This window comes from Silene latifolia, chromosome 1 (genome assembly GCF_048544455.1).
Source record: "Silene latifolia isolate original U9 population chromosome 1, ASM4854445v1, whole genome shotgun sequence".
Lineage (NCBI taxonomy): Eukaryota > Viridiplantae > Streptophyta > Magnoliopsida > Caryophyllales > Caryophyllaceae > Silene > Silene latifolia.
Window position 1 is genome coordinate 141706927 of NC_133526.1, and position 72089 is coordinate 141779015.

Sequence of the window (72089 nt, forward strand, 5' to 3'; positions counted from 1 at the left end):
TTCAGATGAGCCTAAGTTCGAGGATATCCCTGTGGTTAGGGAGTTTCCCGATGTCTTTCCTGAGGATCTGCCTGGTATTCCTCCTGAGCGAGATGTAGAGTTCTCGATTGAGTTGCTGCCTGGAACTGGTCCCATTTCGAAAGCTCCTTATCGTATGGCACCAGCTGAGTTACAAGAACTCAAGAAGCAACTTGAGGAGATGATCGATAAGGGTTTTATCCGACCGAGTGCTTCGCCGTGGGGTGCTCCTGTTTTGTTCGTCAAGAAGAAGGATGGTAGTATGCGGTTGTGCATCGACTATCGTGAGTTGAACAAGGTTACTATCAAGAATAAGTATCCTTTGCCGAGAATCGAGGATTTGTTTGATCAGCTCCATGGTGCAAGTGTGTTCTCGAAAATCCATCTGAGATCAGGTTACCATCAGATTCCAGTTAGGAATGAGGATATTCCTAAGACTGCGTTTCGTTCAAGGTATGGCCATTATGAGTTCGTGGTAATGCCGTTTGGGTTGACGAATGCACCTGTCGTTTTCATGGATTAGATAAACCGCACTTTCAGCGAGTATTTGGATAAGTGTGCCGTGGTGTTCATAGACGACATAATGATTTACTCGAGAGACGAGGCTGAACACGAGAGTCACCTTCGTGTTATCTTGGAGACTCTGCGTAAGCAGAAGTGGTATGCTAAGTTCTCGAAGTGCGAGTTTTGGTTAAAGGAAGTTACCTTCTTGGGTCATGTGATATCTGGCGATGGAGTTATGGTTGATCCGTCAAAGATTCGAGCTGTGGTTGAGTAGAAAAGTCCAAAGAATGTGAACGAGGTTCGGAGTTTCCTTGGACTAGCTGGGTATTATCGTCGGTTTGTACATGATTTCTCTAAGATCGCAAGACCGATAACTCAGTTAATGAAGAAGGAATCCAAGTTCATTTGGAGTGAAGCTTGTGAAGCTGCTTTCCAGGAGTTGAAGAAAAGGTTGACTACCGCTCCTGTGTTGACTCTACCAGAAGAGGGTGTTGAGTTCGATGTTTTCTGCGATGCGTCAAAGTTTGGGTTAGGTTGTGTCTTGATGCAGAAGGGTAAAGTTGTGGCTTATGCTTCCCGACAGTTGAAAGTTCACGAGATGAACTACCCGACTCACGACCTTGAGTTAGCAGCAGTGGTGTTTGCACTTAAGCTGTGGCGACACTACTTGTATGGAGTCTCTTGCAACTTTTATACGGATCATAAGAGCCTGAAGTATATCTTCACTCATAGAGACCTTAACATGAGGTAGAGACGTTGGTTGGAGCTGCTTAACGACTACAAGATTGAGCTGCAGTATCATGAGGGTAAGGCAAACGTGGTTGCCGATGCTTTGAGTCGCAAGGTGTGCCATGGTATGAGATCTGTGTGGGTGTTACCTGATGACTTAAGTCGAGAGTTCCAGAAGATGAGCCTTGAGGTAGTTCTTCCGGGTACTTTAGATTTGAGTGCGATGGTTGCTGAAACCGAGATCCTTCATGAGATCCGAGTTAAGTAAAGAGAGGATGAATACTTAGAAGGAGTTCGAGTCACTATAAGCGAAGGGCGCGCCAAAGACTTTGATGTTGGACCTAATGATGGTCTACGATTCCATGGTCGTTGGTGTGTGCCTAGCTGTGAGGTCTTAAGATGTAAGATTCTCAAAGAGGCTCATAGTACTCCCTATTCGTTTCATCCTGGTGGTGATAAGATGTATAAGGATCTGAAGCTAAAGTTTTGGTGGCCGGGTATGAAGAAAGAGATCGCCGAGTTTGTGAGTCGTTGCTTGGTTTGTCAGAAGGTTAAGTTCGAACATCAGAGACCTGGTGATCTACTGCAACCTTTGGAGATTCCCACATGGAAATGGGATTCGATTTCGATGGACTTCGTCATGGGTTTGCCGAGGTCGTCGAGAGGAATGAATGCGATTTGGGTCGTGGTTGATCGTTTGACTAAGGTCGCGCATTTCATTCCAATGAAAGAGACTTGGAGTCTCGAGGAACTAGCGAATGCTTATCAGTGTGAGATCATTCGTCTTCATGGGGTTCCTAAGGATATCATCTCCGACCGTGATCCGAGGTTTTGTTCTCAGTTTTAGAAGAAGCTTCACTTGGCTTTGGGTAGTGAGCTTAAGATGAGTACGGCTTTTCATGCTGCAACTGATGGTCAGACTGAGCGTACGATTCAGACGCTCGAGGATATGTTGCGAGCTTGTGCTTTGGAGTTCCAAGTTAGTTGGGAGAAGAGTCTACCGCTTGTGGAGTTCTCCTACAATAACAGTTACAAAGCTAGTATTCAGATGGCTCCGTTTGAGGCACTTTATGGAAGAAAGTGTCGTAGTCCTTTGTGTTGGGACGATTCTTGTAACAATACGGATCTTCTTTGGAGCCTACTCGACCGAGTAGAGCCTACTCGGCCGAGTAGTGCTCTTAGTGCGTGTTATTTCGGTTCTGCCGAGGAATACTCGGCCGAGTATAGAGAATACTCGACCGAGTATTAGACACTCGGCCGAGTGTTGTTTGCACTCGACCGAGTGTCCGGTTTGGCGAAGTTATATTTCGACGGTTTGATTAAGGAATGATTAGGGTATTTTATAATTCCGCGTCGCTTTCTAATATCACTTTTCACAAATTAACATTGCTACGTACCCTAATCCTACCCAAATCATTCCCTAATCATCCCTTTGAGCATTTCGTAGCATCCTTGTGTCGATAATTTGCGGTGATTCTTGCGTAAAGGTTCTTGTTGCACTGTTGGTAAGTACATCTTTGTAATTATTGCATCGTTTCGGGTTGCTATACATTTATATGGAAGGGGATGTTGGGAATCGTTCAAAGTGTAATTGTGTTGTATGATCTTTGTATAGGAGAAGACTTCGTAGAGGAGCCTTTTTTATTGTCCGTGTTGCTTACTGCTGTGATTGCTAAGGTAGGGTTTCCCTACTCAGTTGCTGTGCTTTACATGACATATCATTGTATTTATCGTTGTCTATTGATCATCGTAATATGGAGATTGTTGTGACAGTGTTGGTGTGAGGGGATTGAGATGACAGTAATGTCATGTGATTGTGATTGTGGTGGAGTCACTTGCGGGAGTGGCTTCACACCCTAGTTCGCCCTCCGTGGAACCCGCCACGGGAGGGGATGTGCACATTAAGGGACAGGGATTATTGTCGCTCGTTGAGGAGCTGGACTAGGTGGGATCGGCTGCGGTCACCCACTGGCGGCGAGGATTACCTGTTGCGATGGGTAATCTGGCAGGGCTACACACTTTAGTGTGTAGTCGGATACTATGTGAGACAGGGTGATTGGGAGTTGATGATGATCTGACGAGTATTGCTTTTGTTTGTCTTGTTTGTTGCATAATACTGACCCCGTTGTTGTTTATGGAATCTGCGGTGATCCATTCGGGGATGGTGAGCAGGCTTGACAGGTTTTGCTAGTGAGAGCTTGGGGATTGTCTTGGGAGAATTGCCACCACGAGTCATAGCATCACTGTCTGAGTCTTAGCGAGTTTTCTTTTATTAGTAAGACTTTGAAGTTGTATTTCTTTAGACAGTATTTGGTTTTGGATATTGTAAACTTTGCATTTTACATTACTTTAATAAATGTGCTCAGTTCAGACGCTTTTGATATGTACTAACCTCGGGCAACCGAGATGGTAACAGTCTTTCATACTTGGGTGGTCCTGGTAAGGTACCTTGGTATGAGGGGGTGTTACAATTCTAGTGAGGCTGTCGTTCTTGGCCCAGAGTTGGTTCAAGAATCGATTGAGCAAGTGAGGTTGATCCGCGAGAAGCTTAAGGCAGCCCAGGATCGACAGAAGACGTATGCAGACTTGCGGCGTAGGCCGATTGAGTTTGAGGTTGGCGATAAGGGTTTTCTTAAGGTTTCGCCGATGAAAGGTGTTAAGAGTTTTGGGCTTAAGGAAAAGCTTAGTCCTAAGTACATTGGACCGTATGAGGTGCTCGAGAGAGTTGGCGAGGGAGCCTATAGGTTGGCTTTACCTCCGAATCTGTCAAAGGTTCAGGATGTGTTACATGTATCGCAGTTGCGTCGCTATCGCAGTGATCCTTCTCATGTTCTTCAGGCTGATGTTATCGAGGTTGAGCCTAACCTGACTTATGAGGAACGACCTGTTCGTATTTTAGAACGTCAGGAGAAGAGGTTAAGGAATAAGGTTGTACCTTTGGTTCGGGTTCTGTGGAGAAGTCAAAAGTTTGAGCAAGAGACTTGGGAAACCGAAGCGTCTATGCGAGAGAAGCATCCACATCGTTTCGAGTGAGATAGTTCTCTTATCAAGTTTCGAGGACGAAACTTCTTTTTAGGGGGTTGGATTGTAACACCCCTAATTTCCATAAAATAATTCTTTAATTTTATTTTCCCATTTTTCATATTTTAATTTTCGGGAAAATATCCGTCTCTTGTCTTTTTAGCCCGTTGGGTTCGAAAAACGATGAAGACCCGCTTCCTCCTTGGGTCTCACGTGTTTTTGGTGTAGATGGGTGAGTTTTGGACCTAAACCTAGAATAAACCCATGAGCTTCTCTATATATATAAGGGGAAACCAAACCCTTGCTCTTCTTTTCTCATATTTCTCTAAACCCTAAACCTAATTTCTCTCCTCCTCCTTCCTCCCTTGTGCCGCACGCCCTACCTCTCTCTTAGGGTTTTCGTGTGCCTCCTTCCTCCTCCCTTCGTCATCTTTCGTGCTTAGGTCGATCCTCCTTCTTGAATTTATCTATCTTCTTCGTAAGTTTTATGTTTTCACATAGTTTTATAGTTTTTATAATTTTTATATATATAGTTAGTATATTTATTAGTTTCGTTATCTTTGGCACGTGGATGATTTCAATAAAGGCGTGGAAGTTGCACCTGGAGAAGACGTTTATATCGTTGAAGACGATCTCTAGGGTTTAATTTGCTTAATAAGGTAACTAGGTGTTTTCTTTTAATTGTGTTTATGCCAATTGATGTAATTAATATGATTTAATGAATGTTTTGCATGATTAGTACATGTTTGATTGTTTATTATCATGATTAAATATGTTTCACATGTTCGTATATGTTTTTATGTAATAATTATATGTCGTATGTTGTTTATGTGTTTATTATGGGTGTCATGAGCGTAATTAGGGTTTCCGAATCAAACCTTAGTGGCGGCATGATAGGCGGCCAAGAGTTCTCTCCAGAGTTATAGCTAAAGCTAGTGTAACATTGATGATGATTCAAGTGTTATAGCTGAAGTTAGTACAACTTTGGGTAGTTACTCTAGTTATGGCTGAGGCAACTATAACATTGAAGTACGAGATAAGGTTATAGCTGGAACTAACATACCCTGAGATTATGGCTCAAGGTTATGGTTGGAACTAGTATAACTTTGAGTTTCGTGTCAAGGTTATAGTTGAGGTAAGTATAACTTCAAGTTATATATGTTGAAGTTATAGTCGAGGTTACTATAACCTTGCATCCAGAGTTTATGTTATGGTTAGGGTTACTATAACATTGCATGGTTAATGTTAGAGTTATAGCTGAAGTTACTATAACATTAATTGTTAATACTTGTTCACATGTTGTGTTATGTTAAGTTATTAAATGACATTGTGTTTACATATGTATTTGGTTACTCTTGTTCATATGATAAGTAGGATGGTCAGTTATATTATCCTATGAGTTGAGTCATGATGTTGTTCACGCATGTTAGTACAGTCGGTTATACTGTGCATCGGTTTGTTTGCTAGTCTGAATAGATGATGGTAGTATGAGTTATATACTATCGGAATGAACTAACGTTACCCGTTGATGCGGGATTTGTTTGGTCTATGTTCGGGGGGGGGGGGGGGTAGCAGAAGCAGTGGTTATACGCGTTGTTCCCCGAGTGTCGTTCGGTTTACCGAGATTCTGGCCAGGTCTTAGACATATAGGCAGTGGTTATACGCTATACATAGTACCGTAGAGGCAGTGGTTATACGCTCCACACCGATGGAGGCAGTGGTTATACGCTCCGTCAGCTAGAGGCAGTGGTTATACGCTCTGGCAAGTTAGAGGCAGTGGTTATACGCTCTAACGGGCGTTCGCTCTATTCGCTATGCTTGATTGCTAGCTTTGTGCCTTCTGTTGCTGTGGATTGTGTGTCACCATGTTTGCTATTCTTCAATGCTAGCTTTGTGCCTTAGGTTGTGTGGGTCGTTTGTCACTACTAGTCTTGTAAGTGTTCATGGTCTAGTGGTTGCATATGTTCTAGGTTTGCATGATTGCATTCGTTTAAGATCGATAAGTCATGGTAAGCTTTGTTGGGTCTTTCATGAGTATAGATGATCTCGCATGTTTACTTGTTTTACATTTCATTTGTTAATTATTGTTGATTATATTCAATTGTTGTAAACATGACTGGGAGAGCATCTAGTTACTCCCGACTGAATTGTCGACCCCCTTCTCAGGTTGTTCAGGTTGAACGCTTGTTGCTGTTTCGGATGATATCTTGCTGGGAAGTTCTGTGCGGCGAGATGAATAATAAATTAGGACTTTGCTTTATGTTTTAAGAACCTTGAATAATGTATTACTTTGTTTTGGATTTTAGTAGCGAACCAGATTGGTCAGGTGTTTCCGCCACCTTGACCCTTTTGTCAGTATCGTACTCTGATATTTACTTTATAATATGTTTTTCCTTTGTTTTATAATCCGGGTTGTTACAAGTTTCGTCCTCGAAACTTTAATTTCAAAGATAAGATCAAAAGAAGGTAAGAATTACAAGTGATCATCAACAAAAGTCATCTCGGAATCCTAACCGCTGCGCACTCTGATCCATATCCAAACTCATCCCTAAAAGATCATTAAGCCAATATCTAATCCTCATATTCCAAACATTCCTCTACTATCATTAACATCATTCAAAACATATATGACCTCTTAAAATTGTGAACTCCTTACTATTACTCCAATCCACCTAACCTTTAACAAATACTTCAATTCTAGTTTACCATTCATCACAAAATCTGTCATTAACCAAAACCCAATCATATAATCTCTAAACAAAGAACATCTTTAGAATGAGAAAACTTTTTCACTCACGAGTGCCATTAGAATCACTCCTACTCTAATATCCTCAAAGCGTGTAGTGCTTACTACCAATCACAACTCTTAAGCTCAAAAGACTTTAATAAACCTCGACGATTCTCCATATATATCTAGTATCAAAAGTCATCAATCTCAAACCTCATGTCCTGACTAAACCGTCAAAATCCTATCCAACCTCAATCTCATGGCAACATCATCAGTCACACTCGCAAAAACCCAATCATTCCCTTTGAACACTTATGACTACGACTTTCCTAAGCACCCAAGGAACCACATACCTTTAGTTAACCAAAAACCTTTTGTACCACAACACACTTGTCATCGACAACGCAATTCCATCAAAGCATAATAATATCACCATATAAATCTTAACACATGTGCTCATATAACAACAACGCTTATAACCTCAATTTCTAATCACAGTATATTATCCATGAATATCATCTCAACATCACAATTCCAGCATAAGACTATAGGAATCTATGTCCGTCAATTAATCACTCATACTCTTAAATGAAACATCTTTAACCTCATATAGAACAAACAACCATCTATATATCCTCAATGTAAAAACATCCTCAAACTTTCAGAGCTCCATATAAAACCTTTAATACTCCTTGTCAGAAACTCTATACGTTGTCCCACTTCATATTCACATACAAATATGTCATTTTGTTATCAACCTCAAATAACCAAACATCAAACTCAAGGTTTCTAACATCGCTCACAAAAGGATCCAAGTTTCCACTACGAGATGATCACAAGTAGCTCTAAACAGATTTCAAACATTTTCAAGTTACCATGAAAGAATAAATAACTTGCAAACCAGAACAAAATATTTTCGTGCAATACCACAAAGCAAAAGAACACATAGCTTTAGGATGTATAAGCTCAGAGAGAAATCAATGTGAAAAGGGTAATTTCAAAAATTCAAAGAAGAAGGAACTAGAGTCGAAATAAAGAACAAGTAGTGAGCAACGATAGATGAAACAGACAGAGGACCAAGATAAGAAACCTTTGGTCTGAAAACTCAAATAGAAGAGGTATGGTTAACACGTGCAAGGATGACAAGAATAGACAATTCAAAAACAGTTCTATTTACCTGAAGACGGCACCTTGAGATAAAGTAAATAAAGCAGATAACCAGGGTCTTACAAATATCGTACAGTCATCACTCAAGGTAACAACGTCTCGGAACATCCTTTCATCATATCTCTATAAACCTCAGAACCAACAAATATCTATATAACTGTCCCTTTACAATCACTATATTCCTCAAATATTAACTTTCAACATCATAAACTCTCACGACCATCAACTCTCAAATCCATCCACTCTCAAGAACTTCATCTAATCACACTTTAAGAATCAATCCAAAGCAATATCTAAACCCTCAAAAGATGAATATCACAATACATTTTTATCATCGTCAACGTGGTCATTCACTAAGTCAATGCCAGAACACCTTAACATTAACATCTCACAAGTCCATAAATTACTATTTGTCTCTCTCAAACAACCCTTTAAAAGATACGATCAGTAAACAAATCCTCAATCGATAAATCATAAAATATTTCATGACTCTCTAATTGCCAATAACGATTCTTACTCCTCAAATATGATATTCCATTTATAGACGAGCATAGTCTCCAAAATTCCCAACATGCTCAATCTAAACTCCATGATAACATTCAATTCATTTCCATGATTCTACTCTTGATCCATAAATAACTCACATAACCTTTCCTTTAACACAAAACGAAAATCCAACAATTCTAACCATTAATTAAGATCATAAGCCACAATATTCCCAAATATTACCACAAGATAAATCCACCTTTCATGTCTCTCACTTCTAGTGAAACTGTCAAACCCCCAATCATACATCTTATGCCAAATATCACCACCCTTTATCATCAAAAGGATTTCCTCAAATATATAAAAGACCTTAACAACCACTTATCCCAAGTGAGACTTTATCTTAACAACCACTATTCCCAAAGTAAACTTCATCTCAACAACCTCTAATCCCAAAATAAACTTCCTCGTCACCAAACTCATAATAATAAACGCTCTTTTATTTCATACTTGAATATCCCAACCTGCCAATCAATCCTAGCTTGAAGTCTCAAGAAACCACAAGAAGATCAACCTCGAAATCACCTCAAACAAGGACAACACCACCAAATAATCCAAAAGGATGAAGGTGCGATAAGAGTAAAGCTCGGGTTATCAAGGATTAAAAGTTTTGACCAACATAAAACCAAAATGTACGACACGTACATGCAAAGGACATTTTCAAAATTGACCGTCTTTAAAATCAACAAATCATGCTCGAAAAAGTCATACATGAACAACACACTTTATACAATTAATGAAGAAACAAAACGTGAAGTCATAAACAACACAATATATAAACTATACATTTAATATAATTAATAACGATAAACATCAAGACATTAACAAACAAATATATAAACAAAACATACAAGACAATTAATAACGATGTGAAACATTAAGGCATAAACAAAGAAGTCCTTAATTGTTTCTACCCCATTTACTCTCACTCATTTACTAAGTCAATTTAATTTTAGTCATTAACTACGCGAGAGTTGGGAGCGTGTTCGCTCTGATACCAACTGTAAAAACCCGGATTATAAAACAAAGGAAAAACTTATATAAAGTAAATATCAGAGTACGATACTGATAAAAGGGACCTGACCAATCCGGTTCACTACTAAACCACAAGAACAAGGATGTCTTCTAACACATCAAACACACCTTCAAGAACTTATGCATCAATCCTCAAAGGGTCTTCAAGTGTTGCACCTTCATCAAGCATGCAACCAATTGGTGTTTCTACAAGAAGAATGGGAAAGAAGGCTGTTATCAATACTGTTGCTGAAAGCTTGCGCACCGCTCTAAAAGGCCTCGTAAGTACTCAATTGCATCCATTGCTGCTACTGCAACTGCTATAATCAACAAGACTTCATCTCCACAAAATGAGAGCAAGAAGTTCAAAGCTAGTGGTGATTCATCCCCTCGCAAGGTGAAGAAAGCAATGCCAAAGAAGGAGGAAGCTTCAACCCCTATTTTTGAATCAGTCATGGTTGTTGGTGGCACTAGCCTCGAAGAACAAATGGAGAATGTGAACAAGCTCCTTGAGAAGATGATGCAAGAAAATGAAGAGAAGAATAGGAGGATTGAAGAACTTCAAAGGAAAATGGAAGAGCTTCGTAACAAGGGCAATTCAAGCCATCATGACACTGAAGAAGAGGAGAAGGAAGAAGAAGATGACAGGATGGTGAGAAGCCCCCGAAAAATTATCTTAGTGCCTACACGGAAAAGAAACTGCAAGACTTGATAGCCAACACGATCAAGAGCCAGTTAGGTGAAGGTTCCTCTAGCAGTCTTCGATACATGAAGCCCTACACAAAGAGGATGGATGTCTTACGCGTGCCTGCCAGATATCAACCCCCCAAGTTCCAACAGTTCGATGGAAAGGGCACCCCCAAACAACACATTGCTCACTTTGTGGAGACATGCAATAACGCCGGGACAGATGGGGACTTGTTAGTGAAGCAGTTTATTCGTTCCCTCAAAGGCATAGCTTTCAATTGGTATACAGATTTAGGTTCTGAGTCGATCAACAGCTGGGACCAAATGGAGAACGAGTTCATGAATAGATTCTATAGTACAAGGCGTATAGTGAGCATGAGTGAACTAATGAAAACAACTCAATGAGAAGATGAAGCTGTTATGGAATACATCAACCGTTGGTGCGCGCTAAGTCTGGAATGCAAGGATCATTTAAGCGAAACTTCAGCAGTTGAAATGTGCATCAATGGAATGAAGTGGGACCTCCTATACATCTTGAATGGGAACAAGCCTAAAAGCTTTCAAGAGTTGGCAACTCGTGCTCAAGATATAGAGATAACAATCAATGCTCGAAAGAAGACAAACTCATCTTCCTCTAAGCCCGCTGGTGAGAAGAAAGAGTTCAATAAAACCGACAAGGGTTCTAAGGGCTCGTCCAAGGAAGCTATGACAGTTACCACCAGTGACGCGCCTATCAAAATCTTTGCGAAGCCTAAGTATGACAAAAAGACTGAAGCATACAACAAAGATTTTAAGCGAGATAAACCAACGCTAAAGGACTTGCAGAATAAGAAGTATCCATTCCCTGACTCGGATCTTTCAGGCATGCTCGATGATTTGTTAGACAAGAAAGTCATTCAATTGCTAGAATCAAAGCGCTTAGATCAAGCAAATAGGACGACCGATCCTAATTACTGTCGTTATCATCGTTTAGTTAGTCATCCCCTTGAGAAGTGCATAACCCTCAAAGAAAATATTATGCAATTAGTAAAAGATGGGAAACTCATCTTGGATATTGATAACACAGTGACAACAAATCACACCAGCATGATGATTGAAGGACTTGAAGGGCCAGCCATGGAAGTTTCGAATGTGATGGTCCCTCCTAAACAAGAAGAAATATATGTGCTTCAATTTGGAAGTCTTGAACCTATAGCTTTTCGAGTGCAAAGGTCGATATCACCGCCACAAAAGACAACTGAAAGTGCGACTGCAACCATGGAGTCCATTATTGATGATGATGAAGAAGGTTGGACATTGGTGACACGAAAGAGGCCAAGGAAGCAAGTAAAGCCACAAAATCAACAACCAGTGCCACGGAGGAGAAAACAAACTAAGAGGGGGGGGGGGGTTCACATCGTTCTAACGGTAAAAAGAAATCGAAGAAGGTGATCAAATCACATGTCCTTTCAATTGATTTGCTAGAAAAACAACTTCTAACTCCTGTCATTCTAGAAGAGTTTTTCCCTAAAGGTTATCTCAACGAAGTTACTGTCAATGTTGTCACAGTGACTGATGAAAATGAAGGAGATAAACAAAAAATGGTGCTTCAGACCCCGCGTCGTTCAAACACTCAAGTCAATCCAAAGACACCAAAGTGTTAGCCGTTCTTGATGCTCTTCCGAAGCGTATGGGATGGAAGAAACTTTTTCACCTTCCTGAGGAGATGCGTCAACAAGTTGTCCAGGAATTATAAAATTAAAAAAAAAAACCCTAATGATAGGCGATTTTGAGGCGATTTTGAAGACGACTTGCAGCCAAAATTAGGGCTTGATTTCTCTTCAATATGGCTCGAAATTCTGCAAAGAAATCAAGCAACAAGAAATCTACGAAGGTTAAACGTGTTAATTCAAATAAACCAAAGAGTAGTGGCCGTATTGAGAGAAGGAAACAGGGACCATCGGAGGTGGATGTGATACTTACAAAACCTATGGATGATGTTAATGGCGTCCCTGGACTGTCCTTTGATGATGAAGAGACACCCTCTGAGAATACTCAGTGGGTTACACAAAGAGGTAAGAAACCTGGTTCAAAACTGCAAACTGATAACCAGCCTGAAACAGAGGTTCCCTCTGTTTTGGAGCAACCAACAGAAGTGACGGCACAGATCCTTCAGTTTTCCAAAGAAGATGTGCAGGAGGAAGTAGAATATTGGAATCAAGCAGTGATATGCTTTGTGTTAGGAGCCAATCCTCCATGGGAGGTGTTGGAAGGTTTTATTCACCGAATTTGGAATAAGTATGGCATTGATAAAATTTCATTTTTACCAAATGGTATATTCCTTGTTCGGTTTAAGGAAATGAAGAATAAGGATGCAGTATTGCAAGCTGGATACCATATAATTGACGATAAACCACTAGTGGTCAAGCCATGGCAAAGTGATGTTGATCTTTTAAAAGAAGAGGTTAAGGTGGTACCAGCATGGATGAGATTGTATGGGTTACCATTGAAGTTTTGGGGTAAATGTTTGCCTAAGATAGCTGGTCTAGTGGGCCCTTTTTGTCAAGACTGATCAAGCCACAGAGGAGAAAACTAGATTGGGGTATGCTAGAGTCATGATTGAATTGAATGTAGGGCATAAATTTCCAACTAGTGTGCAATTTAAGGATAAACATGGCACTTTATTGAAAATCAAGGTGGAGTATGAGTGGAAACCGAGTATTTGTTTGAAATGTAAAGGCATGGGGCATGAAACTACTGAGTGTAGGAGATCTCAAAATAAACAACAGCCAAAACCAAAAGGTACAATGGTTTGGAGATAGGTCCCTAAGGTCAATACTGTTTTATCAGTCAAGGAATATCCAGAGCTCCCAGGTACAACTCCATCTAAGCCTCATAATGAGGAGAATGAGGACAGTGAATTGGAAGACATAATTTATCTGGATGCTATTGAGAAAGAACAGAATCAGGTGACACAAACTGGTGACCCTCCACATATACCTGATTCTCATGAATAGTATTGGATTTTGGAATGTGAGAGGACTTAATAGTGTAAATAAACAGAAGTTAGTTAGATGTTTTATGAATAATCATTCAGTAGGCCTGTTTGGCTTACTTGAGACTAAAATAAATGGAAATAATGTGAGTAATATTTCCCTCAATATGTTTGATGGTTGGTGTGTTACTACCAATTGTCATACACATAAGGGAGGTAGGGTGTGGTTACTCTGGAAACCTCATCTGTTTGATGTTTGGGTGCTGCATTATGATCCTCAATTCATTCATGCTAAAGTTCAAATCAAAGCTACTGCGAAATGTTTCTTCTTAACTATGGTATATGCTTTTAATGAAGGAACTGACAGAATTGGGTTATGGAACTGGTTGAATAGCTATGCTGTTGGATGCACTGAACCTTGGACTATTGTAGGAGATTTTAACACAGTGATGAATCCTGATGAACGGTTAGGTGGTCAGACTAAGCCTAAAGACATGGAAGCTTTTGTGGATTGTATGAATAGCTGTGATATGGTTGATATCCAGGCTACTGGGGCCTTCTTCACTTGGACGAACAAACAGGATGATACACATAGGAAGTATAGTAGGTTAGATCGTTTCCTTATTAATTCACACTGGACTACTATGTTTCCTGAAATGGTAGGGCATTTTCATCTTGAAGGAGTTTTAGATCACACCCCCTGTGCTGTTTATAATAAGAAGTTAATTGTCAAGAAAAATAGGAGCTTCAAATATTTTTCTATGTGGAGTGGGGCTGCAGAATTTTTGCCTAAAGTTCAGGAGGTTTGGGACAGAAATATACTAGGCACCAAGATGTTCTGTATTGTGAAAAAGCTTAAGGAGTTGAAAGCTGTCCTCAAAGATTTGAACAAAACCTGTTATGCTGATATTGAAGTCCAAACTGCAGAGGCTGAGAAAGATCTTAATGCTATTCAGTTGCAGTTGAGTGAGGCTCCTACTAGCTCTGATCTGGTTAACCAAACTTAGGAGGCTTCTTAAAGATAGAGACAGTTTCCTTCAGCAGAAAGCCAAGGCTCAATGGCTAGAGGAGGGGACACAAATTCAGCTTATTTCCATGGTATTATCAGGAAAAAATGCATGAGGAACACTGTCATCCAAATTGAAGATCAGCATGGAAATGTTTGTTCTGATAGTAGTAGCATTCAGAATGCCTTCTTGGAGTACTATCAAGGTTTACTTGGAAGTCAAAAATCCACTGAGAGTGTGAGGGATGCTGTCTTGGCCTATGGTAATGTATGTACTGATGATCATATTGAGATATTGAACAAGCCAGTGACTTATGAGGAGGTAAAACAGGTGGTATTCTCTATTCCCATTGACAAAGCCCCAGGACCTGATGGGTATTCAAGTTGTTTTTTTCGAGATGCTTGGGGTGTGATTGGTCAGGATGTCTTTGAGGCAGTAAAGGACTTCTTTATAACTGGGCAATTACTTAACCAGATAAATGCAACCAATGTTAGCCTGATTCCCAAATGTGAGAGACCAACTTCTGTAAAGTAATTTAGGCCCATTGCCTGCTGCAATATGATATACAAGATCATTTCTAAACTCCTTTGCAACAGATTAGCTCTAGTATTACCAGATATTATTCATGAATGTCAGGGAGCTTTTGTTCAAGGAAGGTCCATTATTGAAAATGTCCTGATTTGTCAAGATATTGTGCATCAGTATTCCAAGAAGAATGTGTCACCTAGATGCCTATTCAAAATTGACTTGCAAAAAGCATATGATACAGTTGAATGGGAATTTGTGGAGCAAATGTTGACTGGTCTGAAGTTCCCAAGACATTTTATTAATCTGATTATGGCCTGCCTTCAATCCACTTCTTTTACTTTGGTCTTGAATGGGAATAATTTTGGATATTTCAGAGGTATGAGAGGACTACGTCAAGGAGATCCTGTGTCTCCTCTCATTTTTACGATCTGTATGGAATACTTGACAAGACTCATTAAGTTTGCTACAGCAAGATGGCCATTTCATTATCATCCTCTATGTAAGGGACTCAAGCTCACTCATCTTATGTTTGCGGATGATTTGTTGATGTTTTGTAAAGGGGATGCTCCTTCTATTCTCCTACTTTTGAGAGCATTCACCTCCTTCTCTAAAGCCTCAGGTTTAAGCATGAATAACAGTAAGTCAGAAATCTTCTTTAATGGGATGCAGGAAGACTTACAGCATGACATTCTTGCTGTGTCTGGTTTCCAGGAAGGCAAAATGCCTTTCAAATACCTAGGAGTACCCATACAGCCAGGAAAGATGAACAAAAGGGACTGTAATAGCCTGATAGAAAAAATGGTGGCCAAAATTCGTAGTCTTGGTGCAAAGAAGTTATCATATGCAGGAAGAGTTGTTCTAATAAATTCAGTGCTCAACACTCTTTACAATTACTGGGCAGCCATGTTCATTATTCCAAAGAGTATTATTAAGAGGGTAGAAGCTATCTGCAGGAATTTTCTATGGAGTAGCTCATCTGATTACCACAGGGTTCCACTGGTAGGATGGGATAGAGTTACCTTGCCAAAGGATGAAGGAGGTTTAGGTATTAAAAAAGCAGATATGTGGAATACTGCCTCAGTGGGAAAGTTGGTGAATTGGCTATATACCAAACCTAACAGGCTTTGGATAAAATGGGTTGCAAATGTGTATTTAAAGGGAAGAGAATGGCATGAGTATATCCCTGGTAACGATTCACCCTGGACCTGGAAGAGCATTTGTAAGGTTAAGGAAAGGATTAAGAGTGGTTTTAATGATAATTTTTGGGCTTCTTCTCCCAAAGGATACTCTATTCGAAGTGGATATGAATGGTTGATGGGTCAGCACCCCAAAACTGCCTGGTCTAATCTTGTGTGGAATAATTGGAACATACCTAAACACTCTTTTGTTGCTTGGATGATTATGCAAGATGGACTAAACATTAGAACCAAGCTCTATGCTATTAGTTTATGCCCTGATGATGCCTGCATTTTATGTGGGGATCAGCCTGAGACAATTGCCCACCACTTTTCAGAATGCAAGTTCACCTGTAAGGTTAAGGAGAGTATTGAAGAATGGACTGGTAAGCCACTGCCTGATCTTACTGCTTTACTATCTGCAAACAGGAACAGATTGCAATGGAAGGCTTCTGCGTGTGTTCAAACTGCTTTATGGTATATTATCTGGTTTCAGAGAAACAATGCGAGACATCAGCTGTGTGTTCAGAGACCTGACATTATAGCACAACAACTGAAACAGCTAATTCAGAGGAGAATTCGTAGCAAAATGTGTAAACTAGATAGCAATGGTGCCAATGATTGGCAGGCAAGCATAGGATTTATGTGTTAGATTGCCTTTGGGGGGATTCGAACCATAGTCCTTGTAATTATGATTGTCTTTTTTTGATATATTAAATATACTCACATTTCACCTAAAAAAAAAACAAGTTGTCCAGGCTCTTCAAAATCCAGAGTTATATGAGGAAAAGGTAAAAGACGCAGGGGAGCCTGCAGAGCGAGAAAATAAATGTGTATCTTGTAACACCGCCTTATCATTCTCTGATGAAGATTTGTTGCTTGGATCAAAGCTCCACAATAGGCCTTTGTATGTATCAGGCTATATAAGAGGCAAGAGAGTGAACCGTATCATAATCGATGGAGGGTCTGGTGTAAATCTCATACCGAAGGCAATCATGATTGAGTTGGGCATGACAATGGATGAATTATCCAGTAGTCGAACAATAATTCATGGCTTCAACCTGAATGGCGAGCGTGCTATTGGCATAATTCGTGTGAACCTTAGCATGGAAGATTTATCTTCTGACACCTTATTTCATGTTATTGATGCAAAGACCTCATTCAAGTTATTGTTAGGTCGGCCTTGGAAGCATGAGAATGGGGTGGTTGCTTCAACTCTACATCAATGTCTAAAATATTATCATGGAGGTGAAAGAAAAATCAATGGTGATGTCAAGCCTTTTGCTAAGGTCGATTCATTTTTCGCGGATGCAAAGTTCTTTGAGGAAAATGGCACTTCAAGTGAATTCTTTCCATCCACTATTTCATCAACTGGGAAGAGAGGCAAAGAAAAAGAAGTTGCGAACTCTCCAAATACTTCTAGTAATGATGCTAAAATGGAAGTGGGTCAAAGTAGCCAATCGAAGAGCAACGAAAAACTCAGACATGGTGAAGAAGCTAAGGAAGAAGATCCATAAAAAAAAATGTAACTCCGGTGCTTCGGTACATTCCAAAGTCACGACGCAAGGAGGGTGAAAGTCCTTTTGCAGAATATAATAGCTCAAGGACAATGACCAAAGAGAAAGCTAAGTCCAACAATGTAGTCAAGCAAGAGTGGATGGTGAAGCTTCTCACCCCTCTACCTAGCACGGTTGAAAAACAAGTTGTGAGATACGCTCCTACTGGGTTCGTTCCATCATCAAGCAAATCGTCCCAGGGTCAAGAAAAGGGTGTGTTCAACTCCAATGCATATAAGTTGTTGGCTAAAGTTGGATATGACTTTGAAAATCCCACTCCATTGGGCAAAATTATCAATGTTGAGCCTTATGGCTTGAACGAAACTCAAAAGAAATTTTTTAAGAATGAGGGGAGCTTTAGTGCTTCCAAGGTTGGTCTAGGCTATGAATCTCGTTCACCTATAAGGATTGGTGCTCAACGAAAAGTAGATGCATTATCCTCTCAGTGCATCACACCTAAAGAAATGGTAGAAGATAAACGTACAAATTACACGACATCGCCAACACTCTCTGTCTTTGATCGGATTCGACCACCTGCAATAGGAGTGCCTCCTTCTGTGTTCGATCGATTGGGGGGCATAGTTCATCACAACAAGAAATCCCTTTAAAGAATAGTTTTTATATCTTCAAGAGATTGGGTGTTCAAGATAATGCCACTTGTGCTTGCCAGTCAAGTGCCTCATCATATTTGAAGAAGAAAGGATCAGTGCTTAAACGTCTGGGAGCTCCATCTCGTTCGGTGTTCGATCGCTTAAAAGACCCCAAAGGTATTAAAGATCGTAAGCAATCGCATAAAGCCTCAACAAGTCAAAGCAAAGAAGAGGTAAAAGTTAGTGATGATCTCAGAAGTGTTGTTCCTTCCAGAATGAAGCGCATAGAAGTAGTGGACATAGTTCAAAAGCAACCCCTTAAGGTAAAAAGGTATGTGGTGGTCCTTACTAATTAGAAGAAGTCATCAACTTTCCAAGCAAAGTGGAAGTTGCGACTTGGTGAAGCTTCGACATCATCAAGAGTGAGTAACAAAGAAGAATTGGAGGATGAAGTAATGTCAACTTATCCCATCACCATAGAGGAAGTCCTTGACACTAACGAAGAAGTTGAGGCTGATGAAGCTCCAGCATTGCTAGAGGATGGGGGCAATCAATTGTCGATGACCTAAAGGAACTAAATTTAGGGACTTCAGAGGACCCTCGGCCAATATATATTAGTGCTCTTCTTACAGAGAAGGAGGAGGATGAATACCTCAAGCATTTAACCGAGTACAAAGATGTTTTTGCTTGGAGTTACAAGGAAATGCCAAGATTAAGTCCTAAAGTTGCAATGCATCGTTTGGCAGTTAAGAAAGGTATAAGTCCTAAGAAGCAGCCTCAATGACGTTTCAGGTCAGAATTGATTCCTGGGATTGAGAAAGAAGTCAACAAACTTATTAAAGCTTGTTTCATTCGAGAGGTAACATACCCAACATGGATTGCAAACATCGTGCCAGTGAGAAAGAAAAATGGCCATTTACGCGTGTGTGTGGATTTTCGGGATCTCAATGATGCTTGCCCAAAAGACGATTTTCCTTTGCCAGTCATAGAGCTCATGATTGATGCAACGACCGGACATGAAGCTCTTTTCTTCATGATTGCACGGTAGGATATAATCAAATTCTTATGGCACCTGGGGATCAAGAGGCTACTGCGTTTCGTACTCCGAAGGGGGCCTTTTGCTACAAAGTTATGCCATTTGGTCTCAAGAATGCAGGAGCAACATACCAACGTGCTATACAAAGGATATTTGATGAAATGTTACACAAAACAATTGAGTGATATGTTGATGATGTTGTGGTTAAGTCTAAGAAAAGAGGAGACCATATCAACGACCTTCGTACCGTCTTTGAAAGACTGCGAAAATGTCAACTCAAGATGAATCCGCTCAAATGTGCCTTTGGAGTTACTTTGGGGAAATTCTTAGGATTCGTTGTACGACACAGAGGAATTAAAGTTGATCAATCAAAGATCAAGGTCATTCAAGAAATGCCAGAGCCTAAAAATTTGAAGGAGCTTCGTGGTCTACAAGGTCGCTTAGCTTACATTCGCAGGTTCATCTCTAACCTCGCGGGACGTTGTCAGCCATTCAGTCATCTTATGAAGAAGGATGCTATATTCTAATGGGATGACAAATGTCATAATGCCTTTGAAAGTATCAAAAAGTACTTGTCATCTGCACCCGTGTTGGGGCACCTGTTCCAGGAAAGCCTCTTATCCTCTACATCGCCGCACAAGAACGTTCACTGGGGGCATTATGTGCTCAAGAGAATGAAGATAAGAAGGAGAGGGCTCTCTATTACCTAAGTCGAACTTTGGTGGGAGCTGAACTGAATTACTCTCCAATCGAGAAAATATGTTTGGCTTTGGTCTTTGCAATTCAAAAACTAAGGCACTACATGCAGGAACATACTGTCCATGTAATTTCAAAGGATGATCCTATCAAGTATATACTCTCAAGTCCAGTCTTGTCCGGTCGTCTAGCAAAGTGGGCAGTTCTACTCAAACAGTATGACTTGGTCCATGTGCCTCAAAAGGCAATCAAAGGGCAAGCTTTAGCTGACTTCCTTGCTGATCACCCAGTCCCCACAAAATGGGAACTTCAGGATAATCTTTCAGGTGAAGAGATATTCTATGTCGATGTACTTTCGCCATGGCAAATGTATTTTGATGGTGCAGCAAGACGTGATGGAGCCAGAGCTGGTGTTGTATTCTTGTCTCCCGAAGGTCATGTGTTGCCTTACTCCTTTGTGCTCACTGAACTGTGCTCAAATAATGTGGCCGAGTATCAAGCTTTAATCTTAGGCCTTCAGATGGCGATTGAAATAGGGGTCAAGGATTTAGACATCTATGGAGATTCCTTGTTGGTGGTGAACCAAGTCCTTGATGAATTCGAAGTGAAAAAAGATGATCTCATTCCCTACCATCAATATGCAATCCAGTTACTTAACAAGTTGGATTGTGTTACATATTGGACATGTGCCAAGGAGGGCCAATAAGTTGGCTGACGCGCTTGCTAATCTTGCAGCCACTTTGGCACTGGGGGTAGAGAAAGTCACGACAATTCTAGTTTGCAACCGTTGAGTAGTACCGCCGCTAGAAGGAGGAGAAATTGCAGAGTCATCTAACATGATTAGTGTCTACCAAGTCGATAATGATGATTGGCGACAACCTATCATCGACTTCTTGGAACATCAAAAACTTCCTGATGACCCTAGACATAAAGTAGAGATTCGTCGTCGTGCTCCAGGTTCATATATTATAAGGGAACACTTTACAGACGATCGTTCCTCGGGCGATGGCTAAGATGTTTTTGTGAAACTGAAGCCTCTAAGGCCATGTACGAAGCTTACTCAGGTGTTTGTAGCGCTCATCAATCCGGTCCAAAGCTTCATGATCGTGTGAAAAGAATGGGGTACTATTGGCCAACCATGGTGCAAGATTGCATGGACTTTGCGAAGAAGTGTGATGCTTGTCAGTTCAATGCAAATTTCATACATCAACCTCCAGAACCCTTGCATCCTACCATTTCGTCTTGGCCCTTTGAAATGTGGGGACTAGATGTTGTAGGACCCATCACTCCAAAAGCATCAAATGGGCATGAATTCATCCTCGCTGCAACAGATTATTTCTCAAAGTGGGCAGAAGTTGTCAGTGTACGTGAAGTAAAAAAGGAAACTGCTATTGATTTTATTCGCACTCAGATAATCTTTCGGTATGGTATACCACAACGCATCATAACTGATAATGGCAAGCAGTTCTTTAACAAGTTTATGACAAGTCTTGGTGAAAAGTTCAAATTTAAACAATACAAGTCTTCCGTGTACACTGCTCCTGCAAATGGCTTAGCTGAAGCTTTTAATAAGACACTATGTAATTTGTTGAGGAAAGTGGTGGCGAAGTCAAAGCGTGATTGGCATGAGAGAATCGGTGAGGCATTGTGGGCCTATCGTACTACATATAAGACACCCACTCAAGCGACCCCGTATGCATTGGTGTATGGAGTTGAAGCAGTTTTGCCATTAGAACTTCAAATTCAATCCTTGAGAGTTGCCATTCAGGAAGAGCTTACAAGTGATGACAATGACAAGTTGCGCTTGGAAGAGTTGGAAGCTCTAGATGAGAAAAGGTTGCAAGCACAACAAAAGCTGCAGTGTTATCAAGCACGGTTGTCGCGTGCATTCAACAAAAAGGTGCGCCCTCGATCTTTTCAGGCAGGAGACTTGGTGCTCACGGTAAGAAGGCTGATCATTACTTCTCACAAACCTAAAGGCAAGTTCACTTCTAAGTGGGATGGGCCATACGTCGTGCAAGAAGTATACACCAATGGTGCATATAAGATTGTTGATGAAGACGGTGTTCTTGTAGGACCGATCAACGGAAAATTCTTGAAGCGCTACTACTCCTAAGCATGAGGCCAAACTGCATAAGCTCCTAAGCATGAGCCTAAAATGCATACCAAAATAAAACTCAAAATCAACAAAAAAAATCAAAAAAAAAACAACAAAAAAACAACAAAAAAATCCTTCTCTGAACTACGTGGGCTTGATCTTGTGAAGTGCTACTTTGGTACTTTATGAGTACGTAGGCAACTTGAGTAAGTCATTTACTTAGGTGCAGCCACACCCCCAAAGAAAAAAACACTTTGATGAACTACGTTGGCTTGATCTTGCAATTTGTCCTCCATGGTCACTTTGCGAGTACGTAGTTTGAACAAACACTTTGTTCAAGTGCAGCCACACCAAAGATCCAAACCTCTCAAAAAAATCGCTCCTGACCCGCAAGATCTTAAACTGCTTAAACTATGCATGGCTTAATAAACTTCAAATCGGTCGGCCTTTAAGGACAAGGACAGTCTTGATCGTTGATGGATTTTGCCTGAATGGATGAAATTCCATCGTATCTTTTAAATCTCCAAGTACCTTGCCTTCCTTCGAACAAGTGTAGAGTATGAGTAGTTGATGGTAATTCTTTAGTTATCCATGGTTGTCGATCATGCAAGATTCAAGGAACATCGTTCATGCTTTTTTTGCTATCCAAATCCTCCAAGCTCTGCTTCATATGGGTCATCACACTTTTTATTCCTCGTGGACATAGAGAGCCTTGGAAATACCTTTGAAAAAATCTCGCACTGCGTAACGGATTGATGAGAGTAGCTTGAAATCCTCATGCGGTGGACTGGTCAAGAGAGTATCGAAGTGTTCCACCTCGAATTCCTCGGCATCTCTCGCGGTCACCAACTCGGGTACATTCTCGGCATCTACCTTGGATTCCTCGTCGTCCCTCACGGTCTTCAACGATCCAAGGGTAAGTTCAAGCATGATGGCTTAAATAAGAAATCGAAATAACTCGCTCTGCGGAATGCTTCAAACTGTCTAACCATTGTCAAGACGGTCCATTGCTTGCTTCTTGATAACTTAGAAGAGATTCGAACTCATACGTCCAAAATATTTCGATATTCTCGTGGTTCTGGCAATTACTTGAAGTATCCTAGCGATCCATGGTCAAGTATTGAAATGAGCCACCCGGGATGCCTCAAATGCTTCAGTGGCCAACGGGACATGTTGCTTGCTTCATAGCTTGGAAGAGAAATAAAACAACCAAACTCGGAGTTGCCTGAAATCCTCTTACGCCCGACTAGACAAGTGCATTGCATTGCGTTGCGTTGCTTGATGAAGAATCGAAATAAGCCATCTTGAAGGTTTCAAATTCTACCACGGTCGCCTCATATCGAAACGATCGGACACGGACTTCCTCGCGGTCTCTAGCACTTGACGGGCAAATTCTTTGCATGATGTCTCACATAAGAAATCGAAGTGACTCGCCTGAAATATCGAATTCTCCAGCGATCGACGAACAACTTCACTGCTTAAAAGAGAATCAAGATAGCCTAGCCAAAATGTTAGTTGATCTAAGATGGCTTGTATAATACCTGCACACATTATCAAATGACCAAGTAAAAGGAAGGGACAATGTATGAGCATTTAAATCAAAATTCATTTAAGGACATACATGAAGCTGCAAAAAAAGGGCAAAGCAAAGTTGCGGATCACTTTGTGATTTATCCAATCAATGAGAATCAAAAGTAAAAAAATTGTTTAATAATGTAGCACATAGTCTTGCGTGTAAGGCTATGATTAGTTAGATAGGTACATCTTCCTTTACAGCTGCCAAAAAAAAGTAAAAAATTGTTGGAAGATTAGAAGTGCAACGTGCAACAAAAAAAATAAAATGAAAGACTCGGTGTTTTGACACAGCTCACATTCATCCTTCTTGACTGTGAAAATAAAAGGATTTCGAAAGGAAGATGTAATCCCCTTCAAACTGATTTAGTAAGCTTCAAGGCAATTATTCCATGGCCAACTCTTCAGCTTACCACAAACGGCACAATGAACACCTTGCTTGTCACTTGTTTGCGTCAATGTCGTGCGAGCTCTATAACGCCAAGCTCCATTGTCAGCCGTTTGATTATTTTTAAATTCAACAACGGGTCTGGGCCGCACCCAAACTGTGTTTGCGTCAATGTCGTGCGAGCTCTATAACGCCAAGCTCCATTGTCAGCCGTTTGATTATTTTTAAATTCAACAACGGGTCTGGGCCGCACCCAAACTGAGGAGAAAGAGTCCACAACAGAGGCCAGAGATGGTTCCACTCTAAAACCAATTGGCGATAGAAGGAGTAGCCCCTTGCCTTATAAAGTGGAAATTCTTCTCCTCTTTTATCAATGTGGGACACAACCCTCACATGTGGGATTTTGGGTTTCTTCACATTTCCCCTCACATGTGAGGCCCACTTTTTCACACAGACTGGACAAATTCAACTGAGCAACTTTGCTCGTCCAGCTGCAAACATGGCCCATTATTAACTCAGACCGGGCAAATTCAACTGAGCAACTTTGCTCCTCCGACTGCAAACTTTGGCCCATGTAACCCAGGTCTTTAGCCATGGGCTCTGATACCATGTTAAATTCAACAACGGGTCTGGGCCACACCCAAAATGAGGAGAAAGAGTCCACAACAGAGGCCCAAGATGGTTCCACTCTAAAACCAATTGGCAATAGAAGGAGTAGCCCCTTGCCTTATAAAGTGGTAATTCTTCTCCTCTTTTATCAATATGGGACAACCCTCACATGTGATATTTTGGGTTTCTTCACAATTATCCATGGTCCAAAAAACTCGTTGCCACATCATTCCTCTCCAGAGTTGCCAGCGTGTCCTCGTCAACTCCTTATCCCCGACGTCATTGCTATTGAATTTTGACTCTCTGGATTCAGGAGCATTGAGTCAGCATGTTCATCATTCACGATTTCGAGCCATTGTTCAGAACTTCAGGTTGATACCTATCCAACAACAATAACTCCAAAAAAAATCAAAATTACTCTCATTGCAAGAAGTGAGATACTGCAGGAGTGAGTAGAGTATAGTGACGAAATAATGCTAAAAAAATCAAGTCATTTATTCGGTCATTACTTTGGATATGTATATATATCTCGGTTTTTAGAGCAAATACACTCAACTTTTGACATGAGTTTTGTCAAGTTTAAGTAAAGTCATAGGTGTGAAACAATATCATAACCATGGTTTTATTCCCTGGATCGTCGTCATGGGTGAATCAAATTCCCGTCTACCTGAAGTGCATTAAGTGATTGAAACAAATACTGAAATGGTTAAATGACGGCTCATCAAATTAAACGACGAGTTGGAGAAAAAGTTGATGGTGTTGAGAATTGATTCAAATTCTTGACTATTAATTTCTTCAGTTACAATAAGATGATTATTACTATGGATCTTTTATGATAGAGTTTATGGAGTCATTATTAGGGTGTCATTCCAAATTCCTAGTGAAGTCGGTTATATTTTTCTAGTCCTATAAATTTCATGGTTGTACCTCAATTTCAAAGTGTGTGAGTGAATAAAAAGCTTTTCCCAAAATACGTTGTTCTCTGCATTCTATACTACATTTGGAATCAGAGCAAAAAAAAAATACCAAGTTTCGGTCCACCCACAAACAAGAGAGTAAAGTAAGGGAGAAAGAAACAAAATAAAACAAATACGCAGTAAACCAAAATCCCTTTTGTGAGATCAAAAAATTCAATTCAAAGCAAAATCAATTGATAGTTCCAAAAAATCAATTCAATGGCAGCAAATGGAAGTTCGCCTTCTTCCCAGCTTTTTATACCCAATTTCAAAGGTGAAAATTATCAATTTTGGAGTCAAAAAATGCAAACTTTGTTCAAATCACAAGAGCTTTGGGACTTAGTAAAGAACGGGTATGCAGAATCCCAAGATCAGGCGGCAGAACCTGTTGGAGGAAAAACGCAGCAACAATGTAAAAGCGAAAAAACAGAAGAGATAAAACCCGAATCGTAGTGCCGTGGTAACGGAGCCACTGCCTTGAAAACTATATTCCGGTACGACCGGGGTGGCGATCAGCTAGTGCCGGTAGTTCCCCAAGGATAACACTACAGTCTCCAACTCAGTTTCGCCCACTCGGAACTGTGAGACTTGGAACGAAGATAATTACCATTACCCAGAAATTTAAGAGAAGAGAAGGAAGAAGAGAGGAGAGTGATTGTTGATGTGTATTCTGGAGAGATGCGAGATGATCTATTTATAGTGGAAAAAGATCAGCAGCGGAGCCAAAAACTGCTCCACAAATGCAGCAGTCAAAACGGAATTAGTGGAGCATTAACAGCTCTTTAATCGCGCCACTAATACTCTCCATTGACTGACTGTTACAACTTCCAGTACACTGAATGTGGACAGCCCACTACACACAAGCCCAAAAAAGATTAAAAGGGGGCCTTTGGCCCGCACCGCAGGTGCTCTACCCAAACCCGAGCCCGAGCTCGAGCTCGAGCCGGGCCGGGCCGGCGCGCGCGCGCGTGTGTGTTTGGACCCAAACCCACAGGCCCAACAATCCCAACAAAAGCCTCCTTGGTCCACACAATTGGCTAGTGAAAGACAAAAGACAATATAAACACAAGGAGACCAAGCTACTCCACCGATGTGGGATATCAAATGGAAAGTTGGACAAAGCAACTTGGCTTTTACAGCCATCATTTCCAACAATCCCCCACAGATGGCGAGAAAAAGCAAAGAGAAGAAATTCCTGGGTAAAGGAAGGATTGGATACTTAGGTATCAATATCTTACGATTTGAATTGACACTTTAGTGAAATGAGGAAACAACTTACTTACAGCGAGAGAATATCTTGCGATTTGAATTCTGGTGAGCTTCGGTCGATACCCCCACAACACATATCATACCTTCGAATTAAGATCGTTCACGAAAGTGCAACGCGCTCTTTTAGAGTTATGCGTTTACCTCGGTACTAATAGATGTGTTCAGAAGACTTCTCATAGTCTAATGATCGTTACACCTACGTAGGTGACTCAAGTGCTTCTCAATAGCACTTCTCACATGAGTCATTAAGGACCCAAGTCCAACCTGGTGTATGATCCATCAAGTGCGTCTCAAAAGCACCACCATAAAGGCTATGAATCATACAACGCCATAGGAATAAGCTTTAGACCTAGTCAAGTCTCACTCTTGACCTAAGGACTTAAGCCCCATTCCCCTCGACGTATCAACGACTAGTCTCCTAGCCAGCCCTTTAGTAAAGGGATCAGCAAGATTGTTTTCGGACTTCACATAGTCCAAAGCAATCACTCCATTGTCTTGGAGTTGTCTAACTGCAGCGTGCCTTATTCGAATGTGTCTCTTCTTTGAATTGTAGACACTATTCTTTGCAACACCAATAGCAGCCTGCGAGTCACAGTGCAGGGAGACCGGTGTTAGCCGTCCGCCCCACACTGGTATATCAGCTAAAAGGTTTTTCAACTATTCAGCCTCTTGTCCTGCCAACTCAAGAGCTATGAACTCAGATTCCATGGTAGAGCGTGCAATACAAGTCTGTTTAGAAGACTTCCACGATATAGCACCTCCACCCATGGTAAATACATAACCATTAGTAGAACAGATCTCATCGTTACCGCAACCCGCCGCATCACAATATCCCTCTAACACAAAGAAAATTTACTATAATGCAAACATAAGTCAACTGTTCCCTTTAGGTATTTTAGTAAACGACGAAGAGCATTCCAGTGTTCATTGCTAGGGTTATGTGTATAACGACTCGATCTACTAACTGCATAAGCAATATCTAGTCGAGTACAGTTCATTAAAAACATCACACTACCTAGGATTTTAGCATACTCTTCTTGGGAAACACTCTTGCCCAAGTTTTTACACAATGCTACACTAGGATCATAGGGTGTTCTAGCAGGCACATCATCAAAGCAGTTAAACTTTCTCAACACTTTTTCAACATAATGAGATTGACTTAGACATATTCCATTGGGGTTTCGGATGACCTTAACTCCTAGGATAACATCAGCTTCTCCTAAGTCCTTCATCTCAAATTGTGATGACAAAAATTCTTTGGTTCTAATTATCACCTCTAAATTATTACCAAGTATTAACATGTCATCAACATAAAGGCATATAAGCACACAATCAGATTCTATTACTTTTGAATAAACACATGAATCAGAATTGTTAACCACATAGCCATTACTTATCAAAGTGTTGTTAAATTTCTCATACCACTGTTTAGGTGCTTGTTTCAGTCCATAAAGAGACTTGTTCAGTTTACACACTTTACTCTCTTGACCCTCAATCACAAAACCTTCAGGTTGAGACATATAGATCTCTTCCTTAGTTCACCATTCAAAAAAGCAGTTTTAACATCCATCTGATGTATAACAAGGTTATGAATAGCAGCTAAGGCGATAAGAGTCCTAATGGTCGAAATTTTGGTCACAGGAGAGTAAGTATCAAAATAATCAATACCCTTCTTTTGTGTAAAGCCTCTAACTACAAGTCTAGCTTTGAACCTCTCTATTGTTCCGTCAGGTCTCATTTTCTTTTTAAAGATCCATTTACTTGTGATGGGTTTACTACCTTTAGGTAAATCAGTCAACTCCCAAGTCTGATTTGACACAATAGAGTCAAGTTCACTTTTAATAGCATCTTTCCAAAAATTAGCATCAATGGATTTCATTGCCTCACTATACGTTTTTGGGTCATCTTCTATTAAAAAAGCTGAAACAAATTCATCACTAGCACAAACAGAGTATCCATGTTCGAGACAAAGAAAGTTGAAACAAAATCAGCTCCAAAGTTCTTTGGACATCTAGGTCTCTTAGTTCTTCTAGGTTCAACAACATGATCAATAGAAGTGCTACTACTAGCATGTGAAGAGATATCAACAGATGTAACAGGTAAACTAGGAGGTGAATCAACATTCTTCTGTAATGGAAAAACATGCTCAAAAAACACAAAGATCTCTAGCTTCGGATATAGAACGGTCACTTAAAGACATGAATCTATAAGCAGAACTATTTTGAGCATAACCTATAAAAACACAATCATAGGTCTTTGGTCCAACGGTAGGTCTCCTAAAATCTGGTAAACCCACTTTAGCCAAACACCCCCACACCTTAAGGTAACTCAGGTTAGGAGGATAGCCCTTCCAAATTTCATAGGGTGTCTTGTCAAGTTTCTTATGAGGTACACGGTTAAGAATGTGACAAGCCGATAGAATTGCTTCCCCCCACATATCGTCAGATAGGCCAGAACTTAAAAGCATAGCATTCATCATCTCTTTTAAGGTTCTATTTTTCGTTCAGCCTACGCCGTTAGACTGAGGTAAGTAAGGTGGACTAGTCTCGTGTATTAAACCGTTCGCGGCACAAAAGTCGGCTAGATAACTAGATTTATACTCACCACCTCTATCAGACCTTACCCTTTTAATTTTTCTGTCGAGTTGATTTTCGACTTCATTTTTAAAGTTTATAAACGATTGTTCTGCTTCATCTTTAGTCTTAAGCAGATAGACACGGGTGTACCTTGAACAGTCGTCTATAAAGGTGACATAATAATTCTTTCCACCTCTACTTGCCACATTTTTGAAGTCAGCTAGGTCGGTGTGAATTAACTCAAGAAGACTCGTATTCCTAGTTGTGACAGGTTTACTAGGTTTCTTTGTGAATTTAGCCTCAACACAGCTAGCACATTTAGAGAATTCTTGACTCGTCAAACTTGGAATTAAACTCATAGTTCTAAGTTTTTTAATATAGTCAACATTCACATGACCTAATCTACCATGCCAAACATCAATAGACTCAGCAAATATAAGCAGAAGTAGATGCATTATTATTAAAAACTGAATCAGTGTTCAATACAAAAAGACCCCCAGACAGATAACCCTTGCCCACAAATTCCCCATTACGCGACATTACAACCTTGTCAGCCTCAAAAACAAGTTTCAAACCAGCTTTGTTCAATAAGGCACCAGACACGAGGTTTCGACGCAATGAGGGTACAAATAAAACATTGGTGAGAGCAAGTGTTTTCCCCGAGGTGAGTTTGAGAAAGATCTTGCCTTTGCCTGTGATCATTGCAGATGAAGAATTACCCATGTAGACACATTCCCCATCGCTACTTCCTCGAACTCAAGAAATAACCCCTTATCAAAGACAGAGAGGTGTCCGGAAGCACCAAGATCAAGACCCATTCAGCAAGATTGCCCACCGTGATTAGCTTCCACAACCACAGCAAAGAATGACATCGTCATCACAAAGAACATTAGCTTCAGCAGTTTTCTTTTCGATTACCGGTAGGCTTTGTGACCGGTTTTCCCACGACGTAGCAAACAATGGGACCCTTTGGTTTCTGAATCTTAGCAACTGGTTTGGTATGCTTCCCTGGACCATTCTTCTTAGTCGACCCTGGTTCTTACCCCGACCAACCTTGGCCTTACCCTTACCCTTGAACTTCTCGGATAAGACGGACCACCGGACTCAACCAGTTAGCATTAACAAAGAATGAAGTTTTAACGGGTTGACTAGCAGGTTTGTCTTTAAGGCGATTTGCCTCTTCGGTCCTCATGTGTCCTACTAGTTCTTGGAGAGACAGTCCTTTTTCTTATGCTTAAGGTGGTTCCTATAGTCGGACCGGGAGGGAGGGAACTTTTCTAACAGAACATTAGCCACGAAAATGTCATCTAATTTCATACCCTCATTAACAACATCAAGACAAAGGTTCTCGTAGACATGAACTTGTTCCATGATGGGTTTCCGTCACCATCTGAAATTCCAGCCACTTACCCACAACATATTTCTTTTTCCCCGCATCATCGCCCCATACTTAGCCTCTAAGCTTTCCCATATCGATTTGGACGACTTATGAACCATAAACAGTCAAACAGGTGTGTCGATCATGTTGTTTAGAAGGCGGCATCTAACAAGTTTATTGTCCTTATCAAATTTCTTAATATCCTCTTCGTTTGACTTAACAGCAGATTTAGCGGGAGGGGTGTTCTCTACGGTCTCAATAACAAAGCAGACCTCTTTAACGGGAGAGCAAAGCGGGTCACTAAACAAAGACATAATCAATTTCCGTTGTTCGAAAAACATCAACGGTTTACGTGACCAACGCTTATAGTTATGGCCGTCTAATTTCTCAAGTTTAGTCAAATCGGGAAGGGTTTTAGCTAAAACAGACGACATTGTTACAAAGAATTAACAACAACAAATATATAGTTTTCAAATTGTTGGAGGAAAAACGCAAAGAACAATGTAAAAGCGAAAAAACAGAAGAGATAAAACCCGAATCGTAGTGCCGTGGTAACGGAGCCACTGCCTTGAAAACTATATTCCGGTGCACGACCGGGGTGGCGATCGACTAGTGCCGGTAGTTCCCCAAGGATAACACTACGCCTCCAACTCGGTTTCGCCCACTCGGAATCGTGAGACTTGGAACGAAGATAATTACCATTACCCGAAAATTTAAGAGAAGAGAAGGAAGAAGAGAGGAGAGTGATTGTTGATGTGTATTCTGGAGAGATGCGAGATGATCTATTTATAGCGGAAAAAGATCAGCAGCGGAGCCAAAAACTGCTCCACAAATGCAGCAGTCAAAACGGAATTAGTGGAGCATTAACAGCTCTTTAATCGCGCCACTAATACTCTCCATTGACTGACTGTTACAACTTCCAGTACACTGAATGTGGACAGCCCACTACACACAAGCCCAAAAAAGATTAAAAGGGGGCCTTTGGCCCGCACTGCAGGTGCTCTACCCAAACCCAAACCCGAGCCCGAGCTCGAGCCGGGCCGGGCCGGCGCGCGTGTGTGTTTGGACCCAAACCCACAGGCCCAACAATCCCAACAAAAGCCTCCTTGGTCCACACAATTGGCTAGTGAAAGACAAAAGACAATATAAACACAAGGAGACCAAGCTACTCCACCGATGTGGGATATCAAATGGAAAGTTGGACAAAGCAACTTGGCTTTTACAGCCATCATTTCCAACAGAACCTGGTGCGCAGCTTCGCGAGAATCGAAAGAAGGGTGCAAAAGCTTTGCTCTACATTCAATTAGCTCTTGATGATACTGTATTTCCTCGAATTGCAGCAGCCAAAACATCGAGGGAGGCATGGAATACTTTGAAGCAGGAGTATATGGGTGATAAGAAAGTAATTCAAGTTAAATTACATACTCTTCGTCGTAATTTTGAACTACTGGCTATGCAAAAAGACGAGTATGTGCAAGGTTTTATGTCTAGGGTGGCCGATATTGTTAACAGTATGAGAGCTTATGGTGAAATTGTTGATAATAATATGATTGTTAGTAAAGTTTTGAGGACCTTGACCTCAAAATTTGATCATGTTGTTGCTGCCATAGAGGAAACGAAGGACCTATCTAGATATACATTTGATGAATTAATGGGTTCATTGTTGGCTCATGAGGATAGACTAAATAGGTCTAGTGAGAAAGTAGAAGAAAAATCTTTTCAGGTGAAAGATGAGTCGTCTCAGAAAGAGAAAACAGAAAATTCAAGTTCTGGTGGTCGAAGAAATTGCAGAGGCGGATTTCGCGGCCGAGGTCGCGGTCGAGGCAGAGGAAAAGGACGCTTCACTGAAGGGCATGGGCGTCAAAATATGGGTCCAATTCAATGTTATAACTGCAAGAAGTACGGGCACAAGGAGGCAAATTGTTGGTTCAAGAATAAGGATGAGCAGAAGGCAAACTTTACATAAGAAGTAGAAGGAGAAAGTAAGTTATTCATGGCTCATTCTAGTGGTTCCTATGTTACTGACAGTGTGTGGTTTGTGGATAGTGGGTGCTCGAATCACATGTCCGGGTCATGATGTATGTTCAGGAATCTTGATGAGATGCAAAAGGGTGAAGTTCGGATGGGAGATGACAAGCACGTCAAGGTTGAAGGCAAAGGTACAGTGGCTATAAAAACCATTAAAGGTGATGTTAAACTTCTTCATAATGTGCAATTTGTGCCTAGTTTAGCTCACAACTTGTTGAGTGTTGGTCAATTAATGAGTAGCGGGTATACCCTTGTGTTTAAGGACACTTCATGTGTTATTAGCGATAAGAAGTCCGGGCAGATTATCGCTAGTATTGACAAGTCCCAAATAATATGTTTTCCTTGGATGTGTCCAGTAGAGCTTTACTTGCTTAAGGAAATAGTGAGTCCAACTTATGGCATTTGCGTTATGGTCACCTGAATGTGAGTGGCTTAAAATTGTTGAGTCAAAAGGAAATGGTGGTAGGTTTGCCTAAAATTAATGAACATGTATTTTGTGAAGGGTGCGTCTACGGCAAAAAATGTAAAGCACCATTCCCTAGTGGAAGGTCGTGGAGAGCCTCTAATTACCTTGATCTTGTTCATGCTAACTTATATGGTCCAATGAGAACGGAGTCAATTGGTGGAAGTCGTTACTTCTTGTTGTTTATTGACGATTATACTCGTATGAATTGGGTTTATTTCTTGAAGTCTAAATCCGAGGCTTTTGATTATTTTAAGAAATTCAAAGCTTTGGTGGAGAATCAAAGTGACATGTGTATTAAGACGCTACGAACAGACCGTGGTGGAGAATTTTTGTCAAAAGAGTTCATGAAATTTTGTGAAGAGCATGGTATTCGAAGGGAATTGACTGCACCATACACACCGCAACAGAATGGCATTGCGGAACGAAAAAACATAACCATAGTGGAGATGGCAAGAAGTATGCTCAAGGCGAAAGGGTTGCCAGACCGTTTTTGGGGACAAGCTGTGGCTACTGCAGTATACTTGCTGAACATTTCACCTACAAGAGCGGTCCAAAATCAGACTCCATTTGAAGCATGGAGGGGGAAGAGACCTCGGGTAAGCCACTTAAGAGTATTTGGTTGTGTATCTTATGCTTTGGTTCCCTCTCATTTACGCCATAAACTGGATAACAAGTCCTAAAAATGCATATTTGTTGGCTATAGTATTGAATCCAAGGCATATAAGCTATATAACCCTGTAAGTGGTAAGGTGATTATAAGTCGAGATGTCAAGTTTGATGAAGCAGAAAAATGGTTATGGAGTGCTGATTCGACAGTAGCTGCAGTACCACATACTGAATGCTTAGAACTAGAACAAGAGGGTCAAGTACATGCTGACAACAATGGTTCAACATCAGACAATACCACCAATAACTCAACAAATCTGTCACCACCAGACTCACCTTCAAGCACCTCAAGCGAATCATCTCCAAAACATTACCGTTCACTCCAGGATATCTATAGGACATGTAACTTTGCGTTATATATCTCTGACCCTGTCACCTATGAAGAAGCATCCGAGAGTGAGGTATGGCAAGATGTTATGAAGGAGGAGATATCAGCCATAGAGAAAAATGAGACATGGAGGCTAGTTGATCTTCCCAAATACAAGACTGTGAATGGGCTCAAATGGGTCCTCCGCACAAAATACAACTCTGATGGGAGCATTCAAAAGCATAAAGCAAGGCTCGTGGCTAAGGGATATGCACAACAACAAGGCGTGGATTATGAGGAGACCTTCTCTCCTGTTGCTCGGTTTGAAACTGTGAGAGTATTTCTTGCAGTTGCTGCACAATTCGAGTTACCTGTGTACCAATTTGATGTAAAGTCTGCATTTTTAAATGGGGAGCTGCAGGAGGAGGTCTATGTTTCTCAACCAGAGAGCTTTGTTTCTGGTGGGCATGAAGATAAAGTCTATCGGCTACGCAAAGCTCTTTATGAGTTAAAGCAAGCTCCACGAGCTTGGTATAGCAAGATTGATACTTTGTTCCAGTCCAGTGGCTTCAAAAGAAGTGAAAATGAGCCAACTCTTTATTTGAAGGTAGAAGGTAATGATTTTCTTGTGGTCTGCCTATATGTTGATGACATGATTTATTTCGGTTCATCTCAGTCCTTAGTCGATAAATTCAAGGCTAGCATGATGGAAAAATTTGAGATGACAGATTTGGGATTACTTAAGTATTTTTTTGGGCTTGAGGTGAAACAAGGGAAAGATGGTATATTTATACCCCGAGAGAAATATGCTACAGATTTGTTGAAGAAATTTCAGATGTCCAAGTGTGATACAGCTGCTACTCCTATGAACACTAATGAAAAGTTGCAGCGTGAAGACCGAACGGAGCATGCTGATGGCAGGTTGTACAGGAGTATTGTAGGAGGACTAAATTATCTCTCACACACTAGGCCGGATATATCTTTTCCTGTTAGTGTTGTGTCACGATATATGCATAATCCAACAATGCAACATCTTGGTGCAGCAAAGAGGATACTTAAGTATGTTGCTGCAACACTGAAGTACGGGATTTGGTATACAAAAGTGTCCAACTTTCAGCTTATTGGATTCACTGATAGTGACTGGGCAGGTTGCTTGGATGATCGGAAAAGCACCTCAGGCAATGTCTTCAGCCTTGGTTCTGGGCTGTGACATGGAGTTCGAGAAGCAAGAGACGGTGGCCTTATCTTCCTCTGAAGCCGAGTATGCAGCAGCAAGTTCAGCGGTAAGACAAGCAATATGGCTCCAGAAATTACTTGGTGATTTTCTCAGAAGCATGAGAAAGCTACTGTGATTTATTGTGACAATCAGTCAGCAATCGCAATGGCGAAGAATCCAGCGTTTCACGGTCGGACTAAGCACATAGATGTGCAACATCATTTCATTCGCAAGATAGTGGCTGATGGTAAAGTCATTCTGAAATTTTGCGGCACAAACGACCAAGTTGCAGATGTCTTTACAAAGTCGCTTCCGGCAGCAAGCATCAGTTCTTTGTGTCTAAGTTAGGAGTCAGTGAGTTTGAATCAAGGGGGAGTGTTGAGAATTGATTCAAATTCTTGACTATTAATTTCTTCAGTTACAATAAGATGATTATTATTATGGATCTTTTATGATAGAGTTTATGGAGTCATTATTAGGGTGTCATTCCAAATTCCTAGTGAAGTCTGTTATATTTTTCTAGTCCTATAAATTTCATGGTTGTACCTCAATTTCAAAGTGTATGAGTGAATAAAAAGCTTTTCCCAAAACACATTGTTCTCTGCATTTTATACTACAGATGGAAATTACGCATGAAAGCAGTAAAAAAGGGAAATTGCTTAGAACCGGATGCAAGGATGTACCTTTGTCAGAGCCGGATGCAAGCGACGTTGCGTGCATCATGCATGTGTAAAAGAGTTGCACCCTCGTTTTCTTTTAGGTAATGTTTGGAAATACGGAATTAATTTCATTTTCATGATTTCAATTGTAGAAATTGAAATGTTTGAATTCAATTCCAAATCCAATTCCAAAATTGTGTTGGGAAACCCGTGGAATTGGAATTGGAATTGAATTTGGGCAAGACGGATATGGGTCGAGACCATTGGATGTTTTATATTTGAAAAAATTAAATATTGTCTCGAAAAATATTTGCGATCGGAAAAAATAACATAAATAAAAATAGTGTGACGAAATTTGCGTCACAAAATAAAACGTAAGAAATAATGGAATTGAAATGAGTAGTATATGGTAGGTATTTGAGAACCCCCAAATTTTAACTAGCTTGGAATTGATAAGGAATTGAGTCAATTCCAATTCCAAATTCTAAGAGTTGTCAAACACTTGAAATGTCTCAATTACAGAATTCAATTCCAATTAAAGGATCCAAACATACAATTAGAGAAATGGTGTGTGAGTCCAAAAATGACATAAGCTTGGCATATAAATACTGGTTGCTAGTCCTCAGTATGGAATCAAAATCATTGAATGGCATGAATTTGCTAGTTAATGAGTGCTTAATTTGTCCGTTGCAATTTTAAACGGTGGTCAACTGGTCAATGAGCCCATTATTCTACTTGATGAACATTAATGGTGGAGAATTGCAGCATGAATTATCAGTTACTTGCCAATTGTTAGCTCAAGGAGATAATCAAGGGCATTTATTTGAAAATAGCCGCTGTTTTCTAAATTGATGGATAATGAAGGATGGACAATGAAAGTTGTTCTATTGTGGTGTAGCTCCACAAAAGCATAATCTATGAAGGTTATAAACTTACCGAGCTAATGTTCAAGTTAAATAAAGGGAGGCAACAAATTATCCGTTAAGTCAAATATTGACAGGGTGATCTTTCTAATGTACTTGAGTACCGTTGCCATAAACTAAGTATTCACGGACTTTCAAGTCGAGATGAAAGGGGGCAAGACAAAAATTACATGGTTACTCTTACAACAAGTTAAGTACTCATCGACTGCCAAGTCAAACGAAATTCACACGGGTACTCCTACGATAAGTTAAGTGCTGGTGGACTTCCAAGTCAAAATAAACAAAATTTCACACGGGTACTCCTACGACAAGTTAAGTACTCGTAAGACTTTCAAGTCAAGCAAAAATTACATAGGTACTTTTACGATAAGTTAAGTGCTCGTGGACTTCCAAGTCAAACAAAAAAAAAAGTTGAGACCTCACCACGTCAAAAACGCCCAAACGGTGCACGTGACAAGGTCTCGGGGGGGCAATTTGTAGGCATGGAAATTTTATTAAGATGCCGAAAATAAAAGAAATAAATTATTTTAAGTTAATATCAAATTTTAGCCTAATTTAATTATATTTGTCCCGTTTAATAGAACCCGGATCAATCCATATTGCAAATTGGGTTATTTGGGCTCTAAAGCAAAGCAAATGGTCAATTGGGCCCAAAAAGAGAAGTCGACCTCACAAACAAAACCCAAACTTCAAGTCCATTCACTAAGAGAGAAATCTCTATAAATAAGAGACTTCTCCACCATTTCAAAGGGGAAAAATTCACTTTACAAGAGAGAAAATCATTTGTTAAAGTGAAGAGAAAAGAGATATCAAAAGCTCTCAACTTCTCTCTACAAATCTCATCAATCAAATTGAAGCATCGAAGAGAGATTCAAGTCAACGCGACCCTCTCGAAAAGCTCAAATCAAACTCAAACCAAACTCAAGCATCGAAGGGAGATTCAAGTCAACTCGACTCTCTCAAGAAGCTAAAGTCAAGCAAGCGAGCCTCGAAGATCGTAGACTCGTACCTTTAAATATTGTTGTAGAATCAGTGGATAAAATAGAGGTTGTATACATAACTTTATGATATTATATAAACTCATTTGTCTACCTGTTTTGTGTTACAGTTTTATTGCAATACAAAATTTTTTGTTACAATTACTTTTAAGCGTTTAAATGTTTTTGCAAGAGTTGAAGACTGCAGAAGAAAGGGTGAAAAAAAAACTACGGCTTTAAGTGATTGGATTGAAGAAATACAATACCTTTAAGGTGCTGCATACACTCCTTTAATTTACAAGATACATTCCCTTAAGTTGCTAGATACACCCATTTATGTTGCTAGATGCATACCTTTAAGGTGCTACATACACTCCTTTAATTTACTAGATACATTCCTTTAAGTTGCTAGATACACCCTTTTATGTTGCTAGATACACATCTTTAAGTTACTAGATACATACCATTAGGCTTTAGCTAGCTAGATACACACTTTTAAGTTACTAGATACATACGTTAAGGTGCTAGATACACTCCTTTTAAGTTACTAGATACATACCGTTCAATTTGCTAGAGAAACTTTTAAACTTATTAGATACATATCATTAGCTAGCTAGATACATTTTTTTATGTTACTAGATACACTCAATGCCCGCCGAGTAAATACCAAACCAAAAAGATATATAATATAACAGTATTGTTTAAGAAAACTATATTAAGAAAGTCTTTAGAATCAGATGTTAGGTAAACATGGCATATTAATCAACCTTGAAATAACCATTTAACATATACAAGAAGGAGAACACATTAAACAAGTGTTTCTAGTGACAAGCATATGACAATTAAGATCAACATTTTAAAAACTACACACATAGTTGACAGCTTGACACTTACAGCAAAAAAAAAAAGCTAACCCTGGCATAAAACAAGTTCAATTATTTGAAACCATCACACTAGTTGACGATTATGAAATGGCAATGTTGCTAACAATCATCAAAAAATTGCACAACCAGATTTTCATACCCATAACAAGCATTTTAAATCTTGAAAAAGCAAAATTATCAACAATAAATATTGGGGATAGAGACTTGTCATAACAAGTAGTATAAACAACTAATTGACAAAACCCTCATAACTGAATTCAAAAGCAAGAGAAATCAAATCCAACACATGCCAGTCGCCGACCCACTAACATCGTTGCCGACGTCAATTGTCGACGACCCAATAATTAACCACCCGCAAATAACACACCATTGTTGTCGTTGTCCTTCGTCACCACTAGTGGACCCAAATTTGGCTGAGAAAGACATTTCCCGAGTCAAAATGTTCCGACTAGTCCATTTTTACAACGTTTTTTTTTTCGAATTTACACTTTTTTTAGTAGATCTATAATTAAAATCACAAGTTTTTAGGAGTTGAAAATAACTAACTCGCCGGAGAAGGGAGATGCAATGGAAATTCAGCGATAATATGTTGAAGTGAGTCGCCGGAGTAACGGCGATTGCGTGACTAATAGAACGAATTGAGATTAAAAACAAGAATGGAGAAGAAGAAAAGCAAGATCGTCGGCGTCAGAGTTGCGTCTGCGTGATCGGCGTCGGAGTCCCGTCAAGTAGGTCGCCGTCGGAGTGTGGTGGTCTGGGGAAGTGGAGGGAGGGTAGTGGGTGGTGGAAGGGGATGAAAGAAAATATAAGGGAATAATGTCAGCATGGTTGATTTGTGCAAGTAAGAAAGCTTTTAATGTCAGGGGCGGTAGTCGCGTGTTTTATTGATTTAAGGTAGTTCGTACGGTTCACACCGTACTTTAGTTCGTACCTGAAGCGTTGTGGATGCGCCACGTGTCAACCCAGCAATAAATACAAGCATTAACTAGTTTTAAACCCGTGAAATTCACGGGTCTATTTTTAAACTCTGAAATTAAAATACTCGGATCATAATTAAGATATAATGGTTAACTTCTTTATTGTTTAGTTCATAACCTTAATTATAGTGTGTATTAAAGAACGCAACACTATTTTACAACAACAACAACTAAGATCTTATAACGATTATTAGCATGAATTCAACTCCATAGGTAAAATATCAAATGTAAAAAGCAAGCACAAAAACTTCTTTCATCATTAGAACATAATGTACCAGCAAAGCTCCAACAAACCAAGGAAATGTATATTTATTTGGGTCATACTACACTGAGCATGTTCGCTTTTAAGGGACGTATACTGACCATAGTGCAACTGTAGGTCATAGTGAACTTGTAAAATTTGTGTTAAGGTTTGGTGAATTGAACAACTGATGAGGGTGATTGCAGGTGGATAATGTTGCAAGGCCATATGGTTAATTTATATGGATTTTTGTAGGGTGTTTTTTAAAAACCAAATGGGCATTATTTTAGGGCGGAAATATCTAATATCTCTATTATATGAATAGTGTAATCTGAAAATAATGTTATATGTTCATAAATTTGAGGAAATTTTGGGTTAAATATGTAGCCGATGGCGGAAAAATAGATTTATGCAAAAATTATTCAAAAATGATTCAGAAAAATATATTCTTATTTCCTAAGTTATGGCAGCAAATTATAAGTTAAAACCTTATAAGTTATAGGTTTGTGAAGATAAAAATATAAAACATGTTTTTATAACAAATATTATAATTAAGTGAAATAAGTCAATCATTTAAAAGATTGTGTACCCTCTGAATTAGTTACTTGTTAGCTAAAGTTTAGGAAGTGTCCATAATTTTCGGATTCATCAAATCGTAAAATTGCAAGTTTCCTAACTAATAATATTCTATATGACATATTCTACTCGGCTGTTTTATTTTGTGAATGAAGTTTCGTTATTTTTTTTTTTTTTGTTATGATTCTAATGTCTCTCATTTATCGCCACGTCAGTTTGTGAAAAAAACTGAGATGCCATGTCAGTGAGATTGGCTATTACATTAGAGATATATATGATATGATTACAACAGAACATTAAATACAAACATAATAAATGCTGTATAAATCTCAGCAAAATATTAATTATAGCTTAATAAATTTTATTATAAAATTACATTAAATAATTACGGTGATTTGATTCTAAATTTATTAAAAAAATATTTTGATAAAAATTCTAAAATGTAAATAATTACGTTCATTGCAAAAAAATGGTTCAAATAGAGTATAATTTTCATTGTATTTATTGAAATATTTTTTATTTGTAGAGATGATTAAAGTGGGTGTCTCATAATGTTTTATGTTTAGATATTTTGAAAAAGTTATTAAACTTACAGCATTAAATATTAAAAAAAAATATTTGGAAGAGTCGTTATAGAGGTGAGATCCGGCGAGTCCACTTAAATATTTGAGTCCATGAGTCCATAAAACAATATCACGCACTATACAAAACAATATCACGAAAAAAAAAATCGAATTTTTTTTTTCGAAATTTTTTTTTTTCGAATTTTTTTGGTGTAAGCTGTGATATTGTCAGATGATTTATAGTCACAAAATGAGAAAAACTGCGGGTGGTGTGTTATACTGTACATTTGCAGGGGATACATGATTACATCACAAAAAGTTATTGAAGTCCGTATGAGGTTCTATGCTCTACTGATGATTTTTCGACTTTAACACAGTATTGCAACAATACTCATATAGTCATAACTCATATGTATATGTCTATGTACATCCAGCTACCTTACATCGTTCTAAGTGGGCTTCTTTGAGCCACTTGTTGCTGTACTACCGCATCAAATTTGTTTGATGGATTTTTTACTACTTACTAGTTCATTTCCTGTAAGAGTAATAGGTCAAATATTTGCATTTGATCAACCTGTCTAAGCACCAAAAAGCTAAAATCCAGCAACGACATGTTGCTACCAAGAAAATTGTTTTTCGGTTCACAAGAAATCTATTACTCTCATTAATTCTGATCTAGAGGTGTAAATATATGTGCTCTGTACAAAAGAATGAAAAAAAAATAATGTCTTAGAAACTAGAGATGAGCAATTTTTGTTGCCTAGTTTGCTCTTGATGTTCAACCAAGGATGAGCATCTACTGTTGCCCAAAGATGCAATTAATGCATTCTCCAAGTCCTTAGTCACGTGCTTTTGGATTATAGAGATTATATACTCCATGAAAGTGTAATCGCAAGGCACACTATTTTTTTTTTGTTGGAAAACTTTTTTTTTTAGTGTAAGCTGTGATATTGTTTAGTATAGCGTGTGATATTGTAAGCTATGATATTGTTTAGCATAACGTGTGATACTGTATTATAAAAAAATATCACGAGTTTTTTTTTTGTAGTAGTATAAACTGTGATATTGTTTAATATAACGTGTGATATTGTATCATGGACTCACGGACTCAAAAAGATAGGGTGGATTCATGTGATCTTAATTCAGTCGTTGTATTTCTTAAAAACATAACTTAAAGAAAACTACTAAGAGATAAGATTTTATATGAGAATGAAAAAAAATATATTGCGAAAAATTGAATACATATGAGATTTTGATAGGTTTAAAATAGTGTGATAACGAGTATGTGTACGAGTATGTATGTACACAGTGATCGCGAGTGCATTTGAATAATTAAAACAAAAGTAATGATTATTAAATAATATATACTGTACTATAAACGACATGAAAAAAATAGAAAAACGTTACATTTTACTTTAATATCTTCAATTAAAATATATACGTCAAGTATAAATATTGATTCTGACTAGCTAAATATTACTATTAGGTAAATATATTATATGTTATCTTTTAAATACTTTGAAGTCAAACCTCAAAAAATATTATTTGAGAAAGTTTAACCTATTTTATTTATAGGTAAACTCTAAAACATCATTTATATATAGTTGTTTTAAAATACAAAAGATGCAATTCTTATAGAATAGATATGTTTGACACATAATACATTAATACATGCAAGACACACTCAATACATTTGAATAAGTTCAGTTTGAACTCTATATGTTTGATAGATAAATATCACACGTTATACATAAAATATTAAAAATTACATAAAGTTATATTCACATCATTTTGAACAAATATTAATTGATTTGGAACATGACGAATCGTGAAATGATATAAGTTGAGAACTTAATGTTGATTGTTGCATTATTTGAATAAATTTTATTTTAATTAATATGATATTTGATCAGTCACAAAATAATTTATAAAACATTGATCATGCATAATTAATTATCACTTATTAGTTTTAACTAAAATTGTATATATTTTATTTTAAAACATTGAAGTTAAACCTAAAAAATTTAAATTTGAGAAAAAATAATTTATTTTGTATTTATAAGTAAAAATATTAAAGGTCATATATAAATTATGTTATTTATCTTCAATTATAATAATAAAATTTTAAAACAATCCGCGCGAAGCACGGGATATTACCTAGTATATATATAGTATTGATTTAAATAAATAATTAAATGTTACATTCGAATGTCAATTAAAAGCGTTCATTAATATACTCTAATTAAAGTACAAATCTAAATAATTACGAAGTATCGTATACTTTGGGAATCTTGAATCATTTACCTTTTTATTATAGTTTACAAAATATAGCCTACTTATATATTATTTATATATATGCTAAACGAGTAACATCTTTATTTATTTCTGGTTTATATATAGTATTTACTAGTTGAAAAGCCCGTGCGATGCACGGGGCTCCCATTAGGATCATCTGTATAAATATATTCTATAGTTGATAAAAGAAGTTCAATAATGTTTAAATCATTGATAAACAAAAGTTCGTGGTTGGTGTAGTTGACCATCAATGAACTATTAGTGCTTTTAGCATAGAAGTTTTGTCATTTAATAGTTATAATTTCAGTTGTGAAATAACAAGTAACATAGTAAGAGTATGTAATTAGTTTTTCCATTATTGTTATAGGTATTACTGGTTTTAATTAAATACAATAGTTATCTCATAAACATAGTGCAACTCACCAAATGAACCACCCTTAATAACTGAGACAGACCTTAATGAGTTTTGCAAATTATTTTAACCTATAACAACTACGTAAAACTAAATGGTGTTACGTAAAGCAACATGTATCGTAATTATCTATATTTAGTATGTTTATAGAAAATGTTCGATCTCCTAAAGCATAAGTTTATCTTGATTGTCTACAATTAAGAGAGTATTTTGCTCTTTATATACTTCTCGTAAAATCAAATCAATACCGAACTCCAATAAAATTAAGGGAAATTCCCACTTGTACCCCTCTATTTTGGGCTAATCCCACTTGTACCTCTACTTTTCAGGAAAGCCCACTTATACCCTCTAACTTCCTATTCATTCTCACTTATACCCCTTAAGTATAGTAAATGATGAATGTTGACGATGAAATTGAGAAGGGTAAAAGATGAATGTTGAAGATAAAGTGTAGTCATATAAAATGAATTTAAAGGGAAAAATGATGTTTGTTGGAGAGAAAATAAATATTTCAATTATGGTATTCATCTTCATATTGTTTACATAGGTCTTAACATCTTACTTAATGGTATTTAACACTTCTTCCGCACTTCATAATGACAAGCGAGAATTCTTAATTTCGAGTATAGTAATGCATGAGGCTCCCATTAGGATCATCTTTTAAGAATATGCATGTTGAATGTTCTAAGAATTCAAATGTTGGTTTACATTGTCATGGTTTGGTAGTAGAAGTCAACTAAGTTGATAAAAAAAAAGTCCAGCTATGTTGAAAATCGGAACACAGAAAACTTTTGAGTTGATTTAGTTGATTGTTGATGGATCATCAGTCCGTTTAACATAAAATCTACTATTTTTATATTAATTATATCAGTTGTATAGCATCCGAAGACACAGTTGTATAATGTAATTACCTAATTTTATTGTTGTACGCACCGCCACCGATTTTAGTTAATTTAAAACGTCATTCCCAAAAATGTTGTTTAATTCCATAAAATGAACACGTGATAACTAAGACTGGTTTTATAAGATTCACAAATTAGATTAACATACAACATCTATCAATATTCCATTTTGTAAGCATACGACAGTGAAAATGGTGAATGGTGGTATGTAAAACAACATGTATCTCAATTATATATGTTGCCTGTTTGGAGGATTTTTGTTAGATCTCTAAACAATAAAAAAAAATTTTGCCTATCTACCATTAAGACTGATTGTTCCTTTTGAATTTCATGTGAAATATATAATACGAAATCTAATTTTTTAGATGTGAAATATATTTTTGAGTGAATTAACGGTAAAACTTTTCAAAGTTTGGCCTCTAAAAAACAAATTAGGAGTTTTGTGTGGATTGGCGGGAGTAGGATATTAGGATACTACTCTTAAACTGGATTAGTTTTAGATTAATTCTATTAAAATTATAACTCATTTTTGTTTATTTGAAATGTTATTTATAAACAAAATCAAGTCTCATTATCTGACATTTTTATTCTACTTTTTATTTATAATAACAAATTGAACAAATTTTCAGAAAAGAGTTTCAATTTTAAGAAAATTGCTTCAAATTACTAAATATATATGTAAAATCGTTTCACTTCTTAAGCAATATATATATATATATATATATATATATATATATATATATATATATATATATATATATATATATGAGTTTGACCTAATTTATTACACTAAAGAGTACTTTATATTCAACAAAACCAATATGAAATATCTCATAGTTAACCATTAACAAAAAAAAAAAGGACTATTTCCAATTTGCTGCCCTGAGGTTTGGCCTAATTTCACTTTAGTGTCCTAACGTTTGCATAATTCCACTTTGGTTCCTTGAGGTTTGACTACTTCCCACTTTAGTGGCCTATACGGCTATACGTAACATATTTTGTATTTTATGCTCCCTCCATTCATCTTTTATCTTCCCACTTCTCTAATATATGTGGGGAATATTTTATTGAAATGGAAATATAAAAGATGAATGGAGCAAGGGAGTACTAAAAAAAATATTTTGAACATAAAGCCATTTTTTTTGCAATATTATGTTGATTATACTAATTTGTATGCAGTTTAATATCCAATTTTGCATTTTATTTTACTTAAAATTTAATTAACATAAACGTTGACTATTAAATGTTTTAGTTCAACAAAATGAAATTTTATTCAAAACTCAGGTTACCAAAGTGAAAGTAGTCGAAACCTCAAGACACCAAAGTGCAATTATGCAAAACTCAGGGCACTACAGTGGAAATAACCCAAACCTCAGGGACTAAAATGGAAATTTTCCAAAAAAAACCATGAAAAGCTACTATGAAAACTATTGCACTTTTAAATATACAATCAGTACATCTATAAAATATTATTAAAAGGCTAGCCTAAAAATGCAATGTAGACAATGCCACAAGGGATGAAAAAAAGCCACGTACACAATAACAATGTGACTTGGCAAACTAATATGACATGGATTATCAATTTATTATTATATTGCATTAATTTAATTCACTTATTTCCTTTAAAAATCCATCCATATTCCATTAGCTTTAAACTTAATTAACTAAAAAAAACTACAATAAAAAAATACGCATTAACTATAAGTTAATAATTACAGGATAATTCATTTGGAGTAGTATTATATGTATTCGAAATAAAAAAAACGAATACATAATAAATTAAGAACGAAGAAGAATAAATGAAGTTGCAAAAAAAAAATTGTATTGTCACTAATTCACTATTTTTTTTTTAAAGGCACTAATCCACTATTGTTGTTACTATAACTTTGTTGTATATAGAAGATGTTTTATAGAACTAATTAATCGACAAATGAGTATTAAAGATCATATAAAATATTTTCTTAGGAAAATATAAATTATATGGAAAAGAAAATATTTATTTAATTTAAGTAATTAACAAACAAATTCTGTAATACTTAAGTGAAATTAAACACTAATAATAGAATTTTAAAAGGGTAGTAATACCGAGTATTTAGTTCATGAATTTTTTCACGTAAAGGACAAGGTTTTGTAAAAAAAAATAAAAAAAATAAATTGCATTGTTTAGCAATATATTTAGTAAGTAAAACTAAAATAATTATATTTATAATTTTGTGTTCATGGTGAATTTAAATGAGACATTCTCCATTCCACTTTTATTGTTTAATTATCCTTTAAAATTTATTCCAAATTAATTGTTTTTTCGAAATTTAGTATGATAAATGACTTAACTATTAGTATCTATACAATATAATAAAAAGGCAAGATGAGTAGTTTATTATTTGACGTGTGTCATGTTAAGCAATTTTAAGTGCCACATTTTATGTTATTTTTCTTTGTATTTTATTAGGAATAGTAAGAGACTATGAGTTGATATGTATAAATTATGACACAATGAATTATCATAATTAAGTTTATTAGTGAACTTATGATACAATGAATTTGCATAATTAAGTGTATTAGTGGTGACTTTTCAGTTGCTCACTGAGTTTGTAGAAATACCTCCCCATAGAGAAATAAGAGAACCAAGCAAATACAAAATCAATATTGTAACTCTCTAAAGTCAAAAATATTTTATATCACTCATCCTTAATTTTCCATGGGTCATGTGAAATGTACATTGAAGATAAACATTCCACCCGCCTCCGTTTTATTGTGCTTTGAAAATCAATGGTTCAATTTTATATAAATTTTGGATCTCAAAGGCGCTACATTGCTACTAAAGTTTAAACTTTTTAGTTTGTTTGCATATTGATTTCTCTTGATTGTTCATAGTTTTCATAGTATAAAGCTACAAATTTAAAAAATTAATATTTAAGTTCTGCGTAAAATAAAAAAATTCAACTTCATAGTTATGAAGTCAAGTAACCTGCTCTGGTTCATTCCATGTTAATCTCTAAATCACGTGATTAGTATTTGTAATCTGCTTAATTATAAGGTGATTAATTTGCTTACATTTATTTTGTTTGTTGACATGCAGGTAGTACGTATAGATTATGTAATTGAACAAGCCAATATGGAAGATGTTGTGCATTTATTAAGTAGTTTTATTTACATTGCTAAGACAAATTCGTCCTATTTCAAGATTCCGACAGATTTGCAGTATGTGATTAGTCACAACAATTGTTTGGTTTGAAACGTGATGTAGAATATTCGGTTGTTACCTTACAAAGAATTAAATACAATGAAAAATGATTATGCATATGACTTGAGGCAACAAGTTACATCATCATGTTTAGAATGTTATGTAGATTATAACTGTAATACAACTCAAATTCACAAGATAGTCCACCAAAATGAATTTAAGTTTGCATACTTTGTCATTAACATAAAAATTTTCACGTAAATAAAACTACACGTTCCTTTTTTGTTTATAATGTCATCACATTAAGTACACGTCGACTTACTAACAAAAAAGTACATTTCGACTTCGCAATCCACTTTGAACAAATTAAACATATGCATGAATAAATTTTAAGAAGGATTATACTCTATATTAACTACCCATTTCTCAAACTAAATTCTTCCTTATTTTAAATCTTACCACAACATGGATTATTTCACAACATGTGTCAACCATTTTACATTTTCTCTTAAAATCTTTTATTTATAGTTGTAAAAAAAAATTGGTCTCCATTTTCCTTCCCCTTCATTAAATTTTCGTATCAGAACAAAGTTTTAAGGAAGCATCTTCATAAAACCCGTGCATTGCATGAGTCACAAAACTAGTTACAAAGTAATAAGTCTAATAACCAGTCATACGCAAACCGCTGTAAATAATTAAGTGAATAAAAACACATAGATGAATTGGAATTTAGAAAGTAAAAATGGATGTAACCGCATAATTTTTGTATATTTGGCAGTTCAATGCATGTTTAACGTCTATTATGGATTTGATATGAATTTGAAACCAGTTTGTATAAAACATTCGGTGATATAATAATAGATTATATATAATTCTCACAATTTTTCTATATATTTATCGTACACTGATTTATTCATAGTTAGCCGGTTCTTGGATTATTAGTCCCGCATAAAATCGTAATATATTGACTTTGTTCATTTGTATTTAATTTTTTGGCTCATTTGACAAAATCAATACGAGACTCATTTAATATTTTTAAAATGGTAGCTCAATTTTTTTTTAATCTTATGTGAATATTAATGGTTATCTAATCATATACATTTAATAGGTTATAGAAAGTCAGAGTTAAAACTATTTCATGCCATTGTTGAAGCAGTTGTTTATTTCTAATATTGTCATTGTAAACATTTTTCTCTGCCAAATGCTAAGTAAATGTTAATCTTTACTTCTTTTTCTTATTATGACATGTTACTTTTTCCTGAATTTTTTTTTTAAAATAAAAATTAGTTTTTTCCTAAGGTTTTTGTAAGACAATTACGGGTTTGATATAATGAACAACTCGAATCTTTTGTAAATATTTTAAATATTCAAAATTTTTTTGAATAAAATTATCTTTGTTACTACACGAGTTTCACTAAGTAGTTAAAATCGAACAACTTAAAATTTTGACAATATTTAATATTTGTAAGAAATTAGGATCTCTTTTTTTTTCTCACAAAGATTAATTGTATGTTTATAAAATATACAATTTGCACATTTTTAAACGTTTATTATATGATTTTTTTTTTGCGGTATAAATATTTCTAAAATAAATATTCTTTATAAAGTTATTTTTCTATTATTATTTTAGTAAAGAATAATCGATAAATTATTAGATCCACTTCTATAATATTATTTTTCTTATAAATTATTAGATTTACTTCTATTATGATTACTTTCTCATAAATTATTAAATCTACTTTCATTAGGATAATTTTTTCATAAATTATTAAGAGCAAAAAAGTTAGATCTACACTTATTAGGATTTCTAGAAAAGTTGGACTCTCTAATATCGCTCGAAAAGTTTCTGTTTTATATATATGTACTAGATTTAATGCCCAGGCGATGCCCGGGCCTATTTGTAGTGCTTTGCCGTGTATAATGTAGTAACCAAAACGTGTTTTCTCAATCACAACTATATACTTCCTCCATTGCATTGAGTTCTTTTATTTGTGTATTCTGTTTTGGCCCGTTTCATTTGGTTGTTTAAACCATATTTATAGTATGTAATATGTATTAGTTGTTTGAAGTCTATCAATATTCTTATTGCTATTTTAATTTTATTTTTGAAGAAAAGCCTCGTAGCAAAATTACTCCCTAATATCATACGATCAAGTGGAGTCTGTGAAGAATCCCATATTATCCCACATGTGAGTGTCTGACATTGAAGGAGAAAGAGAGATTGTACCACTTTATAACCAAGGGGGCTACTCCTCCTATTGCCAATTCGTTTTAGGATGGAACCTCCCTTGTGTTGTTGAGTGGTCCGTCTCTCCTCCATTCGGGTAAGGCCTAGGCCCATTTGCATGATTTAACATGTTATCAGAGCCCATGGCTAAAGACCTGGGCATGATGATTAACTGGGCCATTGTGTGCCAGCTGGAGCCGAGGCTTTGTGTACCTCTTATTTGGCCCAGTCTGAGCTTGTTTGCAGTCGGAGAAAATTCCATTCGTTGATGGCTCCGGTCTGATTTAAAAGTGGGACTCACATGTGTGGGAGGAGTGTGAAGAATCCCATATTATCTCACATGTGAGTGTCCCACATTGAAGGAGAAAGAGAGATTGTACCACTTTATAACCAAGGGGGCTACTCCTCCTATTGCCAATTGGTTTTAGGATGGAACCTCCCTTATGTTGTTGAGTGGTCCGTCTCTCCTCCATTCGGGTAAAGCCTAGGCCCATTTGCATGATATAACAGAGTCCTACTCTTTTTACTTTATTAAGGATGCAATATTATGATGTACTTCGTACTTAGTATCGGTAATTGTAGTTTTAGTATCCGATCCTACTTATTTTACCACAGATTCAAGTGGAGTCCTACATATTTTAATTTTTATTAAATTATTAGTATACACCCTAACGCATAGTCGTGTATACGGAGTGTTATTAGTAATGTTTTAGGAGTGTTATTTTAGAAATCTTATTATTAAATTGCTAGTTATCTTAACAGCTAACATATTACTTGCTGGCATGGTACGTTTTAAATAACAAACATTTACGATGTAATTCATTGTGATAGTATGTTACCCACTACAACGAAAATGCGGGTTACCGACAGAAAAATTAAGGCCATACTGACGGCTTTTCCGTCGGTATTTTAATTTCCTGACGGAAATTCCGTCAGGAACGAGGGTCAGCTTATTTCGTCAGTAAAAAACCTGTCCTGACGGAATTTCCGTCGGTATTCAAAACACTGACGGACCACTGACGGGAAAACCGTCCTTATGTCTAGATTAAAAGTGACGGAATTTCCGTCAGTCTTTTGGTTTTACTGACGGATTTTCCGTCAGTTCCTGTGACACGTGGCAGTTCCGTGTAGTTTTTAAAATCACATTAAAAAGATGGATGGACGGAATTTGCGTCAGTTTTTCTTGTTTACTGACGGAATGTCCGTCAGTTTTTCTTGTTTACTGACGGATTTTCCGTCAGTTTTGAGACACGTGGCAGTTACATGTTAATTCTGGGAAAATGAGGAAAGTAGGTTGTGACGGAAATTCCGTCGGTATTGTGGAATTACTGACGGAATTTCCGTCAGGATTGTGGAATTACAGGCCAGGAAACAGCAGTCTGCTGCCCAGCCACGATGCATTTTTTGCATCGTTTCAAATACAGCCACGATGCCTATTTGCATCGTTTCCAATATAACCAAAACCTGCAAAACACATACAATCGTCGACCGCCAAGCGGGAATCCATTTTCACGTCGACCGCTAATGCGGGAATCAATAGACAACAAAAGAGAATTTAACGCAAAATGTTTTACATAAAAAGATAGTCAAATTCGTACATTGTCTTACTAATTAAACACGAAAGAGAATTGTCTTACCATGTTTTTTATACTCCCTACTAGACGACAATACTAACCAAACTAAAGGTTCTAACCTAAAGGCTCTAACCTATAGGCTCAATAAAACTGCCACTACCTCCAAACCCGTGATCACCACCCCCAAAGTCATCCCGCCTATGTGGAGGAAATTGTGAACACATGTTTGGGGTTGAGATGCTTGCATATCAGCCCAAGCCTTTTGCATTGCCGCCATTTGTTCAGCCTGTTCACGAACATGTCTTTCAAGAGCAATTCGAGCGACTCGCTCATCATTCATTTGGGTGGAAAGCTGTGAAATCATGATAGGAGCATAAGAGAAAGACCGTCGGGCAGCTGTCATGCACCGTTGGGTGTGGCAACCAATGACGGAATTTCCGTCAGTTTTTTGGAAATACAAACGGATATTCCGTCACATGTTTTTTAGCACCATTGACTTTGTCAACGCGCCAATTACTCGTGACGGGAAATCCGTCAGTAATTGATACCGACGGAAATTCCGTCAAAAATCCGTCAGTATCCCGAGTTTTCTGACGGCTTGTTTTTTCCGTCGGTATGACCGTCACTATGCCGCGTTTTTCTTGTAGTGACCCCAAGCAATGGAATTTTTTAATAAATTAATGTATAATTTTTATTTCCAACTCCAATTCTTATATTTTATTAAATTAAAACTTCAAAAGGGTCAATAAAATTCTTATACTCGAACTACTCGAAGTAATAATCATGTCATATGTAATATATCGATCCGTACGTAGTAGTGTAGTAGAGTATTGCTCGTTACAGCTTTAACTTCCACTTCAACCAAACTCTTACTCAACCATGTTAGAAGACGAAAACAATATACGAAATCTTGGACTGTTAAGCAAGATGGCTCTTATTGTTGAAGGATTCATCGATGGTATTTAAAATTCTAATAAAGCGAAACCAAAATATAAACCTCGCAAAAGTCTAGATTTGTAATTGTATTAATTAATTTATATCAAAAGAAAGCTCAAACATATCCATGGATGTGAGTATGTGACCTAACTGTAAAACTCCATACTCCTATATTGTTCTTCTTATTCAGCTTGTCCACGAGACTCACAGTCGCAAGGGTGTATTATAGCTTGCTAACAACACCGAGCTCCACTTAGGCTAATTTCACGTAATTAAACTCGTGTTCGTAAATTTGTGTCATCATAGTAAACTTGTGTCGAGACATAAATCTACACTCTTTAAAAAACCCAAACCCAATCTACTGTTCCTGTAACAGTAACTTTGACGTTTTCTGCCCATTCCACCCTTCTCTATTACTACTACTTTCGTTCACTTATCTTTCATCTGAACCTCATTCTTTACCACTCCTTTTTCCTCATTTGTTTTCTTCTCAGCCAAAATGGCTTCCGATATCGCCATTTTTGCACTTTCGTTTCATCTATTGGGTTCTCCATTTCATTGCCTTTACTCTCTTCCCTCTCCTCTTTTCTGGGTGCTTGTGTTTTATGTGATTACTTCCATTTTCTTATTTGCATGCCTCTTATCTCTCATTTTATTTATTTAATTTTCATCCGTTTACGATTTCCGTACTGCTTACCTTTGTGATTTTTGTTATGCGATTACAGTAGTTGTTGTTGTTGGAGACAACGAATACCATCGAGAAGCAACATTACCATTTTCCCCTCTTTCATCTACTTTTGGTAGATCAATCACAGGTGAATTACCCTTGATTCCTCTGTTTTTTCTTCCTATTTTTCAAGAATTTATGGACCTTTTCTTGTGGGGGTTGCCCAAATTACGAGTAGTTTGGTTAGATTGTCTGGGCTATATTCCAATTTAAGTTTCTGGGTTATTTGAGTGCTTTGCTTTTATATTTGGTGTGCACTCGCTTATTTATTTATAGTAATTTGGTTAGGTTGACCAGGTGTATTGTGATTGCTCTGATTAGGGTTCATTTACCTTACCAAATTTTGATTTTGATGCGCTTTTTACACAATTATATTAATGTTATCACTTTACATTTGATATCTAAGTTACCCATGATTGGAATATGCTTTTGCATGTGTGGTAGCTGATGTTGTAACTGGTCTTTTGATCACCAGTTTGTAGCAATCGACCTTTATATGAACAGACTAACCTTTGATTGAGAAATATGCATGGTGAATTACATATTGCACTAGAATTTCGAGTTCTTTCTTTGTTTTTTTGAAGTTGTATCTCCTGACTGTTGTGTCATAAACGTTTCATGCTATTGGACAAATTGGGGTTGGTTGGTTGAATAAGTGAACCACGATTGTGTTTTCTTTGTCTGTATGATCTCTAACCAAGATACCGTGGACGGTGGATCATTGTGTGAGCTTACTATAAATGTGCGATTAGTGTAATGATAATGTGTTGCTTGAACTCTAAATTTTGATTATTATATTTGGTGCACTTATCTATGTGTGAGCTATTTGTTTCCTTTCTAAGTAATGTTCTTGGTCGGCGAGATGGGTCAGGGTGCTGAGGATTCTATCTTAGGTAATTTTCTGATAAGCTGACCTGCCTTAAACTAATATTGCCACCTTAATAACTTTTTCAATTGTTGATCATTATGCTAGGATCTTCGTATTTGTTGGGTAAGTCCAGAGAAACGTCGCTTTTCATTCGACTTTGGGTTACTAATTGATGTAGTTGTAGCTTTTGTTTGATTTATAGGTTTGTGACACCAGGTTATGTTCAATTAACGATTGTTGAACGCCTTTATTATCACCGTTCAAAATGTAAACTTAGTGTTGTTTCTCGCCTAATTCAATACCCATACTCCCTGATAAATCAAAGCAATTTTCTCTTTTGTTTCTGATTTATAAGTTCAGTTAAAGGCTTTTTTTTAGTAGAAAAGTTAAAATAAGATTCTTCGCCAGCTTCGAAAGATTCATTCGTGCAGACAAGTTCCTGAACCAAGTCTTATTGGAAGCATAGAAGCAAAGAAGTCGGGTAGCGGTCTGGGTATAGGAGACGTCTTACGAATCAACAGTAACATGATCCTTTAGGTCTTGACCACACATGGAGCTAATTTTGCAATTTTGATAGGTTGACTCTTCAATTTTACTTGGACCTAATTTTGCAAATTTGATAGGTTTTATAATTAAAGTTTCAATTTACATGTTGATAATTGGCTTATAACTTTGCAAGTCTTGAAAAAATGGATTTCTTCGTTTGTTTGAGCCTCTGTCCATAACTCCATGCTTCGACTTTACCCTTTTTCCTCGACTCACTTGATCCCCTCCCTTGATAACCCTCTCCATTCATCTCACTTACCCAACTCACTTGCCTTCCTACTCTATTCCGCTTTTTCTATCCCTCTCCTAAAACTGTGGCCTCCATCATCTTCCTCTTTTTTACTTCGCCACAGCAAAATAATCCGCGTCCGAAATTTGTGTGCCTAGGACACCAGTTTTTATCGTGGACCAGAGTAGGAGACGGAGAAACCAGCGATGGCAGGTGGTGTTTGAAAGGGGGTAAACAATGACTGAAAATTATGTGCTTTAGATGGGTTGGTAAATGTTTTATGCAAACTTATTGTTCTTGGGGTTGATTGAAGTTGGCCTACTCTTAATTTATGGATGCTGGTTTTTTTTTTTTTTTTTTGTGCAGATTTAGTGCGATCCTTGGTGGATCAGTCACAGGCCTCACAGCTCATGGGTTAGCTTCCTGATGATCCTTGTTTTGTTTTGCTATTTTTACGCATGTTTGGCTACCCTATTTTCGACTTCTACTGTGAGTTGCTATGTTGATTCTTGTGCTTGTCTTCCTATATTTACCTTGTTGCAAACCTCTGCATGTTGGGGTACCTAATTTTGAACTTTTGCTGATTGTTGTGGCCGTCTGCCAGAGGCGTTCTTGAGACCCCTCTTACAGTTCCGATGTTGCGCCTGTTATCTAGCAGGCAGGTTCAGTTCCATTGCCTCCATTACCTGTTGTGTATTTTTTCATGGATATATCGGGTTTAGTTGGTTGGCCTGTTTTGTCCAAAGATTCCCCTGTTTAAAATTTATCTTCCTAAATTCTAATTACCTACCTAAAACTACGGAATTTCCCTAAACAGATGTGAGCAAAGATAATGTTTTAATTTAGCTATCCAAAATTCTGTGCAAAGATAAAAATAATATATAGTTTGAATAATTGGAACTTTAATCCCAAAACACCATTCCAGTTCCTCCTCTTTCCTCTTTGTTTAATTTATATAGTTAATGTTAATTGGGTTATTCCGGTTATAATGCTTTGTTGATGTTAAGTTCAGAATTTGATTTGCAAAATTTTGCAAAGGGGTGAACTTTGATAAAAAAAAATACTTAGGAACTTGTGTTTTTGTCGTCTCATTGGAAATTCGAAATGGGTGAGGGGAAGAGGAGTGGACGTTGTACCTCTTAATTATATCTTTCGCTTCATTGGTAAGTTTTAATGTTTGATCTTTGGGTAAGTGACTTTTCTGCACTCCTTATTGCCTGATCATATAGTTTGGTGGACAACAACGTTGTGTATACTATTGTTATATTACTAAGGACCCAATTTGGGTTTTAACATGATTTTTACGTTTGGGTACTCTGACCTGGTCAGATAATGCTGCCCTTGTTGCAATCAGAGTCAAAATATGTATTCATGGTGGTGGGCTGGTCATATTATTCGTTCAAACTCAAAATGACTGCATGCAAATCTCACAGGTATAGCGTTTGTTCTTTGGCTATTTTTACTCTCATTATAATTCATTTGAATTATCGCCTGTAATTTTAACCAGTGCGTTTTACGGCGTCTTTCATGGTGTAGTCTCCTGGAATTGCCACGTTGTTAGCCATCTGTATGTTTATAACCAGGAAACATAATCATTATTTGCTGTGGTTTTATGTATAAATGTAGTAATCATTAATTTTGACATTAAATATTTACCAAAAATTATGCAAATACGGGGACTTTTTAATGTGTGTCTTGATGTGAATCTTCATAGTAATCCAGATAGTTATTATAGAATTTAAATTAGTTTCGTATGAGATGGTCTCATGCTAATATAGGATGACATACACTGTCACCTCATTATACCCGTAGACACACATTGTATCAAAAACCGGACTTATAAACATTGGCTCAAATTTAAAATATGTTTCTTTCTAGGTGTTTGTTTTCCAATCATCGACGAAAATACTACCATTCACAACTTTTGTTAATAGGAGATTAGATAAGGCATGTGGCATCATTTTTTTTCCTAGGTATGATATTAGCTTCAAGTTCAGGCGTATAAAGAACTGTCAAAGGATGATATTTATTAGCTGATGATAGCCGTATGTGGCTATGTGCTTGCTGTAAAAAGTATAAACATAGTTTGGTTGATGTGGGATTAGGCTAGGCACATTGTTGATTTTTGGCCAATTAACAAGCATGTTAGACGGATTGGGATGGGTTAGTGAGCCGAGCCTTTGTAAATCTATGAAAATAAAATGCACAGCAGCACATGCTCGCTTATGTTGCGGAAATGGTTTAGTCGACGAGATATGTCCTTGAATAACTCCACGTGCAATGAAGAGTGAAGACTTACATTATGAACATGATTAATTTTCTCAAAATGAATAATAGTTTTTAGAGCTTTTTATTTGTTATGTTTTACTTCTGATATCATTTGGTAGATATGTATCACTGGTTACTAAAAGCTAATTGTCTTCGATTTTTCATCTTCTCAGATTATCAGTTGCAGACACTGATCCAGCTGGTTATTCCCAAAGTGACTAGACCATAAAGGTGAGTTTTCATTGCGCTACAATTTTCTGATGTACAGTTCTTTAAGTAATTATTCTTGAGGGCTCACTATGATTATAGAAATATCTAAAGGGTGTGTTTGGATTGAGGGATTTGAAGGGAAAAGAAAGGGAGAGAGAGTAAGGGATTTAAAATCCCTTGTTTGGATAGGAAATGAGGGTGGAGGGAAATGAATGGGGAGAGATTTGGAGGGATCCAATTTCCCTCTTCCAAGCCTAATCAAAATCTCTTCACAATAACCCCCACCTCCTTCCCTCCCCTCCCTTTCCCTTCCCTTCCCTCCTTCTGTGGAAAATTATCTGTATACTTCCCTTATTATTAAGGATTATAACGAAATTCATAATGATGAAAACTAGTCATAAAATAAATTGCATAAACAAAAGTAGAGAATGAAGAAACAACCTTTGATCCTAGCAAAATCGGCCTAAGAACAATATCGCAATGATATTCACCTATCAGTTGCACCCAAAATGATATGAGATATGCTCTTTGCTTCTTGCTAGAATCGATCCCCAATTTTCTGTAAAATGTTTAGGGTTTTCGGTTTTTGTGTTTAGATGAGAGGCCAGATTTAGGTTAGAAAATTAGGGTAGAAAAATGAGCTCCCTACTCCTCTTATTCTAACCGAAAAAGAGAAGTCAATGGGGAGACTTATTTTCTCCTAATTTCGGCCCATAATACCGAAATAAAGAGAGATTATTTTTCTTCTTTTTTTCGGTTATTTACCTACCCAAAAATAAGGATATTAAATCTTCTTATTTTGGTAGTATGCAAAATGTATAAAATGTATTAAGTATAAATTGTCATATATATTATTCCGTATTAACAAGTCTACACACAACAGCTTGAGGTTGATTTATTAATACGGGTCAATAATAATTTATTATGACAATATCGTATAATTATCATTCGCTGATTAAATATAACCGATTACATTTAATTACGAATTAACATATTAATTCGTCCAAGCTAACATTATATACATTAATTAAATATAACATATTATATTCAATTTTACGAATTGACAGTTAATTCGTCTTAGCTAATATTATTTAATCGGCATTAAATAATCGTCTCATCAACACGTTGACTATCTGTTTAGTCAATTACTTGGACTAACCTTTTAGTCAGGCATCAATGTGATTATATTTTCATACAATCACATCTCTCAAACACATCCTTTAGGTGTGACTTTTAGGGACCAGTTGATTACCGCCATCAGTATGATAATAACGTCAAACTTTCTATCAAGCCAACCGTTATTAGGTAATCGTTAGTCAACTGATAAAATACGAAGTATACCCTTGTGAACCTATAAGAGATTTATAAATGTTATCACACTAATTTGTGGAGGACACAAGCTCCAACAAACTCCCACTTGTCCTCACAAGTGTATGTGCGATAACCGATTCTCATATCCTAAAATTTCTCCCACTCAATGTAAAACAATTTGCAAAATCCGTATTCACAAAGGTCGTATTTTACAAGCGATCATTATCAAGAGTGGTTTCCCCGACTAGAGAGTAACTTAACTAATAAACGAATCATCATTCGAGCATGGCCATGCATTTCAGTTACAACTCCTCGAGTGGCCCTGAGAAATAACTAAACCTGATAAAGGTTGGATATTTTCCTCAACTCGAATCCTGAAGATGTAAGCACGGTATGAAATGACCCAGAAAAAATCTACTTAGCCTCCAGTTACGGCAGACCGTGAGAAAGAAACCAAAGTCACCCAAAAACTGCCTTAATCTTAAGAGACAGTCGATAGTCAAAAGAATCGACTCTAGGAACACAATGGATGTCCTATCCACGACCTAGCACCGAATGTTTTTAAACATTTAGGACTCCATTACGTTGTCACAAAAATTTGTCTTACGAGGTATCGTTATAATCTCGCATCTGTGATCGATCAGTCAACCGTTTGACTTATGGCTAGTTGAACCCACCATCAATCGACTGCACAATATAATAGCCAGAGTTATCAGCTCATTAAGGCGATTACGGACCAAACAAAATATAATGTAATTCAGTTCACTTTGTGGCGTTCAATGTTGTCAGTACAATCCACATGAAAAACAAAATATTATAAAACGATGAAGTTATAAATAGTATATGAAAAAGATAATGTATCAAATCCATAATCAACTACTACAACTCAGGAACACGTTAAGTCCCATGGAAATAACGTGCCCTTCATGCTTATCAAAATTCAATGGTTTAGTGAGAGGGTCCGCGATGTTATCATCCGAAGCTATCTTGTCAATCACTATCTCTTCTTGCTCCACGTAATCACGGATCAGGTGAGCTTTCCGATGTACATGTCTACATTTGTTGCTAGACTTTGGCTCCTTAGCCTGGAAGATGGCACCTCTATTGTCACAATAGATGGTGATCGGGTCATTCGAACTAGGAACTATCGTAAGTCCTTGTAAGAATTGACGCATCCATATAGCTTCCTTAGCTGCTTCCGAAGCGGCATAGTACTCGAATTCAGTGGTAGAATCTGCTACAACACTCTGTTTGGAACTCTTCCACCGACCGCAAACCATTAAGATCGAAGACGAACCCGGACTGAGATTTTGAATCATCTCGATCCGTTTGGAAGCTAGCATCTGCGTAACCGATTGCGCATAGCTTAGTATCGCCTCCATAAGTCAATACCCTATCCTTAGTCCTCCGTAGGTACTTGAGGATATTTTTAACAGCTATCCAGTGTGTTTCACCTGGATTCTTTTGGTACCGACTCTGAAGGAAAAGTAGATCTATATACTAACATATTCATATATGTTTTAATTTAATTTGTCATAAAATTAATAAGTGATCTTATGCATGCAAACTAATAAACAATATAAAGAAGAAACCATCATCTTACATTGTGATTTTCGGATTTATGGGCACAAGTGAGTTCACCTACTCACTTGTTCTTGAGCTTCCAAATATTGGATGAACAAGGTTCAAATTAGAACCTCTCCCAAAAGCATATATCCAAGGAAACTCATAATAACCAATATTATTTAGATCTAGTAATAATATTGGTTTTACTATAAAATTGACACAAAATAAATTGTATTTTTACTCTTGAAAATCTCGGTCAAGAGGGAGTATTTGTGAGATTTTTATTTCTCTAGAAAAATCACATATTGTAGAGATTATACATTTTCTTACACTAGAAAATTTTTGTATCAAAAATGATGAATGAATATTGAAAATAAAAACTCTCTTTTCTTTTCTCATATGGTTGGCCGAATTATTGGCCTTGGGTAGTATGCCCAATGCTTTTTATTTTTGTTCTTCTCAAAAGCTTAGGGTTGCATGGCTAGAAGGTAGTCTTTCATCATTATGTTTTCCACTAATATGAAAACACAATATTAACCCCATACTCCTTCTAATTTCGGCATTTTCATAATAAAATGGATGGTCCATTTTATTTTGTCATTTGTCAATTTTGTCACATGTAACATGTTTTATGACATGTCACAATGTAATGTATTTTTAACATATTAAAAATCAACATACTCATAAAATATGTCATTTACAAAATCGACTAGTAATTCGTAATTACTCGTACCAAAAATGTTTCCAAATTATAAATTACAACATTCTGTATTTATAATAATTTATTCATTCCGTTTCAATTGTTTCTGTAAACAATAATTTCATCTAAGTAATAAAACAATTCGATTACTTAGACCGTGTCTCATTTAATCATATTTACAATAAGATACGTAAATTATACTCACAAAATCATCCGTCAATTTTAAGCAATTTAATTAACTCGTATCGGTATACGATTAATTAAATAATCAATTAAGAGTATTTCCCTATAGGTATGACCTAAGGGGATCAACTGATCACCGCGCACGCACGACGAATGTCAAACTCTAGTCAACCAATCATTACCGATATGTGTGGACCAGTTGACTGTAAAATATTACATCCCACATGTATTCTTAAAATGAGATTTAATAATGATATTTAAATCATGTGATCGCACTATTGTTGAGGACACATTTCCCAACAGACTCGTCATACTCAATGCATATGCCACGTCTGGACGTGTGCATATCATGGCATACATGATTGATCCTATTGCAGATGCATAAGGAACACGACTCATGCGCTCAATTCCTTCAGGCGTCATGGGTGACTGAGACTTGCTCAACTGCATCCCAGACGTCATTGGAAGGTTCCCCTTCTTGGAGTTGGTCATGCTGAACTTCTCAAGAATCTTATCCAAATAAGACTCCTGACTAAGTGATAACGTCCGTCGTGATCTATCTCGATAGATACGCATTCCCAAAATGCGTTGTGCCTCACCCAGATCTTTCATCTGGAAACGGTTCTTCAACTATTCTTTAACCGAAGATAGGAGAGGAATGTCATTCCCAATCAAGAGTATGTCATCGACATACAATATCAAGAATACAATCTTGCTCCCACTCGACTTGATATATAAGCATGGTTCCTCGACCGATCGAGTGAAACCATACACTTTTATCACCTGGTCGAAACGATAATTCTAACTCCGAGAAGCTTGCTTAAGTCCATAAATGGAGCGCTTAAGCTTGCATACTTTCTTAGGATGTTCAGGATCTATGAAACCTTCAGGTTGCACCATGTACAACTCTTCCTCCAAATAACCGTTTAAGAAGGCGGTTTTCACACCAATTTGCCAAATTTCATAGTCATGAAATGCGGCAATCGCTAAGATTATCTGAATGGAACGTAGCATGACTACAGGTGCAAAAATCTCATCATAATGCAATTCGTGCACTTGAGTGAAACCTTTTGCCACTAGTCGTGCCTTATAGGTATCTGGTTGCGTGTCTACAGAATGCTTTATTTTGTAAAGCCATTTGCACTGTAGAGGTTTTACCTTATTAGGTAAATCAACAAGATCCCATACGTCATTCTCATACTTGGAGTCCATCTCGGATTGCATGGCTTCGAGCCATAGCTTTGAGTCGGAACAGGCCATAGCACCTTTATAGGTAGCAGGTTCATTACTCTCTAGGAGCAAAACGTCATTCTCCTTGACCATACCAATGTATCTGTCCGGCGGATTAGAGACTCTACCCGACCTCCTAGGTTCCTCGGGAATATTAACTGTATCATCAGTTGGAGGAACAACTTCCTCCATCTGTTCCTCGGTTGTTGGTTCTGGAATCTCCGACAGCTCGAAGGTTCTATTACTTGTCTTGTTCTCGAGAAATTCTTTCTCTAAGAACGTCGCACTAGCCGCAACAAAAACTCGATGTTCGGTAGGCGAATAGAAGTAATGACCAAATGTTCCTTTTGGATAACCTATAAAGTATGTCTTGACCGATCGCGGGCCGAGCTTATCCTTGTGTCTCCACTTGACATAAGCCTCGCAGCCCCAAACCCGAATAAAGGACAAGTTAGGGACCGTTCCCTTCCACATTTCATATGGAGTCTTGTCGACAGCTTTAGTCGGACTACGGTTAAGTATAAGAGCAGCTGACAAAAGAGCAAAACCCCATAATGAATCAGGCACTACCGTGTGACTCATCATGGATCGAACCATATCAAGTAAGGTTCTATTTCTCCGTTCAGACACACCATTCAATTGAGGTGTTCCAGGTGGAGTTAACTGCAAAACGATTCCACAGTCTTTAAGGTGTTGATCAAACTCATTTGAAAGATATTTGCCACCCCGATCTGAACGGAGTGCTTTAACCTTTCTACCCAGTTGGTTTTCAACCCTGTTCCGGTACCTTGAATTTCTCAAAAGACTCACTTTTATGCTTCATTAAGTAGACATATTCGTATCTACTCAAATCGTCTGTGAAAGTGATAAAATACCTATAGCCATCTCTAGCGGTAATTGACATAGGTCCACAAACATCAGTATGTATGAGTCCTAATAGGTCACTAGCGCGCATTCCAACACCTTTGAAGGAAATTCGAGTCATTTTGCCAATGAGACATGATTCACACGTGCCATATGTAGAAAAATCGAATGCGGGAATAGTCCCATTATCGACGAGTTTCTTTACACGTTTCTCATTTATGTGTCCCATACGACAATGCCATAGATAGGTTTGATCTTTGTCACCAACCTTTAATTTCTTATTATTCACGTGTAATATTTCCGTGGTTTGATCTAAGATATAAATTCCATTCATGGAAACCGATTTGCCATAAATCATTTCATTGAAAGTGAAAATACAGCTATTATCCTTTATTAAAAATGAAAATCCGTCTTTATCAAGTACGGAAACTGAAATAATGTTCTTAGACAAACTGGGTACATAGTAACAGTTATTTAAAAATAACTCAAAACCACTAGGGAGTTGGATTACATATGTTCCCTTCGAGACAAAGAAAGAACTCTAGCTTCATTCCCGACTCGCAGGTCCACATCACCCTTTCCGAGAGGTGTGATGTTTCTTAGGCCCTGCAAATGATTACACAGATGAGAACCACAACCAGTATCAAGTACCCAAGTTCCGAAACTTGCATGGTTAATCTCAATCATATGAATATAAGATGACATACCAACAGGAACGACGCGACCTGCTTTTATGTCCTCACGGTACACGGGACAGTTCCTCCTCCAATGTTCAGTCTTGTGACAATGGTGGCACTCAATGTCACCGCCCTTGCTCTTTGCCTTGCCCTGTGAGCCACTAGTCTCACCAGGCCCACTCTTACCATTTCCTGGCTTCTTGAATTTTGGCTTACCTACAGTTAGGTCGCCTGGAGCTTTGCCCTTACCTTTACCCTTGTTGGAAATCGTGAGAACATCCTGCTTCATGCTCCCATTCAATTTCATGTCCTTCTCGGTCTGTACGAGAAGTGAGTGTAGCTCATGAGGACTTTTCTTTAAGTCATTCATGTAGTAGTTTGCCCTGAAAAGGGCAAAACCATCATGAAGAGAATGAAGCATTCGGTCAATGACAATGCTCTCACTGATTTTGCAATCAAGTGCCTCCAATTTCTCGACATTCTCAATCATGTTAAGAATGTGTGGGCTAACCGGTTGGCCCTTTTGGAGTTTCGCATCAAAGAAGCGACAGGTATGCTCATAAGTAACGATCCTCGGTGCTTTTGAGAATTCTTTAGTGAGCGTGGTGAAAATCTTGTTTGCACCCTGGGCAATGAAGCGTCTCTGCAAATTGGTTTCCATTGCAAAGATGAGTACGTTCTTTATCGCACCCGCTTCCATGACGAAATCACTATAAGCAAGTGACTCGTTAACTCCCGCATTGGGGCCTGGGTTTACCGGTATTGGCTCAGTTAAGTACTTGAGCTTACCGTCAGCAATGGCAGCATTCCGTAGTGCTGCCTCCCGGTCCGCAAAGTTGGACCCATCATTCTTCAGTCGCGTGTACTGATTCGTGTTGTCCATAAAAACTTTCAGTCAGGACTTGCGTCCAAGTGTGGCACTAGGCATTGGGATTTCGTTATTCCAGCCATTTGTTGTAACAGTAATATAAACGTGTTCTACACTGCGAAAAGAAGAATAAATAATAAGCATGTGCATCGATTTTAATTTAAGTCTAATGCAATATTGTTATAACGCGAAGACTCATGCATTTATACAATTGACCTTCCTCAAGAATTATATAAATGATCCCAAGACTCAATTATCTGTAAATTGATAAGCCAACCTTTTGGCTAATTCTACTGTTATAATTCTTGGTTGATAAATTTCTGTAAATTCTATCTTTAGTCCATCATAATCACGAGAAACTCTTCGGACTATAATGTTGAGATAAACTAAGTCAACACAAACTACTTACCCAACGTAGAAGGGGTCATATTATGCCTACCGACGAAGAAGGAATTCATAGTTGTTTGCCCTTATAAAGACTAATCTCAATTTCCGTTTTAGTGGAAGATCCCATAAACTTTATTTTAATTCATTTTAAGTGAACTAATATCTAGCATGCGTGAATGAATAAACTAAGGTGATGGCTTAATAAACATGTGACATCTGTATGTCTATGAAAACTAACATACAACCTATATGTGTCAATTTTCATGCATTTTAGTAGGTGGTTTGGTTTTAGGCGGAATATGATGCATTAACTAGCATGTGAATGAAAAGCAATAAGAACGGTAAAACGTAAAACAAAATAAAGTCCTAGTGTGGCCTATCCTATCAAAATGAACATAAATACAACTTTGGAATCCATCCATGGACCCGAGAAGCTTGTCTTGATGTTCCATCTTGATCCATGTAGCGGGAGTGAGCTCCAATCTCCATCTTTAGTCTTCTCAAAAATTACAATTTTAAAATTACATAATAAACTTATTTACATTCTAATTTCAAAACCGTAATAAATAAAGAAAACCAAAACGGAGATACGAAATCTCAAATTATATTAAAAATTATGTTTCCATCATTACGAAAACATAATTTGACTAAGGCCACACTAGGTATTACAAATTACAACCGATTGCAAAAATACGTAAATAAAACCATTCAACGATTCATTCAACTAAAATAAAATGCATCAACTAAACAAAATTAAACATGCAAGACATAATTCTTTAATTATGTAGATTAATTTTACCCATACCACTTATTTAAATGATCAAATTAAGTGACAATTCCTCAATTAATCACATTAATTTTAATCTTAATTCACATTAAAGTTGTAATACGAATTTAATCCAATCATTATTTTAAACCTCTTTAAAATAATTAGGTATCTATGAATTATGAACCACTTCACAATAATTAATTGGCCAAAAACAACAAAAAAATATTTTTTTTAAAGTTTTTCTCGACAAAAAACCGAAACAGCCCCCAAAACATTTTTTCTCGGTTTTTCAGCAAAAACAAAAAAAAAAACAGAATTTTTTTTTTAATTCTGCCCAATCGTGAACAGTAACAGAAACAGGAAAAAAAAAATTCTATCTTTTCTCGGCTGAAAAACGAAACAAAAAAAAAGAAACCCTATTTTTTTTGTGTCTCACCAAAAAAAATTAAAACAGCCCCAAAATTTTTTTTTCTTTTTCTCGGCTGAAAAACCCTAAAACAAAAAAAAAAAAACTCAATATTTTTTTCTTTTGGAAAAAACAGCCGCACCCTTTGATCGAAAAAAAAAAAACGAACAATTGTTTAAAGTTGTTATTAACAAGATTGGCATATTCAACTTTTAATTTAAATACATATTCAAACTAGATTATTCAAATTTAACCTGTTAAAAGAATATCTAAATCATGATAAAACCGATTATCATAATTGATTTGAACTTTTGTTAAATTAAGTTATATGCCAAAAAAAAACAGCAAAAACAATTCATCAATCCGACAAAAAACGATTTCCATTTACATCTCGATTTATTAAATCGAAACATCTACAAATTATCATATTATTATCTTAACTGATTAAAACAACAATATGAAAGAATCAAATGGAAATAAAACAACAAAAAAACGAAACAAATCGGCTGCAAAAAAATTTCTTCTCGGCATAAAAAAAATTTCAGCCGATTAATTTTTTTTTTTTTCGAAACCCTAATTATTGTTACATCCAATTTTATGAAAATCATCAAAATAAAATTTGTGGCCTTGGCTCTGATACCACTTGTGGGAAATTATCTGTATACTTCCCTTATTATTAAGGATTATAACGAAATTCATAATGATGAAAACTAGTCATAAAATAAATTGCATAAACAAAAGTAGAGAATGAAGAAACAACCTTCGGTCCTAGCAAAATCGGCCTAAGAACAATATCGCAATGATATTCACCTATCAGTTGCACCCAAGATGATATGAGATATGCTCTTTGCTTCTTGCTAGAATTAATCCCCAATTTTCTGTAAATTGTTTAGGGTTTTCGGTTTTTGTGTTTAGATGAGAGGCCAGATTTAGGTTAGAAAATTAGGGTAGAAAAATGAGCTCCCTACTCCTCTTATTCTAACCGAAAAAGAGAAGTCAATGGGGAGACTTATTTTCTCCTAATTTCGGCCCATAATACCGAAATAAAGAGAGATTATTTTTCTTCTTTTTTTCGGTTATTTACCTACCCAAAAATAAGGATATTAAATCTTCTTATTTTGGTAGTATGCAAAATGTATAAAATGTATTAAGTATAAATTGTCATATATATTATTCCGTATTAACAAGTCTACACACAACAGCTTGAGGTTGATTTATTAATACGGGTCAATAATAATTTATTATGACAATATCGTATAATTATCATTCGCTGATTAAATATAACCGATTACATTTAATTACGAATCTATACTATATAATTAAAAGGTTAGGCAAAAACAATTAATTTTATTCCACATGTCACTAGCAATTAATTTAATTCCACCTAGGATTAGCAATCAATTTACTTTCTATACATTTTAATTAGTTATTTAATTTATTTTATTAATTACCAAGTCAAAAAGAAAAGCACAAAAAGGAGTAGCAAAGAAATGGAGAAGCAAAAAATGACAAAAAAAAAAAAAAAAAAAATAGTTTATTATTCACATTTCACTCAACCTCATCCAATTTCACTTTCAATTCCACCGACACCAAAATACTAACTTCACTCCTTTACTATTATTTATCTATGATCTATCTATCTATGCAATTTACTTAAAAGACTATATAAACCCATTTAATTTTATTTCACATGGCATTTCTAACATTTAATTTTAAACCACATGACATTTTTTTTAATCCATTAATACATAAAATATTATATTATTATCTATACAATATTATAAAAAGGCTAACATGAGTAGTCTCTATTTGGCATGTGACAGCCTCTAATATATTTAAAATGATGTGTAGAAATCTATCGTAAACAACAAAAGTAGTCAAAAAAGAAGGTAAATGTGTAATTTATCTCTACAATTTAATTGTTATAATAATTATAATATTTAAGAGAGACATGAGTCAGTACTTTTATAAATTCTTTCAACCGTTTTTTAAATGTTTGTTTTCCCCTCACCTTTCCCCTCCTCACTTGACCTAATAACAATAATTTAGTTGTTTGTTTGCCCGTTATAAATAGCAACATTGATTCATTTTTATCTTCATACTCAATCTCTCATGGGTCTCAACAATCACAACCTAGCGTTATATCTTATTTACATATCACTCTATTGAACTTTATTTTTATTTGACGCTTATTATCGTACTTATTATTGTATATGATTAATTTTCTTAGTTTGTTGTTAATATTGTTGTTGTTTTCTTAATAGGTTGACAATGATAGGAATGCCATGGTGGATCAAGATCAAGCAAGTGATTTGTTGATCTAGGCCACATTGTTAGATAACATGAGTGCCATTTTATTTTATTTTTTGTAAGGGGAAAGTGTCATATTATTCTTCAATTTTCCTTTTCACGGTCTTTTAATGATTTTGGGTACATGTATTAGTGATTGTATTTTTTTTATACATTTTAATTATTTATTTAATTTCATATGTCACTAGCAATTAATTTAATTCCACATAGGATTATCAATCAATTTACTTTTAGTGATTGCATTTTCTTATTTATTTTTTCACAAATTATAGAATAAGACGGTGTCACATGTTTTTTTTTTTGGTGCTTATGAGGGGATAAACCCCGATAATTAATTGTTTGCTATTACACGGGAATAGCTACCCCAAATATGTCCTCCCGTAGGATAGGACGAAGCTCAACTAAAGGTACTTCTAGATAGATAGGAGTATTACTAGCATTCACACCCTTATTTGCTAACAAGTCGGCTGCTCTGTTCGCTTCACGATACGTGTGCTCCACCTTCACCAACCAAGAGCTATCCCGGATTAATGCCTGACATTCTTGGACGATAAATTTCAAATTATTGCTAAGCATCTGATTTTCCTTTATGATACCAACACAAGGGGAGTTGTCCATATGAATGATAAGTCTTCGAATACCCAGTATTTTTGCCCTTTTCAAGCCGGCTTGGAGAGCTAACAGTTCGGCTTTCATTGACGTACAAATCCCACATGAGAAGTAGAACGCATTTATGAAATTACCTGTCTCATCTCGGAATATTCCTCCACCTCCAGCTGGTCCCGGGTTACCTTTCGAGGCTCCATCAGTATTAAGAAGGACCCAATTATGAGGAGGGGGCAGCCAACGAATAAATATCTCCGTGTTGGTTACTCATTGCTGTGGAATGAATAGATCGTATCGGTCAAATGCAGACTTACTTGCTTCGAATTGCTGGTATAGGAAATTTCGAGGCTCGACTGGGTTCTCGTTTTCACGCCCAAAAACCACATTATTGCGCCATCTCCAAATCCACCAACAAGTGATCGCAAACATCATCGGCCAATTTGCTTCATTCGTTGTAACCTCATTGCTTGCACATTTTGTTAACCAATCAATAAAGGGGGAATTATAAAAATAGGTATTGGAGGAGTCTATACCAACAAGACTCCAAATTTGTTTGGTGACGGTACACGAACGTAATAGATGTTCCGTTGTTTCTTCATTTCCTTCACACCGCGGACAATGAGGATCGTCTCCCATATTTCTGATTACTCTGTTGACATTTACCATAACTCTTCCATGGGCAGCTAACCAAATGAACATACGTATTCTTTGCTGAACCGGAAGTCGCCAAATCGTTCTCCATGTTATGGACTCAGGTTCGGTTGAAGTGTCCCGTCCTCGAAGGAAGCCTAGAGCCGACTTCAGAGAAAACTTTCCCGACGATGTCCCATTCCAGTATAACGAATCCTCTAAGTCTGGGTCTTCTATGAGCGAAATGGAAGCGATTTTTTGTAGGATTTCTTGCGGTAGAAAGTTAGCGAAACAATCCCAATTCCAACCTGAATTTTCACTCCACATCTCGCTAACCGTGTGCCCCAAAATTGCTTCGGGAATAGGAGCTAATGCATGATCGCTTGGGCAAATTCCGTCAACCCAAGCGTGATCCCAAAAGAGGGTTTTTCTTCCGTTTCCTACTACCGTTGTTGTTCCTCTAACAATAGTCTTCGCTTGCGACGAGATTCTTGCCCAAACATTGGACATATTTCTTTTGGCTTGAAAAATATCAATGTCGCACCTATTATTACAATACTTGGCGCGTAAAACCCTTGACCATAGACTATTTGGTTCCACCAAAACTCTCTATCCTAATTTGGTTAGAAAGGCCGCGTTTGATTGTCTAGCAGACGGTATTCCTAACCCCCCAATAGACTTAGGCTTCTGTACTTGTTCCCAAGAAATGAGATGGATAGGTTTCTTCGATTCATCGCCTCCCTATAAAAATCTTCTTGCTTTGTAAATAAAGTTATTCATTTGTTGCTAATAAACGAGTTATGTGTTTACACAATAAGACTGTCTCATACAATAATTATTGTATTCTTTTGGACTAAAAAACATATAAGCGAAGCATATTAATTATGACTGATATGTCACACTTAGCTTGCTGAGTCAGAATACAAGTTTAGTTCTTTTATTAAATATTGTATATTACATATGAATATTACGTCTTTCTGTGCAAGGATCTAAACGTGAAATGTCGAGGTATAAACAATTAATATTTCACTCTTTATACTTTTATTTCACATCTATCTACCAAGTATTTTTATTTCTCTTAAGTATGTTTGATTTAGTGGTTACAATCCTCGAATATTATAATGGAATACTAATTTAGGGGTTGTCGTTAAGACAAATCAAACCATCATATCGATTCAAGAGTTTTGGTGTCATTCCTCATTACATAGTTTTGACTAATATGATCACAAAATTTCAAAATACCCTAACTATAATATATCTCCAAGTAAAAAAGAAAGTACAGAAAAAAGGCGAAAAACACTTTCACGAACAATACAACAAAAACAAAACAACAAAAAAAGTCAAACCCGTGATTTTCACGGGTCACAAAACTAGTTAACATATTAATTCGTCCAAGCTAACATTATATACATTAATTAAATATAACATATTATATTCAATTTTACGAATTGACAGTTAATTCGTCTTAGCTAATATTATTTAATCGGCATTAAATAATCGTCTCATCAACACGTTGACTGTAACATTCCGTTTGAGGTCTATGAGTGTCTTGATTTTGGATTTGATAGTGGATGATATTATGGAGCTAGCAGCGTTAGAGGATGGTAGTTGGTTATGTATGGAGTGGGTGTCGTGAGAGATATATATGTGGTGGATACGATATCGTGAGTCATGTTAGGGAAGTAAACATAGTTGGTGGAGTGGGTGTTAAAGGTTCATGTTGTATGTTTGGTCGAGTTCTTGAGTTCTTAGTTATGTTGTTGTGTCTTGGTCGAGCTAGTATGGTCGTTTTTATGTATGGGTTGAACTTCGGGGACGAAGTTCTTTTTAAGGAGGGAAGACTGTAATACTCCGTATTTATGAGTCTTGGGGTACTCTATCGAGTAGCCCTTACTCTGT

At 37.1% G+C, this 72089-nt stretch overlaps 2 protein-coding genes across 2 annotated transcripts; both read left to right on the plus strand.

Annotated features, from left to right (window-relative positions):
- The first annotated feature begins 13723 nt into the window (after positions 1-13723).
- On the plus strand, positions 13724-14395 carry LOC141657086 (uncharacterized). Its single transcript, XM_074464212.1, has one exon. It carries the CDS (start codon positions 13724-13726, stop codon positions 14393-14395), a length of 672 nt encoding a protein of 223 aa, XP_074320313.1.
- Positions 14396-30309: 15914 nt separating this feature from the next.
- LOC141657108 (uncharacterized) lies at positions 30310-32788 on the plus strand. The gene is made up of 2 exons (XM_074464246.1): positions 30310-30442; positions 32064-32788. Exons 1-2 carry the CDS (start codon positions 30310-30312, stop codon positions 32786-32788), a joined length of 858 nt encoding a protein of 285 aa, XP_074320347.1.
- The last annotated feature ends 39301 nt before the right edge of the window (positions 32789-72089 follow it).

Bases quoted from the DNA above. Each gene is read 5' to 3' on its own strand.
- LOC141657086 (XM_074464212.1), top strand. From the start codon at position 13,724: ATGGTATATGCTTTTAATGAAGGAACTGACAGAATTGGGTTATGGAAC.
- LOC141657108 (XM_074464246.1), top strand. From the start codon at position 30,310: ATGACATCGTCATCACAAAGAACATTAGCTTCAGCAGTTTTCTTTTCG. The intron at 30,443-32,063 runs GTATGCTTCCCT...CATTTCCAACAG, and splicing joins GAATCTTAGCAACTGGTTTG to AACCTGGTGCGCAGCTTCGC.